Source organism: Symphalangus syndactylus, chromosome 14 (genome assembly GCF_028878055.3).
Source record: "Symphalangus syndactylus isolate Jambi chromosome 14, NHGRI_mSymSyn1-v2.1_pri, whole genome shotgun sequence".
NCBI lineage: Eukaryota > Metazoa > Chordata > Mammalia > Primates > Hylobatidae > Symphalangus > Symphalangus syndactylus.
The window spans coordinates 7,150,775-7,222,863 of NC_072436.2; positions in this window are offsets into that span (position 1 = coordinate 7,150,775).

Here is a 72,089-nt window from a genome sequence, read left to right on the forward strand (position 1 = left end):
TCTTAGCGCTCCAAATGTCCAGTTGCATTTTCTACAGAAAGAGTGTTCAGATCTGCTCAATCAAAAGTATGGTTTAACTCTGTTAGCTGAATGCACAGATCAGAAAGAAGTTTCACCGAATGATTCTGTGTAGTTTATATTTGAAGACATTCCTTTTTCCACTATTACCCTCTTAGCGCACCGAATCTCCACTTGCATTTTCTACAAAAAGAGTGTTTCATAACTGCTCAATCAAAAATATGTTTTATCTCTGTTAACTGAATTTACAGATCAGAAATAAGTTTCACAGAATGCATCTGTGTAGTTTTTATTTGAAGATATTCTTTTTCCCAATGTAGGCCTCTTAGCGCTTAGCATGTCCAATTGCAATTTCTACAGAAAGAGTGTTTCAGAACGGCTCAATCAAAAGTAAGGTTCAACTCAGTTGAATGCACAGAACAGAAAGAATTTTCACAGAATGCTACTGTGTAGTTTATATTTGAATATATTCCTTTTTCCACTATTACCCTCTTAGCGCTCCGAATGTCCACTTGCATTTTCTACAGAAAGAGTGTTCAACACTGCGCAATCAAAATTATGGTTTAACTCTGTTAGCTTAATGAACATATCAGAAATAAGTTTCACACAATGCTTCTGTGTAGTTTTTATTTGAAGATATTATTTTTCCCAATAGAGGCCTCTTAGCGCTCAGAATGTCCAATTGCAGTTTCTACAGAAAGAGTGTTTCAGAAAGGCTCAATCAAAAGTAAGGTTCAACTCGGTTAGTTGAATGCACAGAACAGAAAGAAGTTTCATACAATGCTTCTGTGTAGTTTATATTTGAACATATTCTTTTTTCCTCTATTACCCACTTAGCGCTACGAATGTCCAGTTGCATTTTCTACAGACAGAGTGTTTCAAAACTGCTCAATCAAAAGTATGGTTTAACTCTGTTAGCTGAATGCTCAGATCAGAAAGAAGTTTCACAGAATGCTTCTGTGTAGTTTATATTTGAATATATTCCTTTTTCCACTACTACTCTCTTAGCGCTCCAAATGTCCAGTTGCATTTTCTACAGAAAGAGTGTTCAGATCTGCTCAATCAAAAGTATGGTTTAACTCTGTTAGCTGAATGCACAGATCAGAAAGAAGTTTCACCGAATGATTCTGTGTAGTTTATATTTGAAGACATTCCTTTTTCCACTATTACCCTCTTAGCGCTCCGAATCTCCACTTGCATTTTCTACAAAAAGAGTGTTTCATAACTGCCCAATCAAAAATATGTTTTATCTCTGGTAACTGAATTTACAGATCAGAAATAAGTTTCACAGAATGCATCTGTGTAGTTTTTATTTGAAGATATTCTTTTTCCCAATGTAGGCCTCTTAGCGCTTAGCATGTCCAATTGCAGTTTCTACAGAAAGAGTGTTTCAGAACGGCTCAATCAAAAGTAAGGTTCAACTCTGTTAGTTGAATGCACAGAACAGAAAGAATTTTCACAGAATGCTACTGTGTAGTTTATATTTGAATATATTCCTTTTTCCACTATTACCCTCTTAGCGCTCCGAATGTCCACTTGCATTTTCTACAGAAAGAGTGTTTCAGAACGGCTCAATCAAAACTAAGGTTCAAATATTTTAGTTGAACAAACAGAACAGAAAGAAGTTTCACACAATTCTTCTGTGTAGTTTTTATTTGTAGACATTCTTTTTCCCAATATAGGCCTCTTAGCGCTCAGAATGTCCAATTGCAGTTTCTACAGAAAGAGTGTTTCAGAACGGCTCAATCAAAAGTAAGGTTCAACTCTGTTAGTTGAATGCACAGAACAGAAAGAAGTTTCATACAATGCTTCTGTGTAGTTTATATTTGAACATATTCTTTTTTCCACTATTACCCACTTAGCGCTACGAATGTCCAGTTGCATTTTCTACAGACAGAATGTTTCAAAACTGCTCAATCCAAAGTATGGTCTAACTCTGTTAGCTGAATGCTCAGATCAGAAAGAAGTTTCACAGAATGCTTCTGTGTAGTTTATATTTGAATATATTCCTTTTTCCACTACTACGCTCTTAGCGCTCCAAATGTCCAGTTGCATTTTCTACAGAAAGAGTGTTCAGATCTGCTCAATCAAAAGTATGGTTTAACTCTGTTAGCTGAATGCACAGATCAGAAAGAAGTTTCACCGAATGATTCTGTGTAGTTTATATTTGAAGACATCCCTTTTTCCACTATTACCCTCTTAACGCTCCGAATCTCCACTTGCATTTTCTACAAAAAGAGTGTTTCATAACTGCTCAATCAAAAATATGTTTTATCTCTGGTAACTGAATTTACAGATCAGAAATAAGTTTCACAGAATGCATCTGTGTAGTTTTTATTTGAAGATATTCTTTTTCCCAATGTAGGCCTCTTAGCGGTTATCATGTCCAATTGCAGTTTCTACAGAAAGAGTGTTTCAGAACGGCTCAATCAAAAGTAAGGTTCAACTCTGTTAGTTGAATACACAGAACAGAAAGAATTTTCACAGAATGCTACTGTGTAGTTTATATTTGAATATATTCCTTTTTCCACTATTACCCTCTTAGCGCTCCGAATGTCCACTTGCAATTTCTACAGAAAGAGTGTTCAGAACTGCGCAATCAAAAGTATGGTTTAACTCTGTTAGCTTAATGAACATATCAGAAATAAGTTTCACACAATGCTTCTGTGTACTTTTTATTTGAAGATATTATTTTTCCCAATAGAGGCCTCTTAGCACTCAGAATGTCCAAATGCAGTTTCTACAGAAAGAGTGTTTCAGAAAGGCTCAATCAAAAGTAAGGTTCAACTCTGTTAGTTGAATGCACAGAACAGAAAGAAGTTTCATACAATGCTTCTGTGTAGTTTATATTTGAACATATACTTTTTTCCACTATTACCCACTTAGCGCTACGAATGTCCAGTTGCATTTTCTACAGACAGAGTGTTTCAAAACTGCTCAATCAAAAGTATGGTTTAACTCTGTTAGCTGAATGCTCAGATCAGAAAGAAGTTTCACAGAATGCTTCTGTGTAGTTTATATTTGAATATATATTTTTTCCACTACTACTCTCTTAGCGCTCCAAATGTCCAGTTGCATTTTCTACAGAAAGAGTGTTCAGATCTGCTCAATCAAAAGTATGGTTTAACTCTGTTAGCTGAATGCACAGCTCAGAAAGAAGTTTCACAGAATGATTCTGTGTAGTTTATATTTGGAGACATTCCTTTTTCCACTATTACCCTCTTAGCGCTCCGAATCTCCACTTGCATTTTCTACAGAAAGAGTGTTTCAGAACGGCTCAATCCAAACTAAGGTTCAACTCTTTTAGTTGAACAAACAGAACAGAAAGAAGTTTCACACAATTCTTCTGTGTAGTTTTTATTTGTAGACATTCATTTTCCCAATATAGGCCTCTTAGCGCTCAGAATGTCCAATTGCAGTTTCTACAGAAAGAGTGTTTCAGAACGGCTCAATCAAAAGTAAGGTTCAACTCAGTTGAATGCACAGAACAGAAAGAAGTTTCATACAATGCTTCTGTGTAGTTTATATTTGAGCATATTCTTTTTTCCACTATTACCCACTTAGCGCTACGAATGTCCAGTTGCATTTTCTACAGACAGAGTGTTTCAAAACTGCTCAATAAAAAGTATGTTTTAACTCAGTTAGCTGAATGCTCAGATCAGAAAGAAGTTTCACAGAATGCTTCTGTGTAGTTTATATTTGAATATATTCCTTTTTCCACTACTACGCTCTTAGCGCTCCAAATGTCCAGTTGCATTTTCTACAGAAAGAGTGTTCAGATCTGCTCAATCAAAAGTATGGTTTAACTCTGTTAGCTGAATGCACAGATCAGAAAGAAGTTTCACCGAATGATTCTGTGTAGTTTATATTTGAAGACATCCCTTTTTCCACTATTACCCTCTTAGCGCTCAGAATCTCCACTTGCATTTTCTACAAAAAGACTGTTTCATAACTGCTCAATCAAAAATATGTTTTATCTCTGGTAACTGAATTTACAGATCAGAAATAAGTTTCACAGAATGCATCTGTGTAGTTTTTATTTGAAGATATTCTTTTTCCCAATGTTGGCCTCTTAGCGCTTAGCATGTCCAATTGCAGTTTCTACAGAAAGAGTGTTTCAGAACGGCTCAATCAAAAGTAAGGTTCAACTCTGTTAGTTGAATGCACAGAACAGAAAGAATTTTCACAGAATGCTACTGTGTAGTTTATATTTGAATATATTCCTTTTTCCACTATTATCCTCTTAGCGCTCCGAATGTCCACTTGCATTTTCTACAGAGAGAGTGTTCAGAACTGCGCAATCAAAAGTATGGTTTAACTCTGTTAGCTTAATGAACATATCAGAAATAAGTTTCACACAATGCTTCTATGTACTTTTTATTTGAAGATATTATTTTTCCCAATAGAGGCCTCTTAGCACTCAGAATGTCCAAATGCAGTTTCTACAGAAAGAGTGTTTCAGAAAGGCTCAATCAAAAGTAAGGTTCAACTCTGTTAGTTGAATGCACAGAACAGAAAGAAGTTTCATACAATGCTTCTGTGTAGTTTATATTTGAACATATTCTTTTTTCCACTATTACCCACTTAGCGCTACGAATGTCCAGTTGCATTTTCTACAGACAGAGTGTTTCAAAACTGCTCAATCAAAAGTATAGTTTAACTCTGTTAGCTGAATGCTCAGATCAGAAAGAAGTTTCACAGAATGCTTCTGTGTAGTTTATATTTGAATATATTCCTTTTTCCACTACTACTCTCTTAGCGCTCCAAATGTCCAGTTGCATTTTCTACAGAAAGTGTGTTCAGATCTGCTCAATCAAAAGTATGGTTTAACTCTGTTAGCTGAATGCACAGATCAGAAAGAAGTTTCACAGAATGATTCTTTGTAGTTTATATTTGAAGACATTCCTTTTTCCACTATTACCCTCTTAGCGCTCCGAATCTCCACTTGCATTTTCTACAGAAAGAGTGTTTCAGAACGGCTCAATCAAAACTAAGGTTCAACTCTTTTAGTTGAACAAACAGAAGAGAAAGAAGTTTCACACAATTCTTCTGTGTAGTTTTTATTTGTAGACATTCTTTTTCCCAATATAGGCCTCTTAGCGCTCAGAATGTCCAATTGCAGTTTCTACAGAAAGAGTGTTTCAGAACGGCTCAATCAAAAGTAAGGTTCAACTCTGTTAGTTGAATGCACAGAACAGAAAGTAGTTTCATACAATGCTTCTGTGTAGTTTATATTTGAGCATATTCTTTTTTCCACTATTACCCACTTAGCGCTACGAATGTCCAGTTGCATTCTCTACAGACAGAGTGTTTCAAAACTGCTCAATCAAAAGTATGGTTTAACTCTGTTAGCTGAATGCTCAGATCAGAAAGAAGTTTCACAGAATGCTTCTGTGTAGTTTATATTTGAATATATTCCTTTTTCCACTACTACGCTCTTAGCGCTCCAAATGTCCAGTTGCATTTTCTACAGAAAGAGTGTTCAGATCTGCTCAATCAAAAGTATGGTTTAACTCTGTTAGCTGAATGCACAGATCAGAAAGAAGTTTCACCGAATGATTCTGTGTAGTTTATATTTGAAGACATTCCTTTTTCCACTATTACCCTCTTAGCGCTCCGAATCTCCACTTGCATTTTCTACAAAAAGAGTGTTTCATAACTGCTCAATCAAAAATATGATTTATCTCTGTTAACTGAATTTACAGATCAGAAATAAGTTTCACAGAATGCATCTGTGTAGTTTTTATTTGAAGAGATACTTTTTCCCAATGTAGGCCTCTTAGCGCTTAGCATGTCCAATTGCAGTTTCTACAGAAAGAGTGTTTCAGAACGGCTCAATCAAAAGCAAGGATCAACTCAGTTGAATGCACAGAACAGAAAGAATTTTCACAGAATGCTACTGTGTAGTTTATATTTGAATATATTCCTTTTTCCACTATTACCCTCTTAGCGCTCCGAATGTCCACTTGCATTTTCTACAGAAAGAGTGTTCAGCACTGCGCAATCAAAATTATGGTTTAACTCTGTTAGCTTAATGAACATATCAGAAATAAGTTTCACACAATGCTTCTGTGTAGTTTTTATTTGAAGACATTATTTTTCCCAATATAGGCCTCTTAGCGCTCAGAATGTCCAATTGCAGTTTCTACAGAAACAGTGTTTCAGAAAGGCTCAATCAAAAGTAAGGTTCAACTCTGTTAGTTGAATGCACAGAACAGAAAGAAGTTTCATACAATGCTTCTGTGTAGTTTATATTTGAACATATTCTTTTTTCCACTATTACCCACTTAGCGCTAAGAATGTCCAGTTGCATTTTCTACAGACAGTGTTTCAAAACTGCTCAATCAAAAGTATGGTTTAACTCTGTTAGCTGAATGCTCAGATCAGAAAGAAGTTTCACAGAATGCTTCTGTGTAGTTTATATTTGAATATATTCCTTTTTCCACTACTACTCTCTTAGCGCTCCAAATGTCCAGTTGCATTTTCTACAGAAAGAGTGTTCAGATCTGCTCAATCAAAAGTATGGTTTAACTCTGTTAGCCGAATGCACAGATCAGAAAGAAGTTTCACAGAATGATTCTGTGTAGTTTATATTTGGAGACATTCCTTTTTCCACTATTACCCTCTTAGCGCTCCGAATATCCACTTGCATTTTCTACAGAAAGAGTGTTTCAGAACGGCTCAATCAAAAGTAAGGTTCAACTCTTTTAGTTGAACAAACAGAACAGAAAGAATTTTCACACAATTCTTCTGTGTAGTTTTTATTTGTAGACATTCTTTTTCCCAATATAGGCCTCTTAGCGCTCAGAATGTCCAATTGCAGTTTCTACAGAAAGAGTGTTTCAGAACGGCTCAATCAAAAGTAAGGTTCAACTCTGTTAGTTCAATGCACAGAACAGAAAGAATTTTCACAGAATGCTACTGTGTAGTTTATATTTGAATATATTCCCTTTTCCACTATTACCCTCTAAGCGCTCCGAATGTCCACTTCCATTTTCTACAGAAAGAGTGTTCAGAACTGCGCAATCAAAAGTATGGTTTAACTCTGTTAGCTTAATGAACATATCAGAAATAAGTTTCACACAATGCTTCTGTGTAGTTTTTATTTGAAGATATTATTTTTCCCAATATAGGCCTCTTAGCGCTCAGAATGTCCAATTGCAGTTTCTACAGAAAGAGTGTTTCAGAAAGGCTCAATCAAAAGTAAGGTTCAACTCTGTTAGTTGAATGCACAGAACAGAAAGAAGTTTCATACAATGCTTCTGTGTAGTTTATATTTGAACATATTCTTTTTTCCATTATTACCCACTTAGCGCTACGAATGTCCAGTTGCATTTTCCACAGACAGGGTGTATCAAAACTGCTCAATCTAAAGTATGGTTTAACTCTGTTAGCCGAATGCTCAGATCAGAAAGAAGTTTCACAGAATGCTTCTGTGTAGTTTATATTTGAATATATTCCTTTTTCCACTACTACGCTCTTAGCGCTCCAAATGTCCAGTTGCATTTTCTACAGAAAGAGTGTTCAGATCTGCTCAATCAAAAGTATGGTTTAACTCTGTTAGCTGAATGCACAGATCAGAAAGAAGTTTCACCGAATGATTCTGTGTAGTTTATATTTGAAGACATTCCTTTTTCCACTATTACCCTCTTAGCGCACCGAATCTCCACTTGCATTTTCTACAAAAAGAGTGTTTCATAACTGCTCAATCAAAAATATGTTTTATCTCTGTTAACTGAATTTACAGATCAGAAATAAGTTTCACAGAATGCATCTGTGTAGTTTTTATTTGAAGATATTCTTTTTCCCAATGTAGGCCTCTTAGCGCTTAGCATGTCCAATTGCAATTTCTACAGAAAGAGTGTTTCAGAACGGCTCAATCAAAAGTAAGGTTCAACTCAGTTGAATGCACAGAACAGAAAGAATTTTCACAGAATGCTACTGTGTAGTTTATATTTGAATATATTCCTTTTTCCACTATTACCCTCTTAGCGCTCCGAATGTCCACTTGCATTTTCTACAGAAAGAGTGTTCAACACTGCGCAATCAAAATTATGGTTTAACTCTGTTAGCTTAATGAACATATCAGAAATAAGTTTCACACAATGCTTCTGTGTAGTTTTTATTTGAAGATATTATTTTTCCCAATAGAGGCCTCTTAGCGCTCAGAATGTCCAATTGCAGTTTCTACAGAAAGAGTGTTTCAGAAAGGCTCAATCAAAAGTAAGGTTCAACTCGGTTAGTTGAATGCACAGAACAGAAAGAAGTTTCATACAATGCTTCTGTGTAGTTTATATTTGAACATATTCTTTTTTCCTCTATTACCCACTTAGCGCTACGAATGTCCAGTTGCATTTTCTACAGACAGAGTGTTTCAAAACTGCTCAATCAAAAGTATGGTTTAACTCTGTTAGCTGAATGCTCAGATCAGAAAGAAGTTTCACAGAATGCTTCTGTGTAGTTTATATTTGAATATATTCCTTTTTCCACTACTACTCTCTTAGCGCTCCAAATGTCCAGTTGCATTTTCTACAGAAAGAGTGTTCAGATCTGCTCAATCAAAAGTATGGTTTAACTCTGTTAGCTGAATGCACAGATCAGAAAGAAGTTTCACCGAATGATTCTTTGTAGTTTATATTTGAAGACATTCCTTTTTCCACTATTACCCTCTTAGCGCTCCGAATCTCCACTTGCATTTTCTACAAAAAGAGTGTTTCATAACTGCCCAATCAAAAATATGTTTTATCTCTGGTAACTGAATTTACAGATCAGAAATAAGTTTCACAGAATGCATCTGTGTAGTTTTTATTTGAAGATATTCTTTTTCCCAATGTAGGCCTCTTAGCGCTTAGCATGTCCAATTGCAGTTTCTACAGAAAGAGTGTTTCAGAACGGCTCAATCAAAAGTAAGGTTCAACTCTGTTAGTTGAATGCACAGAACAGAAAGAATTTTCACAGAATGCTACTGTGTAGTTTATATTTGAATATATTCCTTTTTCCACTATTACCCTCTTAGCGCTCCGAATGTCCACTTGCATTTTCTACAGAAAGAGTGTTTCAGAACGGCTCAATCAAAACTAAGGTTCAAATATTTTAGTTGAACAAACAGAACAGAAAGTAGTTTCACACAATTCTTCTGTGTAGTTTTTATTTGTAGACATTCTTTTTCCCAATATAGGCCTCTTAGCGCTCAGAATGTCCAATTGCAGTTTCTACAGAAAGAGTGTTTCAGAACGGCTCAATCAAAAGTAAGGTTCAACTCTGTTAGTTGAATGCACAGAACAGAAAGAAGTTTCATACAATGCTTCTGTGTAGTTTATATTTGAACATATTCTTTTTTCCACTATTACCCACTTAGCGCTACGAATGTCCAGTTGCATTTTCTACAGACAGAATGTTTCAAAACTGCTCAATCCAAAGTATGGTCTAACTCTGTTAGCTGAATGCTCAGATCAGAAAGAAGTTTCACAGAATGCTTCTGTGTAGTTTATATTTGAATATATTCCTTTTTCCACTACTACGCTCTTAGCGCTCCAAATGTCCAGTTGCATTTTCTACAGAAAGAGTGTTCAGATCTGCTCAATCAAAAGTATGGTTTAACTCTGTTAGCTGAATGCACAGATCAGAAAGAAGTTTCACCGAATGATTCTGTGTAGTTTATATTTGAAGACATCCCTTTTTCCACTATTACCCTCTTAACGCTCCGAATCTCCGCTTGCATTTTCTACAAAAAGAGTGTTTCATAACTGCTCAATCAAAAATATGTTTTATCTCTGGTAACTGAATTTACAGATCAGAAATAAGTTTCACAGAATGCATCTGTGTAGTTTTTATTTGAAGATATTCTTTTTCCCAATGTAGGCCTCTTAGCGGTTATCATGTCCAATTGCAGTTTCTACAGAAAGAGTGTTTCAGAACGGCTCAATCAAAAGTAAGGTTCAACTCTGTTAGTTGAATACACAGAACAGAAAGAATTTTCACAGAATGCTACTGTGTAGTTTATATTTGAATATATTCCTTTTTCCACTATTACCCTCTTAGCGCTCCGAATGTCCACTTGCAATTTCTACAGAAAGAGTGTTCAGAACTGCGCAATCAAAAGTATGGTTTAACTCTGTTAGCTTAATGAACATATCAGAAATAAGTTTCACACAATGCTTCTGTGTACTTTTTATTTGAAGATATTATTTTTCCCAATAGAGGCCTCTTAGCACTCAGAATGTCCAAATGCAGTTTCTACAGAAAGAGTGTTTCAGAAAGGCTCAATCAAAAGTAAGGTTCAACTCTGTTAGTTGAATGCACAGAACAGAAAGAAGTTTCATACAATGCTTCTGTGTAGTTTATATTTGAACATATTCTTTTTTCCACTATTACCCACTTAGCGCTACGAATGTCCAGTTGCATTTTCTACAGACAGAGTGTTTCAAAACTGCTCAATCAAAAGTATGGTTTAACTCTGTTAGCTGAATGCTCAGATCAGAAAGAAGTTTCACAGAATGCTTCTGTGTAGTTTATATTTGAATATATATTTTTTCCACTACTACTCTCTTAGCGCTCCAAATGTCCAGTTGCATTTTCTACAGAAAGAGTGTTCAGATCTGCTCAATCAAAAGTATGGTTTAACTCTGTTAGCTGAATGCACAGCTCAGAAAGAAGTTTCACAGAATGATTCTGTGTAGTTTATATTTGGAGACATTCCTTTTTCCACTATTACCCTCTTAGCGCTCCGAATCTCCACTTGCATTTTCTACAGAAAGAGTGTTTCAGAACGGCTCAATCCAAACTAAGGTTCAACTCTTTTAGTTGAACAAACAGAACAGAAAGAAGTTTCACACAATTCTTCTGTGTAGTTTTTATTTGTAGACATTCATTTTCCCAATATAGGCCTCTTAGCGCTCAGAATGTCCAATTGCAGTTTCTACAGAAAGAGTGTTTCAGAACGGCTCAATCAAAAGTAAGGTTCAACTCAGTTGAATGCACAGAACAGAAAGAAGTTTCATACAATGCTTCTGTGTAGTTTATATTTGAGCATATTCTTTTTTCCACTATTACCCACTTAGCGCTACGAATGTCCAGTTGCATTTTCTACAGACAGAGTGTTTCAAAACTGCTCAATAAAAAGTATGTTTTAACTCAGTTAGCTGAATGCTCAGATCAGAAAGAAGTTTCACAGAATGCTTCTGTGTAGTTTATATTTGAATATATTCCTTTTTCCACAACTACGCTCTTAGCGCTCCAAATGTCCAGTTGCATTTTCTACAGAAAGAGTGTTCAGATCTGCTCAATCAAAAGTATGGTTTAACTCTGTTAGCTGAATGCACAGATCAGAAAGAAGTTTCACCGAATGATTCTGTGTAGTTTATATTTGAAGACATCCCTTTTTCCACTATTACCCTCTTAGCGCTCAGAATCTCCACTTGCATTTTCTACAAAAAGACTGTTTCATAACTGCTCAATCAAAAATATGTTTTATCTCTGGTAACTGAATTTACAGATCAGAAATAAGTTTCACAGAATGCATCTGTGTAGTTTTTATTTGAAGATATTCTTTTTCCCAATGTTGGCCTCTTAGCGCATAGCATGTCCAATTGCAGTTTCTACAGAAAGAGTGTTTCAGAACGGCTCAATCAAAAGTAAGGTTCAACTCTGTTAGTTGAATGCACAGAACAGAAAGAATTTTCACAGAATGCTACTGTGTAGTTTATATTTGAATATATTCCTTTTTCCACTATTATCCTCTTAGCGCTCCGAATGTCCACTTGCATTTTCTACAGAGAGAGTGTTCAGAACTGCGCAATCAAAAGTATGGTTTAACTCTGTTAGCTTAATGAACATATCAGAAATAAGTTTCACACAATGCTTCTATGTACTTTTTATTTGAAGATATTATTTTTCCCAATAGAGGCCTCTTAGCACTCAGAATGTCCAAATGCAGTTTCTACAGAAAGAGTGTTTCAGAAAGGCTCAATCAAAAGTAAGGTTCAACTCTGTTAGTTGAATGCACAGAACAGAAAGAAGTTTCATACAATGCTTCTGTGTAGTTTATATTTGAACATATTCTTTTTTCCACTATTACCCACTTAGCGCTACGAATGTCCAGTTGCATTTTCTACAGACAGAGTGTTTCAAAACTGCTCAATCAAAAGTATAGTTTAACTCTGTTAGCTGAATGCTCAGATCAGAAAGAAGTTTCACAGAATGCTTCTGTGTAGTTTATATTTGAATATATTCCTTTTTCCACTACTACTCTCTTAGCGCTCCAAATGTCCAGTTGCATTTTCTACAGAAAGTGTGTTCAGATCTGCTCAATCAAAAGTATGGTTTAACTCTGTTAGCTGAATGCACAGATCAGAAAGAAGTTTCACAGAATGATTCTTTGTAGTTTATATTTGAAGACATTCCTTTTTCCACTATTACCCTCTTAGCGCTCCGAATCTCCACTTGCATTTTCTACAGAAAGAGTGTTTCAGAACGGCTCAATCAAAACTAAGGTTCAACTCTTTTAGTTGAACAAACAGAAGAGAAAGAAGTTTCACACAATTCTTCTGTGTAGTTTTTATTTGTAGACATTCTTTTTCCCAATATAGGCCTCTTAGCGCTCAGAATGTCCAATTGCAGTTTCTACAGAAAGAGTGTTTCAGAACGGCTCAATCAAAAGTAAGGTTCAACTCTGTTAGTTGAATGCACAGAACAGAAAGTAGTTTCATACAATGCTTCTGTGTAGTTTATATTTGAGCATATTCTTTTTTCCACTATTACCCACTTAGCGCTACGAATGTCCAGTTGCATTCTCTACAGACAGAGTGTTTCAAAACTGCTCAATCAAAAGTATGGTTTAACTCTGTTAGCTGAATGCTCAGATCAGAAAGAAGTTTCACAGAATGCTTCTGTGTAGTTTATATTTGAATATATTCCTTTTTCCACTACTACGCTCTTAGCGCTCCAAATGTCCAGTTGCATTTTCTACAGAAAGAGTGTTCAGATCTGCTCAATCAAAAGTATGGTTTAACTCTGTTAGCTGAATGCACAGATCAGAAAGAAGTTTCACCGAATGATTCTGTGTAGTTTATATTTGAAGACATTCCTTTTTCCACTATTACCCTCTTAGCGCTCCGAATCTCCACTTGCATTTTCTACAAAAAGAGTGTTTCATAACTGCTCAATCAAAAATATGTTTTATCTCTGTTAACTGAATTTACAGATCAGAAATAAGTTTCACAGAATGCATCTGTGTAGTTTTTATTTGAAGAGATACTTTTTCCCAATGTAGGCCTCTTAGCGCTTAGCATGTCCAATTGCAGTTTCTACAGAAAGAGTGTTTCAGAACGGCTCAATCAAAAGCAAGGATCAACTCAGTTGAATGCACAGAACAGAAAGAATTTTCACAGAATGCTACTGTGTAGTTTATATTTGAATATATTCCTTTTTCCACTATTACCCTCTTAGCGCTCCGAATGTCCACTTGCATTTTCTACAGAAAGAGTGTTCAGCACTGCGCAATCAAAATTATGGTTTAACTCTGTTAGCTTAATGAACATATCAGAAATAAGTTTCACACAATGCTTCTGTGTAGTTTTTATTTGAAGATATTATTTTTCCCAATATAGGCCTCTTAGCGCTCAGAATGTCCAATTGCAGTTTCTACAGAAACAGTGTTTCAGAAAGGCTCAATCAAAAGTAAGGTTCAACTCTGTTAGTTGAATGCACAGAACAGAAAGAAGTTTCATACAATGCTTCTGTGTAGTTTATATTTGAACATATTCTTTTTTCCACTATTACCCACTTAGCGCTACGAATGTCCAGTTGCATTTTCTACAGACAGTGTTTCAAAACTGCTCAATCAAAAGTATGGTTTAACTCTGTTAGCTGAATGCTCAGATCAGAAAGAAGTTTCACAGAATGCTTCTGTGTAGTTTATATTTGAATATATTCCTTTTTCCACTACTACTCTCTTAGCGCTCCAAATGTCCAGTTGCATTTTCTACAGAAAGAGTGTTCAGATCTGCTCAATCAAAAGTATGGTTTAACTCTGTTAGCCGAATGCACAGATCAGAAAGAAGTTTCACAGAATGATTCTGTGTAGTTTATATTTGGAGACATTCCTTTTTCCACTATTACCCTCTTAGCGCTCCGAATATCCACTTGCATTTTCTACAGAAAGAGTGTTTCAGAACGGCTCAATCAAAAGTAAGGTTCAACTCTTTTAGTTGAACAAACAGAACAGAAAGAATTTTCACACAATTCTTCTGTGTAGTTTTTATTTGTAGACATTCTTTTTCCCAATATAGGCCTCTTAGCGCTCAGAATGTCCAATTGCAGTTTCTACAGAAAGAGTGTTTCAGAACGGCTCAATCAAAAGTAAGGTTCAACTCTGTTAGTTCAATGCACAGAACAGAAAGAATTTTCACAGAATGCTACTGTGTAGTTTATATTTGAATATATTCCCTTTTCCACTATTACCCTCTAAGCGCTCCGAATGTCCACTTCCATTTTCTACAGAAAGAGTGTTCAGAACTGCGCAATCAAAAGTATGGTTTAACTCTGTTAGCTTAATGAACATATCAGAAATAAGTTTCACACAATGCTTCTGTGTAGTTTTTATTTGAAGATATTATTTTTCCCAATATAGGCCTCTTAGCGCTCAGAATGTCCAATTGCAGTTTCTACAGAAAGAGTGTTTCAGAAAGGCTCAATCAAAAGTAAGGTTCAACTCTGTTAGTTGAATGCACAGAACAGAAAGAAGTTTCATACAATGCTTCTGTGTAGTTTATATTTGAACATATTCTTTTTTCCATTATTACCCACTTAGCGCTACGAATGTCCAGTTGCATTTTCCACAGACAGGGTGTATCAAAACTGCTCAATCTAAAGTATGGTTTAACTCTGTTAGCCGAATGCTCAGATCAGAAAGAAGTTTCACAGAATGCTTCTGTGTAGTTTATATTTGAATATATTCCTTTTTCCACTACTACGCTCTTAGCGCTCCAAATGTCCAGTTGCATTTTCTACAGAAAGAGTGTTCAGATCTGCTCAATCAAAAGTATGGTTTAACTCTGTTAGCTGAATGCACAGATCAGAAAGAAGTTTCACCGAATGATTCTGTGTAGTTTATATTTGAAGACATTCCTTTTTCCACTATTACCCTCTTAGCGCACCGAATCTCCACTTGCATTTTCTACAAAAAGAGTGTTTCATAACTGCTCAATCAAAAATATGTTTTATCTCTGTTAACTGAATTTACAGATCAGAAATAAGTTTCACAGAATGCATCTGTGTAGTTTTTATTTGAAGATATTCTTTTTCCCAATGTAGGCCTCTTAGCGCTTAGCATGTCCAATTGCAATTTCTACAGAAAGAGTGTTTCAGAACGGCTCAATCAAAAGTAAGGTTCAACTCAGTTGAATGCACAGAACAGAAAGAATTTTCACAGAATGCTACTGTGTAGTTTATATTTGAATATATTCCTTTTTCCACTATTACCCTCTTAGCGCTCCGAATGTCCACTTGCATTTTCTACAGAAAGAGTGTTCAACACTGCGCAATCAAAATTATGGTTTAACTCTGTTAGCTTAATGAACATATCAGAAATAAGTTTCACACAATGCTTCTGTGTAGTTTTTATTTGAAGATATTATTTTTCCCAATAGAGGCCTCTTAGCGCTCAGAATGTCCAATTGCAGTTTCTACAGAAAGAGTGTTTCAGAAAGGCTCAATCAAAAGTAAGGTTCAACTCGGTTAGTTGAATGCACAGAACAGAAAGAAGTTTCATACAATGCTTCTGTGTAGTTTATATTTGAACATATTCTTTTTTCCTCTATTACCCACTTAGCGCTACGAATGTCCAGTTGCATTTTCTACAGACAGAGTGTTTCAAAACTGCTCAATCAAAAGTATGGTTTAACTCTGTTAGCTGAATGCTCAGATCAGAAAGAAGTTTCACAGAATGCTTCTGTGTAGTTTATATTTGAATATATTCCTTTTTCCACTACTACTCTCTTAGCGCTCCAAATGTCCAGTTGCATTTTCTACAGAAAGAGTGTTCAGATCTGCTCAATCAAAAGTATGGTTTAACTCTGTTAGCTGAATGCACAGATCAGAAAGAAGTTTCACCGAATGATTCTGTGTAGTTTATATTTGAAGACATTCCTTTTTCCACTATTACCCTCTTAGCGCTCCGAATCTCCACTTGCATTTTCTACAAAAAGAGTGTTTCATAACTGCCCAATCAAAAATATGTTTTATCTCTGGTAACTGAATTTACAGATCAGAAATAAGTTTCACAGAATGCATCTGTGTAGTTTTTATTTGAAGATATTCTTTTTCCCAATGTAGGCCTCTTAGCGCTTAGCATGTCCAATTGCAGTTTCTACAGAAAGAGTGTTTCAGAACGGCTCAATCAAAAGTAAGGTTCAACTCTGTTAGTTGAATGCACAGAACAGAAAGAATTTTCACAGAATGCTACTGTGTAGTTTATATTTGAATATATTCCTTTTTCCACTATTACCCTCTTAGCGCTCCGAATGTCCACTTGCATTTTCTACAGAAAGAGTGTTTCAGAACGGCTCAATCAAAACTAAGGTTCAAATATTTTAGTTGAACAAACAGAACAGAAAGAAGTTTCACACAATTCTTCTGTGTAGTTTTTATTTGTAGACATTCTTTTTCCCAATATAGGCCTCTTAGCGCTCAGAATGTCCAATTGCAGTTTCTACAGAAAGAGTGTTTCAGAACGGCTCAATCAAAAGTAAGGTTCAACTCTGTTAGTTGAATGCACAGAACAGAAAGAAGTTTCATACAATGCTTCTGTGTAGTTTATATTTGAACATATTCTTTTTTCCACTATTACCCACTTAGCGCTACGAATGTCCAGTTGCATTTTCTACAGACAGAATGTTTCAAAACTGCTCAATCCAAAGTATGGTCTAACTCTGTTAGCTGAATGCTCAGATCAGAAAGAAGTTTCACAGAATGCTTCTGTGTAGTTTATATTTGAATATATTCCTTTTTCCACTACTACGCTCTTAGCGCTCCAAATGTCCAGTTGCATTTTCTACAGAAAGAGTGTTCAGATCTGCTCAATCAAAAGTATGGTTTAACTCTGTTAGCTGAATGCACAGATCAGAAAGAAGTTTCACCGAATGATTCTGTGTAGTTTATATTTGAAGACATCCCTTTTTCCACTATTACCCTCTTAACGCTCCGAATCTCCACTTGCATTTTCTACAAAAAGAGTGTTTCATAACTGCTCAATCAAAAATATGTTTTATCTCTGGTAACTGAATTTACAGATCAGAAATAAGTTTCACAGAATGCATCTGTGTAGTTTTTATTTGAAGATATTCTTTTTCCCAATGTAGGCCTCTTAGCGGTTATCATGTCCAATTGCAGTTTCTACAGAAAGAGTGTTTCAGAACGGCTCAATCAAAAGTAAGGTTCAACTCTGTTAGTTGAATACACAGAACAGAAAGAATTTTCACAGAATGCTACTGTGTAGTTTATATTTGAATATATTCCTTTTTCCACTATTACCCTCTTAGCGCTCCGAATGTCCACTTGCAATTTCTACAGAAAGAGTGTTCAGAACTGCGCAATCAAAAGTATGGTTTAACTCTGTTAGCTTAATGAACATATCAGAAATAAGTTTCACACAATGCTTCTGTGTACTTTTTATTTGAAGATATTATTTTTCCCAATAGAGGCCTCTTAGCACTCAGAATGTCCAAATGCAGTTTCTACAGAAAGAGTGTTTCAGAAAGGCTCAATCAAAAGTAAGGTTCAACTCTGTTAGTTGAATGCACAGAACAGAAAGAAGTTTCATACAATGCTTCTGTGTAGTTTATATTTGAACATATTCTTTTTTCCACTATTACCCACTTAGCGCTACGAATGTCCAGTTGCATTTTCTACAGACAGAGTGTTTCAAAACTGCTCAATCAAAAGTATGGTTTAACTCTGTTAGCTGAATGCTCAGATCAGAAAGAAGTTTCACAGAATGCTTCTGTGTAGTTTATATTTGAATATATATTTTTTCCACTACTACTCTCTTAGCGCTCCAAATGTCCAGTTGCATTTTCTACAGAAAGAGTGTTCAGATCTGCTCAATCAAAAGTATGGTTTAACTCTGTTAGCTGAATGCACAGCTCAGAAAGAAGTTTCACAGAATGATTCTGTGTAGTTTATATTTGGAGACATTCCTTTTTCCACTATTACCCTCTTAGCGCTCCGAATCTCCACTTGCATTTTCTACAGAAAGAGTGTTTCAGAACGGCTCAATCCAAACTAAGGTTCAACTCTTTTAGTTGAACAAACAGAACAGAAAGAAGTTTCACACAATTCTTCTGTGTAGTTTTTATTTGTAGACATTCATTTTCCCAATATAGGCCTCTTAGCGCTCAGAATGTCCAATTGCAGTTTCTACAGAAAGAGTGTTTCAGAACGGCTCAATCAAAAGTAAGGTTCAACTCAGTTGAATGCACAGAACAGAAAGAAGTTTCATACAATGCTTCTGTGTAGTTTATATTTGAGCATATTCTTTTTTCCACTATTACCCACTTAGCGCTACGAATGTCCAGTTGCATTTTCTACAGACAGAGTGTTTCAAAACTGCTCAATAAAAAGTATGTTTTAACTCAGTTAGCTGAATGCTCAGATCAGAAAGAAGTTTCACAGAATGCTTCTGTGTAGTTTATATTTGAATATATTCCTTTTTCCACTACTACGCTCTTAGCGCTCCAAATGTCCAGTTGCATTTTCTACAGAAAGAGTGTTCAGATCTGCTCAATCAAAAGTATGGTTTAACTCTGTTAGCTGAATGCACAGATCAGAAAGAAGTTTCACCGAATGATTCTGTGTAGTTTATATTTGAAGACATCCCTTTTTCCACTATTACCCTCTTAGCGCTCAGAATCTCCACTTGCATTTTCTACAAAAAGACTGTTTCATAACTGCTCAATCAAAAATATGTTTTATCTCTGGTAACTGAATTTACAGATCAGAAATAAGTTTCACAGAATGCATCTGTGTAGTTTTTATTTGAAGATATTCTTTTTCCCAATGTTGGCCTCTTAGCGCTTAGCATGTCCAATTGCAGTTTCTACAGAAAGAGTGTTTCAGAACGGCTCAATCAAAAGTAAGGTTCAACTCTGTTAGTTGAATGCACAGAACAGAAAGAATTTTCACAGAATGCTACTGTGTAGTTTATATTTGAATATATTCCTTTTTCCACTATTATCCTCTTAGCGCTCCAAATGTCCACTTGCATTTTCTACAGAGAGAGTGTTCAGAACTGCGCAATCAAAAGTATGGTTTAACTCTGTTAGCTTAATGAACATATCAGAAATAAGTTTCACACAATGCTTCTATGTACTTTTTATTTGAAGATATTATTTTTCCCAATAGAGGCCTCTTAGCACTCAGAATGTCCAAATGCAGTTTCTACAGAAAGAGTGTTTCAGAAAGGCTCAATCAAAAGTAAGGTTCAACTCTGTTAGTTGAGTGCACAGAACAGAAAGAAGTTTCATACAATGCTTCTGTGTAGTTTATATTTGAACATATTCTTTTTTCCACTATTACCCACTTAGCGCTACGAATGTCCAGTTGCATTTTCTACAGACAGAGTGTTTCAAAACTGCTCAATCAAAAGTATAGTTTAACTCTGTTAGCTGAATGCTCAGATCAGAAAGAAGTTTCACAGAATGCTTCTGTGTAGTTTATATTTGAATATATTCCTTTTTCCACTACTACTCTCTTAGCGCTCCAAATGTCCAGTTGCATTTTCTACAGAAAGTGTGTTCAGATCTGCTCAATCAAAAGTATGGTTTAACTCTGTTAGCTGAATGCACAGATCAGAAAGAAGTTTCACAGAATGATTCTTTGTAGTTTATATTTGAAGACATTCCTTTTTCCACTATTACCCTCTTAGCGCTCCGAATCTCCACTTGCATTTTCTACAGAAAGAGTGTTTCAGAACGGCTCAATCAAAACTAAGGTTCAACTCTTTTAGTTGAACAAACAGAAGAGAAAGAAGTTTCACACAATTCTTCTGTGTAGTTTTTATTTGTAGACATTCTTTTTCCCAATATAGGCCTCTTAGCGCTCAGAATGTCCAATTGCAGTTTCTACAGAAAGAGTGTTTCAGAACGGCTCAATCAAAAGTAAGGTTCAACTCTGTTAGTTGAATGCACAGAACAGAAAGTAGTTTCATACAATGCTTCTGTGTAGTTTATATTTGAGCATATTCTTTTTTCCACTATTACCCACTTAGCGCTACGAATGTCCAGTTGCATTCTCTACAGACAGAGTGTTTCAAAACTGCTCAATCAAAAGTATGGTTTAACTCTGTTAGCTGAATGCTCAGATCAGAAAGAAGTTTCACAGAATGCTTCTGTGTAGTTTATATTTGAATATATTCCTTTTTCCACTACTACGCTCTTAGCGCTCCAAATGTCCAGTTGCATTTTCTACAGAAAGAGTGTTCAGATCTGCTCAATCAAAAGTATGGTTTAACTCTGTTAGCTGAATGCACAGATCAGAAAGAAGTTTCACCGAATGATTCTGTGTAGTTTATATTTGAAGACATTCCTTTTTCCACTATTACCCTCTTAGCGCTCCGAATCTCCACTTGCATTTTCTACAAAAAGAGTGTTTCATAACTGCTCAATCAAAAATATGTTTTATCTCTGTTAACTGAATTTACAGATCAGAAATAAGTTTCACAGAATGCATCTGTGTAGTTTTTATTTGAAGAGATACTTTTTCCCAATGTAGGCCTCTTAGCGCTTAGCATGTCCAATTGCAGTTTCTACAGAAAGAGTGTTTCAGAACGGCTCAATCAAAAGCAAGGATCAACTCAGTTGAATGCACAGAACAGAAAGAATTTTCACAGAATGCTACTGTGTAGTTTATATTTGAATATATTCCTTTTTCCACTATTACCCTCTTAGCGCTCCGAATGTCCACTTGCATTTTCTACAGAAAGAGTGTTCAGCACTGCGCAATCAAAATTATGGTTTAACTCTGTTAGCTTAATGAACATATCAGAAATAAGTTTCACACAATGCTTCTGTGTAGTTTTTATTTGAAGATATTATTTTTCCCAATATAGGCCTCTTAGCGCTCAGAATGTCCAATTGCAGTTTCTACAGAAACAGTGTTTCAGAAAGGCTCAATCAAAAGTAAGGTTCAACTCTGTTAGTTGAATGCACAGAACAGAAAGAAGTTTCATACAATGCTTCTGTGTAGTTTATATTTGAACATATTCTTTTTTCCACTATTACCCACTTAGCGCTACGAATGTCCAGTTGCATTTTCTACAGACAGTGTTTCAAAACTGCTCAATCAAAAGTATGGTTTAACTCTGTTAGCTGAATGCTCAGATCAGAAAGAAGTTTCACAGAATGCTTCTGTGTAGTTTATATTTGAATATATTCCTTTTTCCACTACTACTCTCTTAGCGCTCCAAATGTCCAGTTGCATTTTCTACAGAAAGAGTGTTCAGATCTGCTCAATCAAAAGTATGGTTTAACTCTGTTAGCCGAATGCACAGATCAGAAAGAAGTTTCACAGAATGATTCTGTGTAGTTTATATTTGGAGACATTCCTTTTTCCACTATTACCCTCTTAGCGCTCCGAATATCCACTTGCATTTTCTACAGAAAGAGTGTTTCAGAACGGCTCAATCAAAAGTAAGGTTCAACTCTTTTAGTTGAACAAACAGAACAGAAAGAATTTTCACACAATTCTTCTGTGTAGTTTTTATTTGTAGACATTCTTTTTCCCAATATAGGCCTCTTAGCGCTCAGAATATCCAATTGCAGTTTCTACAGAAAGAGTGTTTCAGAACGGCTCAATCAAAAGTAAGGTTCAACTCTGTTAGTTCAATGCACAGAACAGAAAGAATTTTCACAGAATGCTACTGTGTAGTTTATATTTGAATATATTCCCTTTTCCACTATTACCCTCTAAGCGCTCCGAATGTCCACTTCCATTTTCTACAGAAAGAGTGTTCAGAACTGCGCAATCAAAAGTATGGTTTAACTCTGTTAGCTTAATGAACATATCAGAAATAAGTTTCACACAATGCTTCTGTGTAGTTTTTATTTGAAGATATTATTTTTCCCAATATAGGCCTCTTAGCGCTCAGAATGTCCAATTGCAGTTTCTACAGAAAGAGTGTTTCAGAAAGGCTCAATCAAAAGTAAGGTTCAACTCTGTTAGTTGAATGCACAGAACAGAAAGAAGTTTCATACAATGCTTCTGTGTAGTTTATATTTGAACATATTCTTTTTTCCATTATTACCCACTTAGCGCTACGAATGTCCAGTTGCATTTTCCACAGACAGGGTGTATCAAAACTGCTCAATCTAAAGTATGGTTTAACTCTGTTAGCCGAATGCTCAGATCAGAAAGAAGTTTCACAGAATGCTTCTGTGTAGTTTATATTTGAATATATTCCTTTTTCCACTACTACGCTCTTAGCGCTCCAAATGTCCAGTTGCATTTTCTACAGAAAGAGTGTTCAGATCTGCTCAATCAAAAGTATGGTTTAACTCTGTTAGCTGAATGCACAGATCAGAAAGAAGTTTCACCGAATGATTCTGTGTAGTTTATATTTGAAGACATTCCTTTTTCCACTATTACCCTCTTAGCGCACCGAATCTCCACTTGCATTTTCTACAAAAAGAGTGTTTCATAACTGCTCAATCAAAAATATGTTTTATCTCTGTTAACTGAATTTACAGATCAGAAATAAGTTTCACAGAATGCATCTGTGTAGTTTTTATTTGAAGATATTCTTTTTCCCAATGTAGGCCTCTTAGCGCTTAGCATGTCCAATTGCAATTTCTACAGAAAGAGTGTTTCAGAACGGCTCAATCAAAAGTAAGGTTCAACTCAGTTGAATGCACAGAACAGAAAGAATTTTCACAGAATGCTACTGTGTAGTTTATATTTGAATATATTCCTTTTTCCACTATTACCCTCTTAGCGCTCCGAATGTCCACTTGCATTTTCTACAGAAAGAGTGTTCAACACTGCGCAATCAAAATTATGGTTTAACTCTGTTAGCTTAATGAACATATCAGAAATAAGTTTCACACAATGCTTCTGTGTAGTTTTTATTTGAAGATATTATTTTTCCCAATAGAGGCCTCTTAGCGCTCAGAATGTCCAATTGCAGTTTCTACAGAAAGAGTGTTTCAGAAAGGCTCAATCAAAAGTAAGGTTCAACTCGGTTAGTTGAATGCACAGAACAGAAAGAAGTTTCATACAATGCTTCTGTGTAGTTTATATTTGAACATATTCTTTTTTCCTCTATTACCCACTTAGCGCTACGAATGTCCAGTTGCATTTTCTACAGACAGAGTGTTTCAAAACTGCTCAATCAAAAGTATGGTTTAACTCTGTTAGCTGAATGCTCAGATCAGAAAGAAGTTTCACAGAATGCTTCTGTGTAGTTTATATTTGAATATATTCCTTTTTCCACTACTACTCTCTTAGCGCTCCAAATGTCCAGTTGCATTTTCTACAGAAAGAGTGTTCAGATCTGCTCAATCAAAAGTATGGTTTAACTCTGTTAGCTGAATGCACAGATCAGAAAGAAGTTTCACCGAATGATTCTGTGTAGTTTATATTTGAAGACATTCCTTTTTCCACTATTACCCTCTTAGCGCTCCGAATCTCCACTTGCATTTTCTACAAAAAGAGTGTTTCATAACTGCCCAATCAAAAATATGTTTTATCTCTGGTAACTGAATTTACAGATCAGAAATAAGTTTCACAGAATGCATCTGTGTAGTTTTTATTTGAAGATATTCTTTTTCCCAATGTAGGCCTCTTAGCGCTTAGCATGTCCAATTGCAGTTTCTACAGAAAGAGTGTTTCAGAACGGCTCAATCAAAAGTAAGGTTCAACTCTGTTAGTTGAATGCACAGAACAGAAAGAATTTTCACAGAATGCTACTGTGTAGTTTATATTTGAATATATTCCTTTTTCCACTATTACCCTCTTAGCGCTCCGAATGTCCACTTGCATTTTCTACAGAAAGAGTGTTCAGAACTGCGCAATCAAAAGTATGGTTTAACTCTGTTATCTTAATGAACATATCAGAAATATGTTTCACACAATGCTTCTGTGTAGTTTTTATTTGAAGATATTATTTTTCCCAATATAGGCCTCTTAGCGCTCAGAATGTCCAATTGCAGTTTCTACAGAAAGAGTGTTTCAGAAAGGCTCAATCAAAAGTAAGGTTCAACTCTGTTAGTTGAATGCACAGAACAGAAAGAAGTTTCATACAATGCTTCTGTGTAGTTTATATTTGAACATATTCTTTTTTCATTATTACCCACTTAGCGCTACGAATGTCCAGTTGCATTTTCCACAGACAGGGTGTATCAAAACTGCTCAATCAAAAGTATGGTTTAACTCTGTTAGCTGAATGCTCAGATCAGAAAGAAGTTTCACAGAATGATTCTGTGTAGTTTATATTTGAATATATTCCTTTTTCCACTACTACGCTCTTAGCGCTCCAAATGTCCAGTTGCATTTTCTACAGAAAGAGTGTTCAGATCTGCTCAATCAAAAGTATGGTTTAACTCTGTTAGCTGAATGCACAGATCAGAAAGAAGTTTCACCGAATGATTCTGTGTAGTTTATATTTGAAGACATTCCTTTTTCCACTATTACCCTCTTAGCGTTCCGAATCTCCACTTGCATTTTCTACAAAAAGAGTGTTTCATAACTGCTCAATCAAAAATATGTTTTATCTCTGTTAACTGAATTTACAGATCAGAAATAAGTTTCACAGAATGCATCTGTGTAGTTTTTATTGGAAGATATTCTTTTTCCCAATGTAGGCCTCTTAGCGCTTAGCATGTCCAATTGCAGTTTCTACAGAAAGAGTGTTTCAGAACGGCTCAATCAAAAGTAAGGTTCAACTCAGTTGAATGCACAGAACGGAAAGAATTTTCACAGAATGCTACTGTGTAGTTTGTATTTGAATATATTCTTTTTTCCACTATTACCCACTTAGCGCTCCGAATGTCCACTTGCATTTTCTACAGAAAGAGTGTTCAGCACTGCGCAATCAAAATTATGGTTTAACTCTGTTAGCTTAATGAACATATCAGAAATAAGTTTCACCCAATGCTTCTGTGTAGTTTTTATTTGAAGATATTATTTTTCCCAATATAGACCTCTTAGCGCTCAGAATGTCCAATTGCAGTTTCTACAGAAAGAGTGTTTCAGAAAGGCTCAATCAAAAGTAAGGTTCAACTCTGTTAGTTGAATGCACAGAACAGAAAGAAGTTTCATACAATGCTTCTGTGTAGTTTATATTTGAACATATTCTTTTTTCCACTATTACCCACTTAGCGCTACGAATGTCCAGTTGCATTTTCTACAGACAGTGTTTCAAAACTGCTCAATCAAAAGTATGGTTTAACACTGTTAGCTGAATGCTCAGATCAGAAAGAAGTTTCACAGAATGCTTCTGTGTAGTTTATATTTGAATATATTCCTTTTTCCACTACTACGCTCTTAGTGCTCCAAATGTCCAGTTGCATTTTCTACAGAAAGAGTTTACAGATCTGCTCAATCAAAAGTATGGTTTAACTCTGTTAGCTGAATGCACAGATCAGAAAGAAGTTTCACCGAATGATTCTGTGTAGTTTATATTTGAAGACATTCCTTTTTCCACTATTACCCTCTTAGCGCTCCGAATCTCCACTTGCATTTTCTACCAAAAGTGTGTTTCATAACTGCTCAATCAAAAATATGTTTTATCTCTGTTAACTGAATTTACAGATCAGAAATAAGTTTCACAGAATGCATCTGGGTAGTTTTTATTTGAAGATATTCTTTTTCCCAATGTAGGCCTCTTAGCGCTTAGCATGTCCAATTGCAGTTTCTACAGAAAGAGTGTTTCAGAACGGCTCAATCAAAAGTAAGGTTCAACTCTGTTAGTTGAATACACAGAACAGAAAGAATTTTCACAGAATGCTACTGTGTAGTTTATATTTGAATATATTCCTTTTTCCACTACTACCCTCTCAGCGCTCCGAATGTCCACTTGCATTTTCTACAGAAAGAGTGTTCAGAACTGCGCAATCAAAAGTATGGTTTAACTCTATTAGCTTAATGAACATATCAAAAATAAGTTTCACACAATGCTTCTGTGTAGTTTTTATTTGAAGATATTATTTTTCCCAATAGAGGCCTCTTAGCGCTCAGAATGTCCAATTGCAGTTTCTACAGAAAGAGTGTTTCAGAAAGGCTCAATCAAAAGTAAGGTTCAACTCTGTTAGTTGAATGCACAGAACAGAAAGTTGTTTCATACAATTATTCTGTGTAGTTTATATTTGAACATATTCTTTTTTCCACTATTACCCACTTAGCGCTACGAATGTCCAGTTGCATTTTCTACAGACAGAGTGTTTCAAAACTGCTCAATCAAAAGTATGGTTTAACTCTGTTAGCTGAATGCTCAGATCAGAAAGAAGTTTCACAGAATGCTTCTGTGTAGTTTATATTTGAATATATTCCTTTTTCCACTACTACTCTCTTAGCGCTCCAAATGTCCAGTTGCATTTTCTACAGAAAGAGTGTTCAGATCTGCTCAATCAAAAGTATGGTTTAACTCTGTTAGCTGAATGCACAGATCAGAAAGAAGTTTCACAGAATGATTCTGTGTTGTTTATATTTGGAGACATTCCTTTTTCCACTATTACCCTCTTAGCGCTCCGAGTCTCCACTTGCATTTTCTACAGAAAGAGTGTTTCAGAACGGCTCAATCAAAACTAAGGTTCAAATCTTTTAGTTGAACAAACAGAACAGAAAGAAGTTTCACACAATTCTTCTGTGTAGTTTTTATTTGTAGACATTCTTTTTCCCAATATAGGCCTCTTAGCGCTCAGAATGTCCAATTGCAGTTTCTACAGAAAGAGTGTTTCAGAACGGCTCAATCAAAAGTAAGGTTCAACTCTGTTAGTTGAATGCACAGAACAGAAAGAAGTTTCATACAATGCTTCTGTGTAGTTTATATTTGAACATATTCCTTTTTCCACTATTACCCACTTAGCGCTACGAATGTCCAGTTGCATTTTCTACAGACAGAATGTTTCAAAACTGCTCAATCAAAAGTATGGTCTAACTCTGTTAGCTGAATGCTCAGATCAGAAAGAAGTTTCACAGAATGCTTCTGTGTAGTTTATATTTGAATATATTCCTTTTTCCACTACTACGCTCTTAGCGCTCCAAATGTCCAGTTGCATTTTCTACAGAAAGAGTGTTCAGATCTCCTCAATCAAAAGTATGGTTTAACTCTGTTAGCTGAATGCACAGATCAGAAAGAAGTTTCACCGAATGATTCTGTGTAGTTTATATTTGAAGACATCCCTTTTTCCACTATTACCCCCTTAGCGCTCCGAATCTCCACTTGCATTTTCCACAAAAAGAGTGTTTCATAACTGCTCAATCAAAAATATGTTTTATCTCTGGTAACTGAATTTACAGATCAGAAATAAGTTTCAAAGAATGCATCTGTGTAGTTTTTATTTGAAGATATTCTTTTTCCCAAAGTAGGCCTCTTAGCGCTTAGCATGTCCAATTGCAGTTTCTACAGAAAGAGTGTTTCAGAACGGCTCAATCAAAAGTAAGGTTCAACTCTGTTAGTTGAATGCACAGAACAGAAAGAATTTTCACAGAATGCTACTGTGTAGTTTATATTTGAATATATTCCTTTTTCCACTATTACCCTCTTAGCGCTCCGAATGTCCACTTGCATTTTCTACAGAAAGAGTGTTCAGAACTGCGCAATCAAAAGTATGGTTTAACTCTGTTAGCTTAATGAACATATCAGAAATAAGTTTCACACAATGCTCCTGTGTAGTTTTTATTTGAAGATATTATGTTTCCCAATAGAGGCCTCTTAGCGCTCAGAATGTCCAATTGCAGTTTCTACAGAAAGAGTGTTTCGGAAAGGCTTAATCAAAAGTAAGGTTCAACTCTGTTAGTTGAATGCACAGAACAGAAAGAAGTTTCATACAATGCTTCTCTGTAGTTTATATTTGAACATATTCTTTTTTCCATTATTACCCACTTAGCGCTACGAATGTCCAGTTGCATTTTCTACAGACAGGGTGTATCAAAACTGCTCAATCAAAAGTATGGTTTAACTCTGTTAGCTGAATGCTCAGATCAGAAAGAAGTTTCACAGAATGCTTCTGTGTAGTTTATATTTGAATATATTCCTTTTTCCACTACTACTCACTTAGCGCTCCAAATGTCCAGTTGCATTTTCTACAGAAAGAGTGTTCAGATCTGCTCAATCAAAAGTATGGTTTAACTCTGTTAGCTGAATGCACAGATCAGAAAGAAGTTTCACAGAATGATTCTGTGTAGTTTATATTTGGAGACATTCCTTTTTCCACTATTACCCTCTTAGCGCTCCGAATCTCCACTTGCATTTTCTACAGAAAGAGTGTTTCAGAACGGCTCAATCAAAACTAAGGTTCAACTCTTTTAGTTGAACAAACAGAACAGAAAGAAGTTTCACACAATTCTTCTGTGTAGTTTTATTTGTAGACATTCTTTTTCCCAATATAGGCCTCTTAGCGCTCAGAATGTCCAATTGCAGTTTCTACAGAAAGAGTGTTTCAGAACGGCTCAATCAAAAGTAAGGTTCAACTCTGTTAGTTGAATGCACAGAACAGAAAGGAGTTTCATACAATGCTTCTGTTTAGTTTATATTTTAGCATATTCTTTTTTCCACTATTACCCACTTAGCGCTACGAATGTCCAGTTGCATTTTCTACAGACAGAGTGTTTCAAAACTGCTCAATCAAAAGTATGGTTTAATTCTGTTAGCTGAATGCTCAGATCAGAAAGAAGTTTCACAGAATGCTTCTGTGTAGTTTATATTTGAATATATTCCTTTTTCCACTACTACGCTCTTAGCGCTCCAAATGTCCAGTTGCATTTTCTACAGAAAGAGTGTTCAGATCTGCTCAATCAAAAGTATGGTTTAACTCTGTTAGCTGAATGCACAGATCAGAAAGAAGTTTCACCGAATGATTCTGTGTAGTTTATATTTGAAGACATTCCTTTTTCCACTATTACCCGCTTAGCGCTCCGAATCTCCACTTGCATTTTCTACAAAAAGAGTGTTTCATAACTGCTCAATCAAAAATATGTTTTATCTCTGTTAACTGAATTTACAGATCAGGAATAAGTTTCACAGAATGCATCTGTGTAGTTTTTATTTGAAGATATTCTTTTTCCCAATGTAGGCCTCTTAGCGCTTAGCACGTCCAATTGCAGTTTCTACAGAAAGAGTGTTTCAGAACGGCTCAATCAAAAGTAAGGTTCAAATCTGTTAGTTGAATGCACAGAACAGAAAGAATTTTCACAGAATGCTACTGTGTAGTTTATATTTGAATATATTCCCTTTTCCACTATTACCCTCTTAGCGCTCCGAATGTCCACTTGCATTTTCTACAGAAAGAGTGTTCAGAACTGCGCAATCAAAAGTATATTTTAACTCTGTTAGCTTAATGAACATATCAGAAATAAGTTTCACACAATGCTTCTGTGTAGTTTTTATTTGAAGATATTATGTTTCCCAATATAGGCCTCTTAGCGCTCAGAATGTCCAATTGCAGTTTCTACAGAAAGAGTGTTTCAGAAAGGCTCAATCAAAAGTAAGGTTCAACTCTGTTAGTTGAATGCACAGAACAGAAAGAAGTTTCATACAATGCTTCTCTATTGTTTATATTCGAACATATTCTTTTTTCCATTATTACCCACTTAGCGCTACGAATGTCCAGTTGCATTTTCTACAGACAGGGTGTATCAAAACTGCTCAGTCAAAAGTATGGTTTAACTCTGTTAGCTGAATGCTCAGATCAGAAAGAAGTTTCACAGAATGCTTCTGTGTAGTTTATATTTGAATATATTCCTTTTTCCACTACTACTCTCTTAGCGCTCCAAATGTCCAGTTGCATTTTCTACAGAAAGAGTGTTCAGATCTGCTCAATCAAAAGTATGGTTTAACTCTGTTAGCTGAATGCACAGATCAGAAAGAAGTTTCACAGAATGATTCTGTGTAGTTTATATTTGGAGACATTCCTTTTTCCACTATTACCCTCTTAGTGCTCCGAATCTCCACTTGCATTTTCTACAGAAAGAGTGTTTCAGAACGGCTCAATCAAAACTAAGGTTCAACTCTTTTAGTTGAACAAACAGAACAGAAAGAAGTTTCACACAATTCTTCTGTGTAGTTTTTATTTGTAGACATTCTTTTTCCCAATATAGGCCTCTTAGCGCTCAGAATGTCCAATTGCAGTTTCTACAGAAAGAGTGTTTCAGAACGGCTCAATCAAAAGTAAGGTTCAACTCTGTTATTTGAATGCACAGAACAGAAAGAAGTTTCATACAATGCTTCTGTGTAGTTTATATTTGAACATATTCTTTTGTCCACTATTACCCACTTAGCGCTACGAATGTCCAGTTGCATTTTCTACAGACAGAGTGTTTCAAAACTGCTCAATCAAAAGTATGGTTTAACTCTGTTAGCTGAATGCTCAGATCAGAAAGAAGTTTCACAGAATGCTTCTGTGTAGTTTATATTTGAATATATTCCTTTTTCCACTACTACGCTCTTAGCGCTCCAAATGTCCAGTTGCATTTTCTACAGAAAGAGTGTTCAGATCTGCTCAATCAAAAGTATGGTTTAACTCTGTTAGCTGAATGCACAGATCAGAAAGAAGTTTCACCGAATGATTCTGTGTAGTTTATATTTGAAGACATTCCTTTTTCCACTATTACCCTCTTAGCGCTCCGAATCTCCACTTGCATTTTCTACAAAAAGAGTGTTTCATAACTGCTCAATCAAAAATATGTTTTATCTCTGTTAACTGAATTTACAGATCAGAAATAAGTTTCACAGAATGCATCTGTGTAGTTTTTATTTGAAGATATTCTTTTTCCCAATGTAGGCCTCTTAGCGCTTAGCATGTCCAATTGCAGTTTCTACAGAAAGAGTGTTTCAGAACGGCTCAATCAAAAGTAAGGTTCAACTCGGTTAGTTGAATGCACAGAACAGAAAGAATTTTCATAGAATGATACTGTGTAGTTTATATTTGAATATATTCCTTTTTCCACTATTACCCTCTTAGCGCTCCGAATGTCCACTTGCATTTTCTACAAAAAGAGTGTTCAGCACTGCGCAATCAAAATTATGGTTTACACTCTGTTAGCTTAATGAACATATCAGAAATAAGTTTCACACAATGCTTCTGTGTAGTTTTAATTTGAAGATATTATTTTTCCCAGTATAGGCCTCTTAGCGCTCAGAATGTCCAATTGCAGTTTCTACAGAAAGAGTGTTTCAGAAAGGCTCAATCAAAAGTAAGGTTCAACTCTGTTAGTTGAATGCACAGAACAGAAAGAAGTTTCATACAATGCTTCTCTGTAGTTTATATTTGAACATATTCTTTTTTCCATTATTTCCCACTTAGCGCTACGAATGTCCAGTTGCATTTTCTACAGACAGAGTGTTTCAAAACTGCTCAATCAAAAGTATGGTTTAACTCTGTTAGCTGAATGCTCAGATCAGAAAGAAGTTTCACAGAATGCTTCTGTGTAGTTTATATTTGAATATATTCCTTTTTCCACTACTACGCTCTTAGCGCTCCAAATGTCCAGTTGCATTTTCTACAGAAAGAGTGTTCAGATCTGCTCAATCAAAAATATGGTTTAACTCTGTTAGCTGAATGCACAGATCAGAAAGAAGTTTCACCGAATGATTCTGTGTAGTTTATATTTGAAGACATTCCTTTTTCCACTATTACCCTCTTAGCGCTCCGAATATCCACTTGCATTTTCTACAGAAAGAGTGTTTCAGAACGGCTCAATCAAAACTAAGGTTCAACTCTTTTAGTTGAACAAACAGAACAGAAAGAAGTTTCACACAATTCTTCTGTGTAGTTTTTAATTGTAGACATTCTTTTTCCCAATATAGGCCTCTTAGCGCTCAGAATGTCCAATTGCAGTTTCTACAGAAAGAGTGTTTCAGAACGGCTCAATCAAAAGTAAGGTTCAACTCTGTTAGTTGAATGCACAGAACAGAAAGAAGTTTCATACAATGCTTCTGTGTAGTTTATATTTGAACATATTCTTTTTTCCACTTTTACCCACTTAGCGCTACGAATGTCCAGTTGCATTTTCTACAGACAGAAAGTTTCAAAACTACTCAATCAAAAGTATGGTTTAACTCCTTTAGCTGAATGCTCAGATCAGAAAGAAGTTTCACAGAATGCTTCTGTGTAGTTTATATTTGAATATATTCCTTTTTCCACTACTACGCTCTCAGCGCTCCAAATGTCCAGTTGCATTTTCTACAGAAAGAGTGTTCAGATCTGCTCAATCAAAAGTATGGTTTAACTCTGTTAGCTGAATGCACAGATCAGAAGGAAGTTTCACCGAATGATTCTGTGTAGTTTATATTTGAAGACATTCCTTTTTCCACTATTACCCTCTTAGCGCTCCGAATCTCCACTTGCATATTCTACAAAAAGAGTGTTTCATAACTGCTCAATCAAAAATATGTTTTATCTCTGTTAACTGAATTTACAGATCAGAAATAAGTTTCACAGAATGCATCTGTGTAGTTTTTATTTGAAGATATTCTTTTTCCCAATGTAGGCCTCTTACCGCTTAGCATGTCCAATTGCAGTTTCTACAGAAAGAGTGTTTCAGAACGGCTCAATCAAAAGTAAGGTTCAACTCTGTTAGTTGAATGCACAGAACAGAAAGAATTTTCACCGAATGCTACTGTGTAGTTTATATTTGAATATATTCCTTTTTCCACTATTACCCTCTTAGCGCTCCGAATGTCCACTTGAATTTTCTACAGAAAGAGTGTTCAGAACTGCGCAATCAAAAGTATGGTTTAACTCTGTTAGCTTAATGAACATATCAGAAATAAGTTTCACACAATGCTTCTGTGTAGTTTTTATTTGAAGATATTATTTTTCCCAATATAGGCCTCTTAGCGCTCAGAATGTCCAATTGCAGTTTCTACAGAAAGAGTGTTTCAGAAAGGCTCAATCAAAAGTAAGGTTCAACTCTGTTAGTTGAATGCACAGAACAGAAAGAAGTTTCATACAATGCTTCTGTGTAGTTTATATTTGAACATATTCTTTTTTCCACTATTACCCACTTAGCACTACGAATGTCCAGTTGCATTTTCTACAGACAGAGTGTTTCAAAACTGCTCAATCAAAAGTATGGTTTAACTCTGTTAGCTGAATGCTCAGATCAGAAAAAAGTTTTACAGAATGATTCTGTGTTGTTTATATTTGAATATATTCCTTTTTCCACTACTACTCTCTTAGCGCTCCAAATGTCCAGTTGCATTTTCTACAGAAAGAGTGTTCAGATCTGCTCAATCAAAAGTATGGTTTAACTCTGTTAGCTGAATGCACAGATCAGAAAGAAGTTTCACAGAATGATTCTGTGTAGTTTATATTTGGAGACATTCCTTTTTCCACTATTACGCTCTTAGCGCTCCGAATCTCCAATTGCATTTTCTACAGAAAGAGTGTTTCAGAACGTCTCAATCAAAACTAAGGTTCAACTCTTTTAGTTGAACAAACAGAACAGAAAGAAGTTTCACACAATTCTTCTGTGTAGTTTTTATTTGTAGACATTCTTTTTCCCAATATTGGCCTCTTAGCGCTCAGAATGTCCAATTGCAGTTTCTACAGAAAGAGTGTTTCAGAAAGGCTCAATCAAAAGTAAGGTTCAACTCTGGTAGTTGAATGCACAGAACAGAAAGAAGTTTCATACAATGCTTCTGTGTAGTTTATATTTGAACATATTCTTTTTTCCATTATTACCCACTTAGCGCTACGAATGTCCAGTTGCATTTTCTACAGACAGGGTGTATCAAAACTGCTCAATCAAAAGTATGGTTTAACTCTGTTAGCTGAATGCTCAGATCAGAAAGAAGTTTCACAGAATGCTTCTGTGTAGTTTATATTTGAATATATTCCTTTTTCCACTACTACTCTCTTAGCACTCCAAATGTCCAGTTGCATTTTCTACAGAAAGAGTGTTCAGATCTGCTCAATCAAAAGTATGGTTTAACTCTGTTAGCTGAATGCACAGATCAGAAAGAAGTTTCACAGAATGATTCTGTGTAGTTTATATTTGGAGACATTCCTTTTTCCACTATTACCCTCTTAGCGCTCCGAATCTCCACTTGCATTTTCTACAGAAAGAGTGTTTCAGAACGGCTCAATCAAAACTATGGTTCAACTCTTTTAGTTGAACAAACAGAACAGAAAGATGTTTCACACAATTCTTCTGTGTAGTTTTTATGTGTAGACATTCTTTTTCCCAATATAGGCCTCTTAGCGCTCAGAATGTCCAATTGCAGTTTCTACAGAAAGAGTGTTTCAGAACGGCTCAATCAAAAGTAAGGTTCAACTCTGTTAGTTGAATGCACAGAACAGAAAGAAGTTTCATACAATGCTTCTGTGTAGTTTATATTTGAGCATATTCTTTTTTCCACTATTACCCACTTAGCGCTACGAATGTCCAGTTGCATTTTCTACAGACAGAGTGTTTCAAAACTGCTCAATCAAAAGTATAGTTTAACTCTGTTAGCTGAATGCTCAGATCAGAAAGAAGTTTCACAGAATGCTTCTGTGTAGTTTATATTTGAATATATTCCTTTTTCCACTACTACGCTCTTAGCGCTCCAAATGTCCAGTTGCATTTTCTACAGAAAGAGTGTTCAGATCTGCTCAATCAAAAGTATGGTTTAACTCTGTTAGCTGAATGCACAGATCAGAAAGAAGTTTCACCGAATGATTCTGTGTAGTTTATATTTGAAGACATTCCTTTTTCCACTATTACCCTCTTAGCGCTCCGAATATCCACTTGCATTTTCTACAGAAAGAGTGTTTCAGAACGGCTCAATCAAAACTAAGGTTCAACTCTTTTAGTTGAACAAACAGAACAGAAAGAAGTTTCACACAATTCTTCTGTGTAGTTTTTATTTGTAGACATTCTTTTTCCCAATATAGGCCTCTTAGCGCTCAGAATGTCCAATTGCAGTTTCTACAGAAAGAGTGTTTCAGAACGGCTCAATCAAAAGTAAGGTTCAACTCTGTTAGTTGAATGCACAGAACAGAAAGAAGTTTCATACAATGCTTCTGTGTAGTTTATATTTGAACATATTCTTTTTTCCACTTTTACCCACTTAGCGCTACGAATGTCCATTTGCATTTTCTACAGACAGAATGTTTCTAAACTGCTCAATCAAAAGTATGGTTTAACTCTGTTAGCTGAATGCTCAGATCAGAAAGAAGTTTCACAGAATGCTTCTGTGTAGTTTATATTTGAATATATTCCTTTTTCCACTACTACGCTCTCAGCGCTCCAAATGTCCAGTTGCATTTTCTACAGAAAGAGTGTTCAGATCTGCTCAATCAAAAGTATGGTTTAACTCTGTTAGCTGAATGCACGGATCAAAAGGAAGTTTCACCGAATGATTCTGTGTAGTTTATATTTGAAGACATTCCTTTTTCCACTATTACCCTCCTAGCGCTCCGAATCTCCACTTGCATATTCTACAAAAAGAGTGTTTCATAACTGCTCAATCAAAAATATGTTTTATCTCTGTTAACTGAATTTACAGATCAGAAATAAGTTTCACAGAATGCATCTGTGTAGTTTTTATTTGAAGATATTCTTTTTCCCAATGTAGGCCTCTTACCGCTTAGCATGTCCAATTGCAGTTTCTACAGAAAGAGTGTTTCAGAACGGCTCAATCAAAAGTAAGGTTCAACTCTGTTAGTTGAATGCACAGAACAGAAAGAATTTTCACCGAATGCTACTGTGTAGTTTATATTTGAATATATTCCTTTTTCCACTATTACCCTCTTAGCGCTCCGAATGTCCACTTGAATTTTCTACAGAAAGAGTGTTCAGAACTGCGCAATCAAAAGTATGGTTTAACTCTGTTAGCTTAATGAACATATCAGAAATAAGTTTCACACAATGCTTCTGTGTAGTTTTTATTTGAAGATATTATTTTTCCCAATGTAGGCCTCTTAGCGCTCAGAATGTCCAATTGCAGTTTCTACAGAAAGAGTGTTTCAGAAAGGCTCAATCAAAAGTAAGGTTCAACTCTGTTAGTTGAATGCACAGAACAGAAAGAAGTTTCATACAATGCTTCTGTGTAGTTTATATTTGAACATATTCTTTTTTCCACTATTACCCACTTAGCACTACGAATGTCCAATTGCATTTTCTACAGACAGAGTGTTTCAAAACTGCTCAATCAAAAGTATGGTTTAACTCTGTTAGCTGAATGCTCAGATCAGAAAGAAGTTTTACAGAATAATTCTGTGTTGTTTATATTTGAATATATTCCTTTTTCCACTACTACTCTCTTAGCGCTCCAAATGTCCAGTTGCATTTTCTACAGAAAGAGTGTTCAGATCTGCTCAATCAAAAGTATGGTTTAACTCTGTTAGCTGAATGCACAGATCAGAAAGAAGTTTCACAGAATGATTCTGTGTAGTTTATATTTGGAGACATTCCTTTTTCCACTATTACCCTCTTAGCGCTCCGAATCTCCACTTGCATTTTCTACAGAAAGAGTGTATCAGAACGGCTCAATCAAAACTAAGGTTCAACTCTTTTAGTTGAACAAACAGAACAGAAAGAAGTTTCACACAATTCTTCTGTGTAGTTTTTATTTGTAGACATTCTTTTTCCCAATATTGGCCTCTTAGCGCTCAGAATGTCCAATTGCAGTTTCTACAGAAAGAGTGTTTCAGAACGGCTTAATCAAATGTAAGGTTCAACTCTGTTAGTTGAATGCACAGAACAGAAAGAAGTTTCATACAATGCTTCTGTGTAGTTTATATTTGAACATATTCTTTTTACCACTATTACCCACTTAGCGCTACGAATGTCCAGTTGCATTTTCTACAGACAGAGTGTTTCAAAACTGCTCAATCCAAAGTATGGTTTAACTCTGTTAGCTGAATGCTCTGATCAGAAAGAAGTTTCACAGAATGCTTCTGTGTAGTTTATATTTGGATATATTCCTTTTTCCACTACTACGCTCTTAGCGCTCCAAATGTCCAGTTGCATTTTCTACAGAAAGACTGTTCAGATCTGCTCAATCAAAAGTATGGTTTAACTCTGTTAGCTGAATGCACAGATCAGAAAGAAGTTTCACCGAATGATTCTGTGTAGTTTATATTTGAAGACATTCCTTTTTCCACTATTACCCTCTTAGCGCTCCGAATCTCCACTTGCATTTTCTACAAAAAGAGTGTTTCATAACTGCTCAATCAAAAATATGTTTTATCTCTGTTAACTGAATTTACAGATCAGAAATAAGTTTCACAGAATGCATCTGTGTAGTTTTTATTTGAAGATATTCTTTTTCCCAATGTAGGCCTCTTAGCGCTTAGCATGTCCAATTGCAGTTTCTACAGAAAGAGTGTTTCAGAACGGCTCAATCAAAAGTAAGGTTCAACTCTGTTAGTTCAATGCACAGAACAGAAAGAATTTTAACAGAATGCTACTGTGTAGTTTATATTTGAATATATTCCCTTTTCCACTATTACCCTCTAAGCGCTCCGAATGTCCACTTCCATTTTCTACAGAAAGAGTGTTCAGAACTGCGCAATCAAAAGTATGGTTTAACTCTGTTAGCTTAATGAACATATCAGAAATAAGTTTCACACAATGCTTCTGTGTAGTTTTTATTTGAAGATATTATTTTTCCCAATATAGGCCTCTTAGCGCTCAGAATGTCCAATTGCAGTTTCTACAGAAAGAGTGTTTCAGAAAGGCTCAATCAAAAGTAAGGTTCAACTCTGTTAGTTGAATGCACAGAACAGAAAGAAGTTTCATACAATGCTTCTGTGTAGTTTATATTTGAACATATTTTTTTTCCATTATTACCCACTTAGCGCTACGAATGTCCAGTTGCATTTTCCACAGACAGGGTGTATCAAAACTGCTCAATCTAAAGTATGGTTTAACTCTGTTAGCTGAATGCTCAGATCAGAAAGAAGTTTCACAGAATGCTTCTGTGTAGTTTATATTTGAATATATTCCTTTTTCCACTACTACGCTCTTAGCGCTCCAAATGTCCAGTTGCATTTTCTACAGAAAGAGTGTTCAGATCTGCTCAATCAAAAGTACGGTTTAACTCTGTTAGCTGAATGCACAGATCAGAAAGAAGTTTCACCGAATGATTCTGTGTAGTTTATATTTGAAGACATTCCTTTTTCCACTATTACCCTCTTAGCGCTCCGAATCTCCACTTCCATTTTCTACAAAAAGAGTGTTTCATAACTGCTCAATCAAAAATATGTTTTATCTCTGTTAACTGAATTTACAGATCAGAAATAAGTTTCACAGAATGCATCTGTGTAGTTTTTATTTGAAGATATTCTTTTTCCCAATGTAGGCCTCTTAGCGCTTAGCATGTCCAATTGCAGTTTCTACAGAAAGAGTGTTTCAGAACGGCTCAATCAAAAGTAAGGTTCAACTCAGTTGAATGCACAGAACAGAAAGAATTTTCACAGAATGCTACTGTGTAGTTTATATTTGAATATATTCCTTTTTCCACTATTACCCTCTTAGCGCTCCGAATGTCCACTTGCATTTTCTACAGAAAGAGTGTTCAGCACTGCGCAATCAAAATTATGGTTTAACTCTGTTAGCTTAATGAACATATCAGAAATAAGTTTCACACAATGCTTCTGTGTAGTTTTTATTTGAAGATATTATTTTTCCCAATATATCCCTCTTAGCGCTCAGAATGTCCAATTGCAGTTTCTACAGAAACAGTGTTTCAGAAAGGCTCAATCAAAAGTAAGGTTCAACTCTGTTAGTTGAATGCACACAACAGAAAGAAGTTTCATACAATGCTTCTGTGTAGTTTATATTTGAACATATTCTTTTTTCCACTATTACCCACTTAGCGCTACGAATGTCCAGTTGCATTTTCTACAGACAGTGTTTCAAAACTGCTCAATCAAAAGTATGGTTTAACTCTGTTAGCTGAATGCTCAGATCAGAAAGAAGTTTCACAGAATGCTTCTGTGTAGTTTATATTTGAATATATTCCTTTTCCCACTACTACTCTCTTAGCGCTCCAAATGTCCAGTTGCATTTTCTACAGAAAGAGTGTTCAGATCTGCTCAATCAAAAGTATGGTTTAACTCTGTTAGCTGAATGCACAGATCAGAAAGAAGTTTCACAGAATGATTCTGTGTAGTTTATATTTGGAGACATTCCTTTTTCCACTATTACCCTCTTAGCGCTCCGAATCTCCACTTGCATTTTCTACAGAAAGAGTGTTTCAGAACGGCTCAATCAAAACTAAGGTTCAACTCTTTTAGTTGAACAAACAGAACAGAAAGAAGTTTCACACAATTCTTCTGTGTAGTTTTTATTTGTAGACATTCTTTTTCCCAATATAGGCCTCTTAGCGCTCAGAATGTCCAATTGCAGTTTCTACAGAAAGAGTGTTTCAGAACGGCTCAATCAAAAGTAAGGTTCAACTCTGTTAGTTGAATGCACAGAACAGCAAGAAGTTTCATACAATGCTTCTGTGTAGTTTATATTTGAACATATTCTTTTTTCCACTTTTACCCACTTAGCGTTACGAATGTCCAGTTGCATTTCCTACAGACAGAATGTTTCAAAACTGCTCAATCAAAAGTATGGTTTAATTCTGTTAGCTGAATGCTCAGATCAGAAAGAAGTTTCACAGAATGCTTCTGTGTAGTTTATATTTGAATATATTCCTTTTTCCACTACTACGCTCTCAGCGCTCCAAATGTCCAGTTGCATTTTCTACAGAAAGAGTGTTCAGATCTGCTCAATCAAAAGTATGGTTTAACTCTGTTAGCTGAATGCACAGATCAGAAGGAAGTTTCACCGAATGATTCTGTGTAGTTTATATTTGAAGACATTCCTTTTTCCACTATTACCCTCTTAGCGCTCCGAATCTCCACTTGCATATTCTACAAAAAGAGTGTTTCATAACTGCTCAATCAAAAATATGTTTTATCTCTGTTAACTGAATTTACAGATCAGAAATAAGTTTCACAGAATGCATCTGTGTAGTTTTTACTTGAAGATATTCTTTTTCCCAATGTAGGCCTCTTACCGCTTAGCATGTCGAATTGCAGTTTCTACAGAAAGAGTGTTTCAGAACGGCTCAATCAAAAGTAAATTTCAACACTGTTAGTTGAATGCACAGAACAGAAAGAATTTTCACCGAATGCTACTGTGTAGTTTATATTTGAATATATTCCTTTTTCCACTATTACCCTCTTAGCGCTCCGAATGTCCACTTGAATTTTCTACAGAAAGAGTGTTCAGAACTGCGCAATCAAAAGTATGGTTTAACTCTGTTAGCTTAATGAACATATCAGAAATAAGTTTCACACAATGCTTCTGTGTAGTTTTTATTTGAAGATATTATTTTTCCCAATATAGGCCTCTTAGCGCTCAGAATGTCCAATTGCAGTTTCTACAGAAAGAGTGTTTCAGAAAGGCTCAATCAAAAGTAAGGTTCAACTCTGTTAGTTGAATGCACAGAACAGAAAGAAGTTTCATACAATGCTTCTGTGTAGTTTATATTTGAACATATACTTTTTTCCACTATTACCCACTTAGCACTACGAATGTCCAGTTGCATTTTCTACAGACAGAGTGTTTCAAAACTGCTCAATCAAAAGTATGGTTTAACTCTGTTAGCTGAATGCTCAGATCAGAAAGTAGTTTTACAGAATGATTCTGTGTTGTTTATATTTGAATATATTCCTTTTTCCACTACTACTCTCTTAGCGCTCCAAATGTCCAGTTGCATTTTCTACAGAAAGAGTGTTCAGATCTGCTCAATCAAAAGTATGGTTTAACTCTGTTAGCTGAATGCACAGATCAGAAAGAAGTTTCACAGAATGATTCTGTGTAGTTTATATTTGGAGACATTCCTTTTTCCACTATTACCCTCCTAGCGCTCCGAATCTCCACTAGCCTTTTCTACAGAAAGAGTGTTTCAGAACGGCTCAATCAAAACTAAGGTTCAACTCTTTTATTTGAACAAACAGAACAGAAAGAAGTTTCACACAATTCTTCTGTGTAGTTTTTATTTGTAGACATTCTTTTTCCCAATATTGGCCTCTTAGCGCTCAGAATGTCCAATTGCAGTTTCTACAGAAAGAGTGTTTCAGAATGGCTTAATCAAAAGTAAGGTTCAACTCTGTTAGTTGAATGCACAGAACAGAAAGAAGTTTCATACAATGATTCTGTGTAGTTTATATTTGAACATATTCTTTTTTCCACTATTACCCACTTAGCGCTACGAATGTCCAGTTGCATTTTCTACAGACAGAGTGTTTCAAAACTGCTCAATCAAAAGTATGGTTTAACTCTGTTAGCTGAATGCTCTGATCAGAAAGAAGTTTCACAGAATGCTTCTGTGTAGTTTATATTTGAATATATTCCTTTTTCCACTACTACGCTCTTAGCGCTCCAAATGTCCAGTTGCATTTTCTACAGAAAGACTGTTCAGATCTGCTCAATCAAAAGTATGGTTTAACTCTGTTAGCTGAATGCACAGATCAGAAAGAAGTTTCACCGAATGATTCTGTGTAGTTTATATTTGAAGACATTCCTTTTTCCACTATTACCCTCTTAGCGCTCCGAATCTCCACTTGCATTTTCTACATAAAGAGTGTTTCATAACTGCTCAATCAAAAATATGTTTTATCTCTGTTAACTGAATTTACAGATCAGAAATAAGTTTCACAGAATGCATCTGTGTAGTTTTTATTTGAAGATATTCTTTTTCCCAATGTAGGCCTCTTAGCGCTTAGCATGTAAAATTGCAGTTTCTACAGAAAGAGTGTTTCAGAACGGCTCAATCAAAAGTAAGGTTCAACTCTGTTAGTTCAATGCACGGAACAGAAAGAATTTTCACAGAATGCTACTGTGTAGTTTATATTTGAATATATTCCCTTTTCCACTATTACCCTCTAAGCGCTCCGAATGTCCACTTCCATTTTCTACAGAAAGAGTGTTCAGAACTGCGCAATCAAAAGTATGGTTTAACTCTGTTAGCTTAATGAACATATCAGAAATAAGTTTCACACAATGCTTCTGTGTAGTTTTTATTTGAAGATATTATTTTTCCCAATATAGGCCTCTTAGCGCTCAGAATGTCCAATTGCAGTTTCTACAGAAAGAGTGTTTCAGAAAGGCTCAATCAAAAGTAAGGTTCAACTCTGTTAGTTGAATGCACAGAACAGAAAGAAGTTTCATACAATGCTTCTGTGTAGTTTATATTTAAACATATTCTTTTTTCCATTATTACCCACTTAGCGCTACGAATGTCCAGTTGCATTTTCCACAGAAAGGGTGTATCAAAACTGCTCAATCTAAAGTACGGTTTAAATCTGTTAGCTGAATGCTCAGATCAGAAAGAAGTTTCACAGAATGCTTCTGTGTAGTTTATATTTGAAGACATTCCTTTTTCCACTATTACCCTCTTAGCGCTCCGAATCTCCACTTGCATTTTCTACAAAAAGAGTGTTTCATAACTGCTCAATCAAAAATATGTTTTATCTCTGTTAACTGAATTTACAGATCAGAAATAAGTTTCACAGAATGCATCTGTGTAGTTTTTATTTGAAGATATTCTTTTTCCCAATGTAGGCCTCTTAGCGCTTAGCATGTCCAATTGCAGTTTCTACAGAAATAGTGTTTCAGAACGGCTCAATCAAAAGTAAGGTTCAACTCAGTTGAATGCACAGAACAGAAAGAATTTTCACAGAATGCTACTGTGTAGTTTATATTTGAATATATTCCTTTTTCCACTATTACCCTCTTAGCGCTCCGAATGTCCACTTGCATTTTCTACAGAAAGAGTGTTCAGCACTGCGCAATCAAAATTATGGTTTAACTCTGTTAGCTTAATGAACATATCAGAAATAAGTTTCACACAATGCTTCTGTGTAGTTTTTATTTGAAGATATTATTTTTCCCAATATAGGCCTCTTAGCGCTCAGAATGTCCAATTGCAGTTTCTACAGAAACAGTGTTTCAGAAAGGCTCAATCAAAAGAAAGGTTCAACTCTGTTAGTTGAATGCACAGAACAGAAAGAAGTTTCATACAATGCTTCTGTGTAGTTTATATTTGAACATATTCTTTTTTCCACTATTACCCACTTAGCGCTACGAATGTCCAGTTGCATTTTCTACAGACAGTGTTTCAAAACTGCTCAATCAAAAGTATGGTTTAACTCTGTTAGCTGAATGCTCAGATCAGAAAGAAGTTTCACAGAATGCTTCTGTGTAGTTTATATTTGAATATATTCCTTTTTCCACTACTACTCTCTTAGCACTCCAAATGTCCAGTTGCATTTTCTACAGAAAGAGAGTTCAGATCTGCTCAATCAAAAGTATGGTTTAACTCTGTTAGCTGAATGCACAGATCATAAAGAAGTTTCACAGAATGATTCTGTGTAGTTTATATTTGGAGACATTCCTTTTTCCACTATTACCCTCTTAGCGCTCCGAATCTCCACTTGCATTTACTACAGAAGGAGTGTTTCAGAACGGCTCAATCAAAACTAAGGTTCAACTCTTTTAGTTGAACAAACAGAACAGAAAGAAGTTTCACACAATTCTTCTGTGTCGTTTTTATTTGTAGACATTCATTTTCCCAATATAGGCCTCTTAGCGCTCAGAATGTCCAATTGCAGTTTCTACAGAAAGAGTGTTTCAGAACGGCTCAATCAAAAGTAAGGTTCAACTCTGTTAGTTGAATGCACAGAACAGAAAGAAGTTTCATGCAATGCTTCTGTGTAGTTTATATTTGAACATATTCTTTTTTCCACTATTACCCACTTAGCGCTACGAATGTCCAGTTGCATTTTCTACAGACAGAGTGTTTCAGAACGGCTCAATCAAAAGAAAGGTTCAACTCTGTTAGTTGAATGCACAGAACAGAAAGAAGTTTCATACAATGCTTCTGTGTAGTTTATATTTGAACATATTCTTTTTTCCACTATTACCCACTTAGCGCTACGAATGTCCAGTTGCATATTCTACAGACAGAGTGTTTCAAAACTGCTAAATCAAAAGTATGGTCTAACTCTGTTAGCTGAATGCTCAGATCAGAAAGAAGTTTCACAGAATGCTTCTGTGTAGTTTATATTTGAATATATTCCTTTTTCCCCTACTACGCTCTTAGCGCTCCAAATGTCCAGTTGCATTTTCTACAGAAAGAGTGTTCAGATCTGCTCAATCCAAAGTATGGTTTAACTCTGTTAGCTGAATGCACAGATCAGAAAGAAGTTTCACCGAATGATTCTGTGTAGTTTATATTTGAAGACATTCCTTTTTCCACTATTACCCTCTTAGCACTCCGAATCTCCACTTGCATTTTCTACAAAAAGAGTGTTTCATAACTGCTCAATCAAAAATATGTTTTATCTCTGGTAACTGAATTTACAGATCAGAAATAAGTTTCACAGAATGCATCTGTGTAGTTTTTATTTGAAGATATTCTTTTTCCCAATGTAGGCCTCTTAGCGCTTAGCATGTCCAATTGCAGTTTCTACAGAAAGAGTGTTTCAGAACGGCTCAATCAAAATTAAGGTTCAACTCAGTTGAATGCACAGAACAGAAAGAATTTTCACAGAATGCTACTGTGTAGTTTATATTTGAATATATTCCTTTTTCCACTATTACCCTCTTAGCGCTCCGAATGTCCACTTGCATTTTCTACAGAAAGAGTGTTCAGCACTGCGCAATCAAAATTATGGTTTAACTCTGTTAGCTTAATGAACATATCAGAAATAAGTTTCACACAATGCTTCTGTGTAGTTTTTATTTGAAGATATTATTTTTCCGAATATAGGCCTCTTAGCGCTCAGAATGTCCAATTGCAGTTTCTACAGAAACAGTGTTTCAGAAAGGCTCAATCAAAAGTAAGGTTCAACTCTGTTAGTTGAATGCACAGAACAGAAAGAAGTTTCATACAATGCTTCTGTGTAGTTTATATTTGAACATATTCTTTTTTCCACTATTACCCACTTAGCGCTACGAATGTCCAGTTGCATTTTCTACAGACAGTGTTTCAAAACTGCTCAATCAAAAGTATGGTTTAACTCTGTTAGCTGAATGCTCAGATCAGAAAGAAGTTTCACAGAATGCTTCTGTGTAGTTTATATTTGAATATATTCCTTTTTCCACTACTACTCTCTTAGCGCTCCAAATGTCCAGTTGCATTTTCTACAGAAAGAGTGTTCAGATCTGCTCAATCAAAAGTATGGTTTAACTCTGTTAGCTGAATGCACAGATCAGAAAGAAGTTTCACAGAATGATTCTGTGTAGTTTATATTTGGAGACATTCCTTTTTCCACTATTACCCTCTTAGCGCTCCGAATCTCCACTTGCATTTTCTACAGAAGGAGTGTTTCAGAACGGCTCAATCAAAACTAAGGTTCAACTCTTTTAGTTGAACAAACAGAACAGAAAGTAGTTTCACACAATTCTTCTGTGTCGTTTTTATTTGTAGACTTTCATTTTCCCAATATAGGCCCCTTAACGCTCAGAATGTCCAATTGCAGTTTCTACAGAAAGAGTGTTTCAGAACGGCTCAATCAAAAGTAAGGTTCAACTCTGTTAGTTGAATGCACAGAACAGAAAGAAGTTTCATGCAATGCTTCTGTGTAGTTTATATTTGAACATATTCTTTTTTCCACTATTACCCACTTACCGCTACGAATGTCCAGTTGCATTTTCTACAGACAGAGTGTTTCAGAACGGCTCAATCAAAAGAAAGGTTCAACTCTGTTAGTTGAATGCACAGAACAAAAAGAAGTTTCATACAATGCTTCTGTGTAGTTTATATTTGAACATATTCTTTTTTCCACTATTACCCACTTAGCGCTACGAATGTCCAGTTGCATTTTCTACAGACAGAGTGTTTCAAAACTGCTCAATCAAAAGTATGGTCTAACTCTGTTAGCTGAATGCTCAGATCAGAAAGAAGTTTCACAGAATGCTTCTGTGTAGTTTATATTTGAATATATTCCTTTTTTCCCTACTACGCTCTTAGCGCTCCAAATGTCCAGTTGCATTTTCTACAGAAAGAGTGTTCAGATCTGCTCAATCCAAAGTATGGTTTAACTCTGTTAGCTGAATGCACAGATCAGAAAGAAGTTTCACCGAATGATTCTGTGTAGTTTATATTTGGAGACATTCCTTTTTCCACTATTACCCTCTTAGCGCTCCGAATCTCCCCTTGCATTTTCTACAGAAAGAGTGTTTCATAACTGCTCAATCAAAAATATGTTTTATCTCTGTTAACTGAATTTACAGATCAGAAATAAGTTTCACAGAATGCATCTGTGTAGTTTTTATTTGAAGATATTCTTTTTCCCAATATAGGCCTCTTAGCGCTTAGCATGTCCAATTGCAGTTACTACAGAAAGAGTGTTTCAGAACGGCTCAATCAAAAGTAAGGTTCAACTCTGTTATTTGAATGCACAGAACAGAAAGAATTTTCACAGAATGCTACTGTGTAGTTTATATTTGAATATATTCCTTTTTCCACTATTACCCTCTTAAAGCTCGGAATGTCCACTTGCATTTTCTACAGAAAGACTGTTCAGAACTGCGCAATCAAAAGTATGGTTTAACTCTGTTAGCTTAATGAACATATCAGAAATAAGTTTCACACAATGCTTCTGTGTAGTTTTTATTCGAAGATATTATTTTTCCCAATATAGGCCTCTTAGCGCTCAGAATGTCCAATTGCAGTTTCTACAGAAAGAGTGTTTCAGAAAGGCTCAATCAAAAGTAAGGTTCAACTCTGTTAGTTGAATGCACAGAACAGAAAGAAGTTTCATACAATGCTTCTGTGTAGTTTATATTTGAACATATTCTATTTTCCACTATTACCCACTTAGCGCTACGAATGTCCAGTTGCATTTTCTACAGACAGAGTGTTTCAAAACTGCTCAATCAAAAATATGGTTTAACTCTGTTAGCTGAATGCTCAGATCAGAAAGAAGTTTCACAGAATGCTTCTGTGTAGTTTATATTTGAATATATTCCTTTTTCCACTACTACGCTCTTAGCGCTCCAAATGTCCAGTTGCATTTTCTACAGAAAGAGTGTTCAGATCTGCTCAATCAAAAGTATGGTTTAACTCTGTTAGCTGAATGCACAGATCAGAAATAAGTTTCACCGAATGATTCTGTGTAGTTTATATTTGGAGACATTCCTTTTTCCACTATTACCCTCTTAGCGCTCCGAATCTCCACTTGCATTTTCTACAGAAAGAGTGTTTCATAACTGCCCAATCAAAAATATGTTTTATCTCTGTTAACTGAATTTACAGATCAGAAATAAGTTTCACAGAATGCATCTGTGTAGTTTTTATTTGAAGATATTCTTTCTCCCAATATAGGCCTCTTAGCGCTTAGCATGTCCAATTGCAGTTTCTACAGAAAGAGTGTTTCAGAACGGCTCAATCAATAGTAAGGTTCAACTCTGTTAGTTGAATGCACAGAACAGAAAGTATTTTCACAGAACGCTACTGTGTAGTTTATATTTGAATATATTCCTTTTTCCACTATTACCCTCTTAGCGCTCCGAATGTCCACTTGCATTTTCTACAGAAAGAGTGTTCAGAACTGCGCAATCAAAAGTATGGTTTAACTCTGTTAGCTTAATGAACATATCAGAAATAAGTTTCACACAATGCTTCTGTGTAGTTTTTATTTGAAGATATTATTTTTCCCAATATAGGCCTCTTAGCGCTCAGAATGTCCAATTGCAGTTTCTACATAAAGAGTGTTTCAGAAAGGCTCAATCAAAAGTAAGGTTCAACTCTGTTAGTTGAATGCACAGAACAGAAAGAAGTTTCATACAATGGTTCTGTGTAGTTTATATTTGAACATATTCTTTTCTCCACTATTACCCACTTAGCGCTACGAATGTCCAGTTGCATTTTCTACAGACAGAGTGTTTCAAAACTGCTCAATCAAAAGTATGGTTTAACTCTGTTAGCTGAATGCTCAGATCACAAAGAAGTTTCACAGAATGCTTCTGTGTAGTTTATATTTGAATATATTCCTTTTTCCACTACTACTCTCTTAGCGCTCCAAATGTCCAGTTGCATTTTCTACAGAAAGAGTGTTCAGATCTGCTCAATCAAAAGTATGGTTTAACTCTGTTAGCTGAATGCACAGATCAGAAAGAAGTTTCACAGAATGATTCTGTGTAGTTTATATTTGGAGACATTCCTTTTTCCACTATTACCCTCTTAGCGCTCCGAATCTCCACTTGCATTTTCTACAGAAAGAGTGTTTCAGAACGGCTCAATCAAAACTAAGGTTCAACTCTTTTAGTTGAACAAACAGAACAGAAAGAAGTTTCACACAATTCTTCTGTGTAGTTTTTATTTGTAGACATTCTTTTTCCCAATATAGGCCTCTTAGCGCTCAGAATGTCCAATTGCAGTTTCTACAGAAAGAGTGTTTCAGAACGGCTCAATCAAAAGTAAGGTTCAACTCTGTTAGTTGAATGCACAGAACAGAAAGAAGTTTCATACAATGCTTCTGTGTAGTTTATATTTGAACATATTCTTTTTTCCACTATTACCCACTTAGCGCTACGAATGTCCAGTTGCATTTTCTACAGACAGTGTTTAAAACTGCTCAATCAAAAGTATGGTTTAACTCTGTTAGCTGAATGCTCAGATCAGAAAGATGTTTCACAGAATGCTTCTGTGTAGTTTATATTTGAATATATTCCTATTTCCACTACTACGCTCTTAGCGCTCCAAATGTCCAGTTGCATTTTCTACAGAAAGAGTGTTCAGATCTGCTCAATCAAAAGTATAGTTTAACTCTGTTAGCTGAATGCACAGATCAGAAAGAAGTTTCACCGAATGATTCTGTGTAGTTTATATTTGAAGACATTCCTTTTTCCACTATTACCATCTTAGCGCTCCGAATCTCCACTTGCATTTTCTACAAAAAGAGAGTTTCATAACTGCTCAATCAAAAATATGTTTTATCTCTGTTAACTGAATTTACAGATCAGAAATAAGTTTCACAGAATGCATCTGTGTAGTTTTTATTTGAAGATATTCTTTTTCCCAATGTAGGCCTCTTAGCGCTTAGCATGTCCAATTGCAGTATCTACAGAAAGAGTGTTTCAGAACGGCTCAATCAAAAGTAAGGTTCAACTCTGTTAGTTGAATGCACAGAACAGAAAGAATTTTCACAGAATGCTACTGTGTAGTTTATATTTGAATATATTCCTTTTTCCACTATTACCCTCTTAGCGCTCCGAATGTCCACTTGCATTTTCTACAGAAAGAGTGTTCAGAACTGCGCAATCAAAAGTATGGTTTAACTCTGTTAGCTTAATGAACATATCAGAAATAAGTTTCACACAATGCTTCTGTGTAGTTTTTATTTGAAGATATTATTTTTCCCAATATAGGCCTCTTAGCGCTCAGAATGTCCAATTGCAGTTTCTACAGAAAGAGTGTTTCTGAACGGCTCAATCAAAAGTAAGGTTCAACACTGTTAGTTGAATGCACAGAACAGAAAGTAGTTTCATACAATGCTTCTTTGTAGTTTATATTTGAACATATTCTTTTTTCCACTATTACCCACGTAGCGCTACGAATGTCCAGTTGCATTTTCTACAGAGTGTTTCAAAACTGCTCAATCAAAAGTATGGTTTAACTCTGTTAGCTGAATGCTCAGATCAGAAAGATGTTTCACAGAATGCTTCTGTGTAGTTTATATTTGAATATATTCCTTTTTCCACTACTACTCTCTTAGCGCTCCAAATGTCCAGTTGCATTTTCTACAGAAAGAGGGTTCAGATCTGCTCAATCAAAAGTATGGTTTAACTCTGTTAGCTGAATGCACAGATCAGAAAGAAGTTTCACAGAATGATTCTGTGTAGTTTATATTTGGAGACATTCCTTTTTCCACTATTACCCTCTTAGCGCTCCGAATCTCCACTTGCATTTTCTACAGAAAGAGTGTTTCAGAACTTCTCAATCAAAACTAAGTTTCAACTCTTTTAGTTGAACAAACAGAACAGAAAGAATTTTCACACGATTCTTCTGTGTAGTTTTTATTTGTAGACATTCTTTTTCCCAATATAGGCCTCTTAGCGCTCAGAATGTCCAATTGCAGATTCTACAGAAAGAGTGTTTCAGAACGGCTCAATCAAAAGTAAGGTTCAACTCTGTTAGTTGAATGCACAGAACAGAAAGGAGTTTCATACAATGCTTCTGTGTAGTTTATATTTGAACATATTCTTTTTTCCACTATTACCCACTTAGCGCTACGAATGTCAAGTTGCATTTTCTACAGACAGAGTGTTTCAAAACTGCTCAATCAAATGTATGGTTTAACTCTGTTAGCTGAATGCTCAGATCAGAAAGAAGTTTCACAGAATGCTTCTGTGTAGTTTATATTTGAATATATTCCTTTTTCCACTACTACGCTCTTAGCGCTCAAAATGTCCAGTTGCATTTTCTACAGAAAGAGTGTTCAGATCTGCTCAATCAAAAGTATGGTTTAACTCTGTTAGCTGAATGCACAGATCAGAAAGAAGTTTCACCGAATGATTCTGTGTAGTTTATATTTGAAGACATTCCTTTTTCCACTATTACCCACTTAGCGCTCAGAATCTCCACTTGCATTTTCTACAAAAAGAGAGTTTCATAACTGCTCAATCAAAAATATGTTTTATTTCTGTTAACAGAATTTACAGATCAGAAATAAGTTTCACAGAATGCATCTGTGTAGTTTTTATTTGAAGATATTCTTTTTCCCAATGTAGGCGTCTTAGCGCTTAGCATGTCCAATTGCAGTATCTACAGAAAGAGTGTTTCAGAACGGCTCAATCAAAAGTAAGGTTCAACTCTGTTAGTTGAATGCACAGAACAGAAAGAATTTTCACAGAATGCTACTGTGTAGTTTATATTTGAATATATTCCTTTTTCCACTATTACCCTCTTAAAGCTCCGAATGTCCACTTGCATTTTCTACAGAAAGACTGTTCAGAACTGCGCAATCAAAAGTATGGTTTAACTCTGTTAGCTTAATGAACATATCAGAAATAAGTTTCACACAATGCTTCTGTGTAGTTTTTATTCGAAGATATTATTTTTCCCAATATAGGCCTCTTAGCGCTCAGAATGTCCAATTGCAGTTTCTACAGAAAGAGTGTTTCAGAAAGGCTCAATCAAAAGTAAGGTTCAACTCTGTTAGTTGAATGCACAGAACAGAAAGAAGTTTCATACAATGCTTCTGTGTAGTTTATATTTGAACATATTCTATTTTCCACTATTACCCACTTAGCGCTACGAATGTCCAGTTGCATTTTCTACAGACAGAGTGTTTCAAAACTGCTCAATCAAAAATATGGTTTAACTCTGTTAGCTGAATGCTCAGATCAGAAAGAAGTTTCACAGAATGCTTCTGTGTAGTTTATATTTGAATATATTCCTTTTTCCACTACTACGCTCTTAGCGCTCAAAATGTCCAGTTGCATTTTCTACAGAAAGAGTGTTCAGATCTGCTCAATCAAAAGTATGGTTTAACTCTGTTAGCTGAATGCACAGATCAGAAATAAGTTTCACCGAATGATTCTGTGTAGTTTATATTTGGAGACATTCCTTTTTCCACTATTACCCTCTTAGCGCTCCGAATCTCCACTTGCATTTTCTACAGAAAGAGTGTTTCATAACTGCCCAATCAAAAATATGTTTTATCTCTGTTAACTGAATTTACAGATCAGAAATAAGTTTCACAGAATGCATCTGTGTAGTTTTTATTTGAAGATATTTTTTCTCCCAATATAGGCCTCTTAGCGCTTAGCATGTCCAATTGCAGTTTCTACAGAAAGAGTGTTTCAGAACGGCTCAATCAATAGTAAGGTTCAACTCTGTTAGTTGAATGCACAGAACAGAAAGAATTTTCACAGAACGCTACTGTGTAGTTTATATTTGAATATATTCCTTTTTCCACTATTACCCTCTTAGCGCTCCGAATGTCCACTTGCATTTTCTACAGAAAGAGTGTTCAGAACTGCGCAATCAAAAGTATGGTTTAACTCTGTTAGCTTAATGAACATATCAGAAATAAGTTTCACACAATGCTTCTGTGTAGTTTTTATTTGAAGATATTATTTTTCCCAATATAGGCCTCTTAGCGCTCAGAATGTCCAATTGCAGTTTCTACATAAAGAGTGTTTCAGAAAGGCTCAATCAAAAGTAAGGTTCAACTCTGTTAGTTGAATGCACAGAACAGAAAGAAGTTTCATACAATGCTTCTGTGTAGTTTATATTTGAACATATTCTTTTCTCCACTATTACCCACTTAGCGCTACGAATGTCCAGTTGCATTTTCTACAGACAGAGAGTTTCAAAACTGCTCAATCAAAAGTATGGTTTAACTCTGTTAGCTGAATGCTCAGATCAGAAAGAAGTTTCACAGAATGCTTCTGTGTAGTTTATATTTGAATATATTCCTTTTTCCACTACTACTCTCTTAGCGCTCCAAATGTCCAGTTGCATTTTCTACAGAAAGAGTGTTCAGATCTGCTCAATCAAAAGTATGGTTTAACTCTGTTAGCTGAATGCACAGATCAGAAAGAAGTTTCACAGAATGATTCTGTGTAGTTTATATTTGGAGACATTCCTTTTTCCACTATTACCCTCTTAGCGCTCCGAATCTCCACTTGCATTTTCTACAGAAAGAGTGTTTCAGAACGGCTCAATCAAAACTAAGGTTCAACTCTTTTAGTTGAACAAACAGAACAGAAAGAAGTTTCACACAATTCTTCTGTGTAGTTTTTATTTGTAGACATTCTTTTTCCCAATATAGGCCTCTTAGCGCTCAGAATGTCCAATTGCAGTTTCTACAGAAAGAGTGTTTCAGAACGGCTCAATCAAAAGTAAGGTTCAACTCTGTTAGTTGAATGCACAGAACAGAAAGAAGTTTCATACAATGCTTCTGTGTAGTTTATATTTGAACATATTCTTTTTTCCACTATTACCCACTTAGCGCTACGAATGTCCAGTTGCATTTTCTACAGACAGTGTTTAAAACTGCTCAATCAAAAGTATGGTTTAACTCTGTTAGCTGAATGCTCAGATCAGAAAGATGTTTCACAGAATGCTTCTGTGTAGTTTATATTTGAATATATTCCTATTTCCACTACTACGCTCTTAGCGCTCCAAATGTCCAGTTCCATTTTCTACAGAAAGAGTGTTCAGATCTGCTCAATCAAAAGTATAGTTTAACTCTGTTAGCTGAATGCACAGATCAGAAAGAAGTTTCACCGAATGATTCTGTGTAGTTTATATTTGAAGACATTCCTTTTTCCACTATTACCATCTTAGCGCTCCGAATCTCCACTTGCATTTTCTACAAAAAGAGAGTTTCATAACTGCTCATTCAAAAATATGTTTTATCTCTGTTAACTGAATTTACAGATCAGAAATAAGTTTCACAGAATGCATCTGTGTAGTTTTTATTTGAAGATATTCTTTTTCCCAATGTAGGCCTCTTAGCGCTTAGCATGTCCAATTGCAGTATCTACAGAAAGAGTGTTTCAGAACGGCTCAATCAAAAGTAAGGTTCAACTCTGTTAGTTGAATGCACAGAACAGAAAGAATTTTCACAGAATGCTACTGTGTAGTTTATATTTGAATATATTCCTTTTTCCACTATTACCCTCTTAGCGCTCCGAATGTCCACTTGCATTTTCTACAGAAAGAGTGTTCAGAACTGCGCAATCAAAAGTATGGTTTAACTCTGTTAGCTTAATGAACATATCAGAAATAAGTTTCACACAATGCTTCTGTGTAGTTTTTATTTGAAGATATTATTTTTCCCAATATAGGCCTCTTAGCGCTCAGAATGTCCAATTGCAGTTTCTACAGAAAGAGTGTTTCTGAACGGCTCAATCAAAAGTAAGGTTCAACACTGTTAGTTGAATGCACAGAACAGAAAGTAGTTTCATACAATGCTTCTTTGTAGTTTATATTTGAACATATTCTTTTTTCCACTATTACCCACGTAGCGCTACGAATGTCCAGTTGCATTTTCTACAGAGTGTTTCAAAACTGCTCAATCAAAAGTATGGTTTAACTCTGTTAGCTGAATGCTCAGATCAGAAAGATGTTTCACAGAATGCTTCTGTGTAGTTTATATTTGAATATATTCCTTTTTCCACTACTACTCTCTTAGCGCTCCAAATGTCCAGTTGCATTTTCTACAGAAAGAGTGTTCAGATCTGCTCAATCAAAAGTATGGTTTAACTCTGTTAGCTGAATGCACAGATCAGAAAGAAGTTTCACAGAATGATTCTGTGTAGTTTATATTTGGAGACATTCCTTTTTCCACTATTACCCTCTTAGCGCTCCGAATCTCCACTTGCATTTTCTACAGAAAGAGTGTTTCAGAACGGCTCAATCAAAACTAAGTTTCAACTCTTTTAGTTGAACAAACAGAACAGAAAGAATTTTCACACGAATCTTCTGTGTAGTTTTTATTTGTAGACATTCTTTTTCCCAATATAGGCCTCTTAGCGCTCAGAATGTCCAATTGCAGATTCTACAGAAAGAGTGTTTCAGAACGGCTCAATCAAAAGTAAGGTTCAACTCTGTTAGTTGAATGCACAGAACAGAAAGGAGTTTCATACAATGCTTCTGTGTAGTTTATATTTGAACATATTCTTTTTTCCACTATTACCCACTTAGCGCTACGAATGTCAAGTTGCATTTTCTACAGACAGAGTGTTTCAAAACTGCTCAATCAAAAGTATGGTTTAACTCTGTTAGCTGAATGCTCAGATCAGAAAGAAGTTTCACAGAATGCTTCTGTGTAGTTTATATTTGAATATATTCCTTTTTCCACTACTACGCTCTTAGCGCTCAAAATGTCCAGTTGCATTTTCTACAGAAAGAGTGTTCAGATCTGCTCAATCAAAAGTATGGTTTAACTCTGTTAGCTGAATGCACAGATCAGAAAGAAGTTTCACCGAATGATTCTGTGTAGTTTATATTTGAAGACATTCCTTTTTCCACTATTACCCACTTAGCGCTCAGAATCTCCACTTGCATTTTCTACAAAAAGAGAGTTTCATAACTGCTCAATCAAAAATATGTTTTATTTCTGTTAACAGAATTTACAGATCAGAAATAAGTTTCACAGAATGCATCTGTGTAGTTTTATTTGAAGATATTCTTTTTCCCAATGTAGGCGTCTTAGCGCTTAGCATGTCCAATTGCAGTATCTACAGAAAGAGTGTTTCAGAACGGCTCAATCAAAAGTAAGGTTCAACTCTGTTAGTTGAATGCACAGAACAGAAAGAATTTTCACAGAATGCTACTGTGTAGTTTATATTTGAATATATTCCTTTTTCCACTATTACCCTCTTAGCGCTCCGAATGTCCACTTGCATTTTCTACAGAAAGAGTGTTTCAGAACGGCTCAATCAAAACTAAGGTTCAACTCTTTTAGTTGAACAAACAGAACAGAAAGAAGTTTCACACAATTCTTCTGTGTAGTTTTTATTTGTAGACATTCGTTTTCCCAATATAGGCCTCTTTGCGCTCAGAATGTCCAATTGCAGTTTCTACAGAAAGAGTGTTTCAGAACGGCTCAATCAAAAGTAAGGTTCAACTCTGTTAGTTGAATGCACAGAACAGAAAGAAGTTTCATACAATGTTTCTCTGTAGTTTATATTTGAACATATTCTTTTTTCCACTATTACCCACTTAACGCTACGAATGTCCAGTTGCATTTTCTACAGACAGAGTGTTTCAAAACTGCTCAATCAAAAGTATGGTTTAACTCTGTTAGCTGAATGCTCAGATCAGAAAGAAGTTTCACAGAATGCTTCTGTGTAGTTTATATCTGAATATATTCCTTTTTCCACTACTACGCTCTTAGCGCTCCAAATATCCAGTTGCATTTTCTACAGAAAGAGTGTTCAGATCTGCTCAATCAAAAGTATGGTTTAACTCGGTTAGCTGAATGCACAGATCAGAAAGAAGTTTCACCGAATGATTCTGTGTAGTTTATATTTGAAGACATTCCTTTTTCCACTATTACCCTCTTAGGGCTCCGAATCTCCACTTGCATTTTCTACAAAAAGAGTGTTTCATAACTGCTCAATCAAAAATATGTTTTATCTCTGTTAACTGAATTTACAGATCAGAAATAAGTTTCACAGAATGCATCTGTGTAGTTTTTATTTGAAGATATTCTTTTTCCCAATGTAGGCCTCTTAGCGCTTAGCATGTCCAATTGCAGTTTCTACAAAAAGAGTGTTTCAGAACGGCTCAATCAAAAGTAAGGTTCAACCCTGTTAGTTGAATGCACAGAACAGAAAGGAGTTTCACAGAGTGCTACTGTGTAGTTTATATTTGAATATATTCCTTTTTCCACTATTACCCTCTTAGCGCTCCGAATGTCCACTTGCATTTTCTACAGAAAGAGTGTTCAGAACTGCGCAATCAAAAGTATGGTTTAACTCTGTTAGCTTAATGAACATATCAGAAATAAGTTTCACACAATGCTTCTGTGTAGTTTTTATTTGAAGATATTATTTTTCCCAATATAGGCCTCTTAGCGCTCAGAATGTCCAATTGCAGTTTCTACAGAAAGAGTGTTTCAGAAAGGCTCAATCAAAAGTAAGGTTCAACTCTGTTAGTTGAATGCACAGAACAGAAAGTAGTTTCTTACAATGCTTCTATGTAGTTTATATTTGAACATATTCTTTTTTCCACTATTACCCACTTAGCGCTACGAATGTCCAGTTGCATTTTCAACAGAGTGTTTCAAAACTGCTCAATCAAAAGTATGGTTTAACTCTGTTAGCTGAATGCTCAGATCACAAAGAAGTTTCACAGAATGCTTCTGTGTAGTTTATATTTGAATATATTCCTTTTTCCACTACTACTCTCTTAGCGCTCCAAATGTCCAGTTGCATTTTCTACAGAAAGAGTGTTCAGATCTGTTCAATCAAAAGTATGGTTTAACTCCGTTAGCTGAATGCACAGATCAGAAAGAAGTTTCACAGAATGATTCTGTGTAGTTTATATTTGAAGACATTACTTTTTCCACTATTACCCTCTTAGCGCTCCGAATCTCCACTTGCATTTTCTACAAAAAGAGTGTTTCATAACTGCTCAATCAAAAATATGCTTTATCTCTGTTAACTGAATTTACAGATCAGAAATAAGTTTCACAGAATGCATCTGTGTAGTTTTTATTTGAAGATATTATTTTTTCCCAATGTAGGCCTCTTTGCGCTTAGCATGTCCAATTGCAGTTTCTACAGAAAGAGTGTTGCAGAACGGCTCAATCAAAAGTAAGGTTCAACTCTGTTAGTTGAATGCACAGAACAGAAAGAATTTTCACAGAATGCTACTGTGTAGTTTATATTTGAATATATTCCTTTTTCCACTATTACCCTCTTAGCGCTCCGAATGTCCACTTGCATTTTCTACAGAAAGAGTGTTCAGAACTGCGCAATCAAAAGTATGGTTTAACTCTGTTAGCTTAATGAACATATCAGAAATAAGTTTCACACAATGCTTCTGTGTAGTTTTTATTTGAAGATATTATTTTTCCCAATATAGGCCTCTTAGCGCTCAGAATGTCCAATTGCAGTTTCTACAGAAAGAGTGTTTCAGAAAGGCTCAATCAAAAGTAAGGTTCAACTCTGTTAGTTGAATGCACAGAACAGAAAGAAGTTTCATACAATGCTTCTGTGTAGTTTATATTTGAACATATTCTTTTTTCCACTATTACCCACTTAGCGCTACGAATGTCCAGTTGCATTTTCTACAGACAGAGTGTTTCAAAACTGCTCAATCAAAAGTATGGTTTAACTCTGTTAGCTGAATGCTCAGATCAGAAAGAAGTTTCACAGAATGCTTCTGTGTAGTTTATATTTGAATATATTCCTTTTTCCACTACTACTCTCTTAGCGCTCCAAATGTCCAGTTGCATTTTCTACAGAAAGAGTGTTCAGATCTGCTCAATCAAAAGTATGGTTTAACTCTGTTAGCTGAATGCACAGATCAGAAAAAAGTTTTACCGAATGATTCTGTGTAGTTTATATTTGAAGACATTCCTTTTTCCACTATTACCCTCTTAGCGCTCCGAATCTCCACTTGCATTTTCTACAAAAAGAGTGTTTCATAACTGCTCAATCAAAAATATGTTTTATCTCTGTTAACTGAATTTACAGATCAGAAATAAGTTTCACAGAATGCATCTGTGTAGTTTTTATTTGAAGATATTCTTTTTCCCAATGTAGGCCTCTTAGCGCTTAGCATGTCCAATTGCAATTTCTACAGAAAGAGTGTTTCAGAACGGCTCAATCAATAGTAAGGTTCAACTCTGTTAGTTGAATGCACAGAACAGAAAGAATTTTCACAGAATGCTACTGTGTAGTTTATATTTGAATATATTCCTTTTTCCAATATTACCCTCTTAGCGCTCCGAATGTCCACTTGCATTTTCTACAGAAAGAGTGTTCAGAACTGCGCAATCAAAAGTATGGTTTAACTCTGTTAGCTTAATGAACATATCAGAAATAAGTTTCACACAATGCTTCTGTGTAGTTTTTATTTGAAGATATTATTTTTCCCAATAGAGTCCTCTTAGCGCTCAGAATGTCCAATTGCAGTTTCTACAGAAAGAGTGTTTCAGAAAGGCTCAATCAAAAGTAAGGTTCAACTCTGTTAGTTGAATGCACATAACAGAAAGTAGTTTCATACAATGCTTCTGTGTAGTTTATATTTGAACATATTCTTTTTTCCACTATTACCCACTTAGCGCTACGAATGTCCAGTTGCATTTTCTACAGACAGAGTGTTTCAAAACTGCTCAATCAAAAGTATGGTTTAACTCTGTTAGCTGAATGCTCAGATCAGAAAGAAGTTTCACAGAATGCTTCTGTGTAGTTTATATTTGAATATATTCCTTTTTCCACTACTAGTCTCTTAGCGCTCCAAATGTCCAGTTGCATTTTCTACAGAAAGAGTGTTCAGATCTGCTCCATCAAAAGTATGGTTTAACTCTGTTAGCTGAATGCACAGATCAGAAAGAAGTTTCACAGAATGATTCTGTGTAGTTTATATTTGGAGACATTCCTTTTTCCACTATTACCCTCTTAGCGCTCCGAATCTCCACTTGCATTTTCTACAGAAAGAGTGTTTCAGAACGGCTCAATCAAAACTAAGGTTCAACTCTTTTAGTTGAACAAACAGAACAGAAAGAAGTTTCACACAATTCCTCTGTGTAGTTTTTATTTGTAGACATTCTTTTCCCAATATAGGCCTCTTAGCGCTCAGAATGTCCAATTGCAGTTTCTACAGAAAGAGTGTTTCAGAACGGCTCAATCAAAATTAAGGTTCAACTCTGTTAGTTGAATGCACAGAACAGAAAGAAGTTTCATACAATGCTTCTGTGTAGTTTATATTTGAACATATTCTTTTTTCCACTATTACCCACTTAGCGCTACGAATGTCCAGTTGCATTTTCTACAGACAGAGTGTTTCAAAACTGCTCAATCAAAAGTATGGTTTAACTCTGTTAGCTGAATGCTCAGATCAGAAAGAAGTTTCACAGAATGCTTCTGTGTAGTTTATATTTGAATATATTCCTTTTTCCACTACTACGCTCTTAGCGCTCCCAATGTCCAGTTGCATTTTCTACAGAAAGAGTGTTCAGATCTGCTCAATCAAAAGTATGGTTTAACTCTGTTAGCTGAATGCACAGATCAGAAAGAAGTTTTACCGAATGATTGTGTGTAGTTTATATTTGAAGACATTCCTTTTTCCACTATTACCCTCTTAGCGCTCCGAATCTCCACTTGCATTTTCTACAAAAAGAGTGTTTCATAACTGCTCAATCAAAAATATTTTTTATCTCTGTTAACTGAATTTACAGATCAGAAATAAGTTTCACAGAATGCATCTGTGTAGTTTTTATTTGAAGATATTCTTTTTCCCAATGTAGGCCTCTTAGCGCTTAGCATGTCCAATTGCAGTTTCTACAGAAAGAGTGTTTCAGAACGGCTCAATCAATAGTAAGGTTCAACTCTGTTAGTTGAATGCACAGAACAGAAAGAATTTTCACAGAATGCTACCGTGTAGTTTATATTTGAATATATTCCTTTTTCCAATATTACCCTCTTAGCGCTCCGAATGTCCACTTGCATTTTCTACAGAAAGAGTGTTCAGAACTGCGCAATCAAAAGTATGGTTTAACTCTGTTAGCTTAATGAACATATCAGAAATAAGTTTCACAAAATGCTTCTGTGTAGTTTTTATTTGAAGATATTATTTTTCCCAATAGAGTCCTCTTAGCGCTCAGAAAGTCCAATTGCAGTTTCTACAGAAAGAGTGTTTCAGAAAGGCTCAATCAAAAGTAAGGTTCAACTCTGTTAGTTGAATGCACAGAACAGAAAGAAGTTTCATACAATGCTTCTGTGTAGTTTATATTTGAACATATTCTTTTTTCCACTATTACCCACTTAGCGCTACGAATGTCCAGTTGCATTTTCTACAGACAGAGTGTTTCAAAACTGCTCAATCAAAAGTATGGTTTAACTCTGTTAGCTGAATGCTCAGATCAGAAAGAAGTTTCACAGAATGCTTCTGTGTAGTTTATATTTGAATATATTCCTTTTTCCACTACTACGCTCTTAGCGCTCCAAATGTCCAGTTGCATTTTCTACAGAAAGAGTGTTCAGATCTGCTCAATCAAAAGTATGGTTTAACTCTGTTAGCTGAATGCACAGATCAGAAAGAAGTTTCACCGAATGATTCTGTGTAGTTTATATTTGAAGACATTCCTTTTTCCACTATTACCCTCTTAGCGTTCCAAATCTCCACTTGCATTTTCTACAAAAAGAGTGTTTCATAACTGCTCAATCAAAAATATGTTTTATCTCTGTTAACTGAATTTACAGATCAGAAATAAGTTTCACAGAATGCATCTGTGTAGTTTTTATTTGAAGATATTCTTTTTCCCAATGTAGGCCTCTTAGCGCTTAGCATGTCCAATTGCAGTTTCTACAGAAAGAGTGTTTCAGAACGGCTCAATCAATAGTAAGGTTCAACTCTGTTAGTTGAATGCACAGAACAGAAAGAATTTTCACAGAATGCTACTGTGTAGTTTATATTTGAATATATTCCTTTTTCCAATATTACCCTCTTAGCGCTCCGAATGTCCACTTGCATTTTCTACAGAAAGAGTGTTCAGAACTGCGCAATCAAAAGTATGGTTTAACTCTGTTAGCTTAATGAACATATCAGAAATAAGTTTCACACAATGCTTCTGTGTAGTTTTTATTTGAAGATATTATTTTTCCCAATAGAGTCCTCTTAGCGCTCAGAATGTCCAATTGCAGTTTCTACAGAAAGAGTGTTTCAGAAAGGCTCAATCAAAAGTAAGGTTCAACTCTGTTAGTTGAATGCACAGAACAGAAAGAAGTTTCATACAATGCTTCTGTGTAGTTTATATTTGAACATATTCTTTTTTCCACTATTACCCACTTAGCGCTACGAATGTCCAGTTGCATTTTCTACAGACAGAGTGTTTCAAAACTGCTCAATCAAAAGTATGGTTTAACTCTGTTAGCTGAATGCTCAGATCAGAAAGAAGTTTCACAGAATGCTTCTGTGTAGTTTATATTTGAATATATTCCTTTTTCCACTACTAGTCTCTTAGCGCTCCAAATGTCCAGTTGCATTTTCTACAGAAAGAGTGTTCAGATCTGCTCCATCAAAAGTATGGTTTAACTCTGTTAGCTGAATGCACAGATCAGAAAGAAGTTTCACAGAATGATTCTGTGTAGTTTATATTTGGAGACATTCCTTTTTCCACTATTACCCTCTTAGCGCTCCGAATCTCCACTTGCATTTTCTACAGAAAGAGTGTTTCAGAACGGCTCAATCAAAACTAAGGTTCAACTCTTTTAGTTGAACAAACAGAACAGAAAGAAGTTTCACACAATTCCTCTGTGTAGTTTTTATTTGTAGACATTCTTTTCCCAATATAGGCCTCTTAGCGCTCAGAATGTCCAATTGCAGTTTCTACAGAAAGAGTGTTTCAGAACGGCTCAATCAAAAGTAAGGTTCAACTCTGTTAGTTGAATGCACAGAACAGAAAGAAGTTTCATACAATGTTTCTGTGTAGTTTATATTTGAACATATTCTTTTTTCCACTATTACCCACTTAGCGCTACGAATGTCCAGTTGCATTTTCTACAGACAGAGTGTTTCAAAACTGCTCAATCAAAAGTATGGTTTAACTCTGTTAGCTGAATGCTCAGATCAGAAAGAAGTTTCACAGAATGCTTCTGTGTAGTTTATATTTGAATATATTCCTTTTTCCACTACTACGCTCTTAGCGCTCCCAATGTCCAGTTGCATTTTCTACAGAAAGAGTGTTCAGATCTGCTCAATCAAAAGTATGGTTTAACTCTGTTAGCTGAATGCACAGATCAGAAAGAAGTTTTACCGAATGATTGTGTGTAGTTTATATTTGAAGACATTCCTTTTTCCACTATTACCCTCTTAGCGCTCCGAATCTCCACTTGCATTTTCTACAAAAAGAGTGTTTCATAACTGCTCAATCAAAAATATTTTTTATCTCTGTTAACTGAATTTACAGATCAGAAATAAGTTTCACAGAATGCATCTGTGTAGTTTTTATTTGAAGATATTCTTTTTCCCAATGTAGGCCTCTTAGCGCTTAGCATGTCCAATTGCAGTTTCTACAGAAAGAGTGTTTCAGAACGGCTCAATCAATAGTAAGGTTCAACTCTGTTAGTTGAATGCACAGAACAGAAAGAATTTTCACAGAATGCTACTGTGTAGTTTATATTTGAATATATTCCTTTTTCCAATATTACCCTCTTAGCGCTCCGAATGTCCACTTGCATTTTCTACAGAAAGAGTGTTCAGAACTGCGCAATCAAAAGTATGGTTTAACTCTGTTAGCTTAATGAACATATCAGAAATAAGTTTCACACAATGCTTCTGTGTAGTTTTTATTTGAAGATATTATTTTTCCCAATAGAGTCCTCTTAGCGCTCAGAAAGTCCAATTGCAGTTTCTACAGAAAGAGTGTTTCAGAAACGCTCAATCAAAAGTAAGGTTCAACTCTGTTAGTTGAATGCACAGAACAGAAAGAAGTTTCATACAATGCTTCTGTGTAGTTTATATTTGAACATATTCTTTTTTCCACTATTACCCACTTAGCGCTACGAATGTCCAGTTGCATTTTCTACAGACAGAGTGTTTCAAAACTGCTCAATCAAAAGTATGGTTTAACTCTGTTAGCTGAATGCTCAGATCAGAAAGAAGTTTCACAGAATGCTTCTGTGTAGTTTATATTTGAATATATTCCTTTTTCCACTACTACGCTCTTAGCGCTCCAAATGTCCAGTTGCATTTTCTACAGAAAGAGTGTTCAGATCTGCTCAATCAAAAGTATGGTTTAACTCTGTTAGCTGAATGCACAGATCAGAAAGAAGTTTCACCGAATGATTCTGTGTAGTTTATATTTGAAGACATTCCTTTTTCCACTATTACCCTCTTAGCGTTCCAAATCTCCACTTGCATTTTCTACAAAAAGAGTGTTTCATAACTGCTCAATCAAAAATATGTTTTATCTCTGTTAACTGAATTTACAGATCAGAAATAAGTTTCACAGAATGCATCTGTGTAGTTTTTATTTGAAGATATTCTTTTTCCCAATGTAGGCCTCTTAGCGCTTAGCATGTCCAATTGCAGTTTCTACAGAAAGAGTGTTTCAGAACGGCTCAATCAATAGTAAGGTTCAACTCTGTTAGTTGAATGCACAGAACAGAAAGAATTTTCACAGAATGCTACTGTGTAGTTTATATTTGAATATATTCCTTTTTCCAATATTACCCTCTTAGCGCTCCGAATGTCCACTTGCATTTTCTACAGAAAGAGTGTTCAGAACTGCGCAATCAAAAGTATGGTTTAACTCTGTTAGCTTAATGAACATATCAGAAATAAGTTTCACACAATGCTTCTGTGTAGTTTTTATTTGAAGATATTATTTTTCCCAATAGAGTCCTCTTAGCGCTCAGAATGTCCAATTGCAGTTTCTACAGAAAGAGTGTTTCAGAAAGGCTCAATCAAAAGTAAGGTTCAACTCTGTTAGTTGAATGCACAGAACAGAAAGAAGTTTCATACAATGCTTCTGTGTAGTTTATATTTGAACATATTCTTTTTTCCACTATTACCCACTTAGCGCTACGAATGTCCAGTTGCATTTTCTACAGACAGAGTGTTTCAAAACTGCTCAATCAAAAGTATGGTTTAACTCTGTTAGCTGAATGCTCAGATCAGAAAGAAGTTTCACAGAATGCTTCTGTGTAGTTTATATTTGAATATATTCCTTTTTCCACTACTACGCTCTTAGCGCTCCAAATGTCCAGTTGCATTTTCTACAGAAAGAGTGTTCAGATCTGCTCAATCAAAAGTATGGTTTAACTCTGTTAGCTGAATGCACAGATCAGAAAGAAGTTTCACCGAATGATTCTGTGTAGTTTATATTTGAAGACATTCCTTTTTCCACTATTACCCTCTTAGCGTTCCAAATCTCCACTTGCATTTTCTACAAAAAGAGTGTTTCATAACTGCTCAATCAAAAATATGTTTTATCTCTGTTAACTGAATTTACAGATCAGAAATAAGTTTCACAGAATGCATCTGTGTAGTTTTTATTTGAAGATATCCTTTTTCCCAATGTAGGCCTCTTAGCGCTTAGCATGTCCAATTGCAGTTTCTACAGAAAGAGAGTTTCAGAACGGCTCAATCAATAGTAAGGTTCAACTGTGTTAGTTGAATGCACAGAACAGAATGAATTTTCACAGAATGCTACCGTGTAGTTTATATTTGAATATATTCCTTTTTCCAATATTACCCTCTTAGCGCTCCGAATGTCCACTTGCATTTTCTACAGAAAGAGTGTTCAGAACTGCGCAATCAAAAGTATGGTTTAACTCTGTTAGCTTAATGAACATATCAGAAATAAGTTTCACACAATGCTTCTGTGTAGTTTTTATTTGAAGATATTATTTTTCCCAATAGAGTCCTCTTAGCGCTCAGAAAGTCCAATTGCAGTTTCTACAGAAAGAGTGTTTCAGAAAGGCTCAATCAAAAGTAAGGTTCAACTCTGTTAGTTGAATGCACAGAACAGAAAGAAGTTTCATACAATGCTTCTGTGTAGTTTATATTTGAACATATTCTTTTTTCCACTATTACCCACTTAGCGCTACGAATGTCCAGTTGCATTTTCTACAGACAGAGTGTTTCAAAACTGCTCAATCAAAAGTATGGTTTAACTCTGTTAGCTGAATGCTAAGATCAGAAAGAAGTTTCACAGAATGCTTCTGTGTAGTTTATATTTGAATATATTCCTTTTTCCACTACTACGCTCTTAGCGCTCCAAATGTCCAGTTGCATTTTCTACAGAAAGAGTGTTCAGATCTGCTCAATCAAAAGTATGGTTTAACTCTGTTAGCTGAATGCACAGATCAGAAAGAAGTTTCACCGAATGATTCTGTGTAGTTTATATTTGAAGACATTCCTTTTTCCACTATTACCCTCTTAGCGTTCCAAATCTCCACTTGCATTTTCTACAAAAAGAGTGTTTCATAACTGCTCAATCAAAAATATGTTTTATCTCTGTTAACTGAATTTACAGATCAGAAATAAGTTTCACAGAATGCATCTGTGTAGTTTTTATTTGAAGATATTCTTTTTCCCAATGTAGGCCTCTTAGCGCTTAGCATGTCCAATTGCAGTTTCTACAGAAAGAGTGTTTCAGAACGGCTCAATCAATAGTAAGGTTCAACTCTGTTAGTTGAATGCACAGAACAGAAAGAATTTTCACAGAATGCTACTGTGTAGTTTATATTTGAATATATTCCTTTTTCCAATATTACCCTCTTAGCGCTCCGAATGTCCACTTGCATTTTCTACAGAAAGAGTGTTCAGAACTGCGCAATCAAAAGTATGGTTTAACTCTGTTAGCTTAATGAACATATCAGAAATAAGTTTCACACAATGCTTCTGTGTAGTTTTTATTTGAAGATATTATTTTTCCCAATAGAGTCCTCTTAGCGCTCAGAATGTCCAATTGCAGTTTCTACAGAAAGAGTGTTTCAGAAAGGCTCAATCAAAAGTAAGGTTCAACTCTGTTAGTTGAATGCACAGAACAGAAAGAAGTTTCATACAATGCTTCTGTGTAGTTTATATTTGAACATATTCTTTTTTCCACTATTACCCACTTAGCGCTACGAATGTCCAGTTGCATTTTCTACAGACAGAGTGTTTCAAAACTGCTCAATCAAAAGTATGGTTTAACTCTGTTAGCTGAATGCTCAGATCAGAAAGAAGTTTCACAGAATGCTTCTGTGTAGTTTATATTTGAATATATTCCTTTTTCCACTACTAGTCTCTTAGCGCTCCAAATGTCCAGTTGCATTTTCTACAGAAAGAGTGTTCAGATCTGCTCCATCAAAAGTATGGTTTAACTCTGTTAGCTGAATGCACAGATCAGAAAGAAGTTTCACAGAATGATTCTGTGTAGTTTATATTTGGAGACATTCCTTTTTCCACTATTACCCTCTTAGCGCTCCGAATCTCCACTTGCATTTTCTACAGAAAGAGTGTTTCAGAACGGCTCAATCAAAACTAAGGTTCAACTCTTTTAGTTGAACAAACAGAACAGAAAGAAGTTTCACACAATTCCTCTGTGTAGTTTTTATTTGTAGACATTCTTTTCCCAATATAGGCCTCTTAGCGCTCAGAATGTCCAATTGCAGTTTCTACAGAAAGAGTGTTTCAGAACGGCTCAATCAAAAGTAAGGTTCAACTCTGTTAGTTGAATGCACAGAACAGAAAGAAGTTTCATACAATGCTTCTGTGTAGTTTATATTTGAACATATTCTTTTTTCCACTATTACCCACTTAGCGCTACGAATGTCCAGTTGCATTTTCTACAGACAGAGTGTTTCAAAACTGCTCAATCAAAAGTATGGTTTAACTCTGTTAGCTGAATGCTCAGATCAGAAAGAAGTTTCACAGAATGCTTCTGTGTAGTTTATATTTGAATATATTCCTTTTTCCACTACTACGCTCTTAGCGCTCCCAATGTCCAGTTGCATTTTCTACAGAAAGAGTGTTCAGATCTGCTCAATCAAAAGTATGGTTTAACTCTGTTAGCTGAATGCACAGATCAGAAAGAAGTTTTACCGAATGATTGTGTGTAGTTTATATTTGAAGACATTCCTTTTTCCACTATTACCCTCTTAGCGCTCCGAATCTCCACTTGCATTTTCTACAAAAAGAGTGTTTCATAACTGCTCAATCAAAAATATTTTTTATCTCTGTTAACTGAATTTACAGATCAGAAATAAGTTTCACAGAATGCATCTGTGTAGTTTTTATTTGAAGATATTCTTTTTCCCAATGTAGGCCTCTTAGCGCTTAGCATGTCCAATTGCAGTTTCTACAGAAAGAGTGTTTCAGAACGGCTCAATCAATAGTAAGGTTCAACTCTGTTAGTTGAATGCACAGAACAGAAAGAATTTTCACAGAATGCTACTGTGTAGTTTATATTTGAATATATTCCTTTTTCCAATATTACCCTCTTAGCGCTCCGAATGTCCACTTGCATTTTCTACAGAAAGAGTGTTCAGAACTGCGCAATCAAAAGTATGGTTTAACTCTGTTAGCTTAATGAACATATCAGAAATAAGTTTCACACAATGCTTCTGTGTAGTTTTTATTTGAAGATATTATTTTTCCCAATAGAGTCCTCTTAGCGCTCAGAAAGTCCAATTGCAGTTTCTACAGAAAGAGTGTTTCAGAAACGCTCAATCAAAAGTAAGGTTCAACTCTGTTAGTTGAATGCACAGAACAGAAAGAAGTTTCATACAATGCTTCTGTGTAGTTTATATTTGAACATATTCTTTTTTCCACTATTACCCACTTAGCGCTACGAATGTCCAGTTGCATTTTCTACAGACAGAGTGTTTCAAAACTGCTCAATCAAAAGTATGGTTTAACTCTGTTAGCTGAATGCTCAGATCAGAAAGAAGTTTCACAGAATGCTTCTGTGTAGTTTATATTTGAATATATTCCTTTTTCCACTACTACGCTCTTAGCGCTCCAAATGTCCAGTTGCATTTTCTACAGAAAGAGTGTTCAGATCTGCTCAATCAAAAGTATGGTTTAACTCTGTTAGCTGAATGCACAGATCAGAAAGAAGTTTCACCGAATGATTCTGTGTAGTTTATATTTGAAGACATTCCTTTTTCCACTATTACCCTCTTAGCGTTCCAAATCTCCACTTGCATTTTCTACAAAAAGAGTGTTTCATAACTGCTCAATCAAAAATATGTTTTATCTCTGTTAACTGAATTTACAGATCAGAAATAAGTTTCACAGAATGCATCTGTGTAGTTTTTATTTGAAGATATTCTTTTTCCCAATGTAGGCCTCTTAGCGCTTAGCATGTCCAATTGCAGTTTCTACAGAAAGAGTGTTTCAGAACGGCTCAATCAATAGTAAGGTTCAACTCTGTTAGTTGAATGCACAGAACAGAAAGAATTTTCACAGAATGCTACTGTGTAGTTTATATTTGAATATATTCCTTTTTCCAATATTACCCTCTTAGCGCTCCGAATGTCCACTTGCATTTTCTACAGAAAGAGTGTTCAGAACTGCGCAATCAAAAGTATGGTTTAACTCTGTTAGCTTAATGAACATATCAGAAATAAGTTTCACACAATGCTTCTGTGTAGTTTTTATTTGAAGATATTATTTTTCCCAATAGAGGCCTCTTAGCGCTCAGAATGTCCAATTGCAGTTTCTACAGAAAGAGTGTTTCAGAAAGGCTCAATCAAAAGTAAGGTTCAACTCTGTTAGTTGAATGCACAGAACAGAAAGAAGTTTCATACAATGCTTCTGTGTAGTTTATATTTGAACATATTCTTTTTTCCACTATTACCCACTTAGCGCTACGAATGTCCAGTTGCATTTTCTACAGACAGAGTGTTTCAAAACTGCTCAATCAAAAGTATGGTTTAACTCTGTTAGCTGAATGCTCAGATCAGAAAGAAGTTTCACAGAATGCTTCTGTGTAGTTTATATTTGAATATATTCCTTTTTCCACTACTACGCTCTTAGCGCTCCAAATGTCCAGTTGCATTTTCTACAGAAAGAGTGTTCAGATCTGCTCAATCAAAAGTATGGTTTAACTCTGTTAGCTGAATGCACAGATCAGAAAGAAGTTTCACCGAATGATTCTGTGTAGTTTATATTTGAAGACATTCCTTTTTCCACTATTACCCTCTTAGCGTTCCAAATCTCCACTTGCATTTTCTACAAAAAGAGTGTTTCATAACTGCTCAATCAAAAATATGTTTTATCTCTGTTAACTGAATTTACAGATCAGAAATAAGTTTCACAGAATGCATCTGTGTAGTTTTTATTTGAAGATATCCTTTTTCCCAATGTAGGCCTCTTAGCGCTTAGCATGTCCAATTGCAGTTTCTACAGAAAGAGAGTTTCAGAACGGCTCAATCAATAGTAAGGTTCAACTCTGTTAGTTGAATGCACAGAACAGAAGAATTTTCACAGAATGCTACTGTGTAGTTTATATTTGAATATATTCCTTTTTCCAATATTACCCTCTTAGCGCTCCGAATGTCCACTTGCATTTTCTACAGAAAGAGTGTTCAGAACTGCGCAATCAAAAGTATGGTTTAACTCTGTTAGCTTAATGAACATATCAGAAATAAGTTTCACACAATGCTTCTGTGTAGTTTTTATTTGAAGATATTATTTTTCCCAATAGAGTCCTCTTAGCGCTCAGAATGTCCAATTGCAGTTTCTACAGAAAGAGTGTTTCAGAAAGGCTCAATCAAAAGTAAGGTTCAACTCTGTTAGTTGAATGCACAGAACAGAAAGAAGTTTCATACAATGCTTCTGTGTAGTTTATATTTGAACATATTCTTTTTTCCACTATTACCCACTTAGCGCTACGAATGTCCAGTTGCATTTTCTACAGACAGAGTGTTTCAAAACTGCTCAATCAAAAGTATGGTTTAACTCTGTTAGCTGAATGCTCAGATCAGAAAGAAGTTTCACAGAATGCTTCTGTGTAGTTTATATTTGAATATATTCCTTTTTCCACTACTACTCTCTTAGCGCTCCAAATGTCCAGTTGCATTTTCTACAGAAAGAGTGTTCAGATCTGCTCAATCAAAAGTATGGTTTAACTCTGTTAGCTGAATGCACAGATCAGAAAGAAGTTTCACAGAATGATTCTGTGTAGTTTATATTTGGAGACATTCCTTTTTCCACTATTAGCCTCTTAGCGCTCCGAATCTCCACTTGCATTTTCTACAGAAACAGTGTTTCAGAACGGCTCAATCAAAACTAAGGTTCAACTCTTTTAGTTGAACAAACAGAACAGAAAGAAGTTTCACACAATTCCTCTGTGTAGTTTTTATTTGTAGACATTCTTTTTCCCAATATAGGCCTCTTAGCGCTCAGAATGTCCAATTGCAGTTTCTACAGAAAGAGTGTTTCAGAACGGCTCAATCAAAAGTAAGGTTCAACTCTGTTAGTTGAATGCACAGAACAGAAAGAAGTTTCATACAATGCTTCTGTGTAGTTTATATTTGAACATATTCTTTTTTCCACTATTACCCACTTAGCGCTACGAATGTCCAGTTGCATTTTCTACAGACAGAGTGTTTCAAAACTGCTCAATCAAAAGTATGGTTTAACTCTGTTAGCTGAATGCTCAGATCAGAAAGAAGTTTCACAGAATGCTTCTGTGTAGTTTATATTTGAATATATTCCTTTTTCCACTACTACGCTCTTAGCGCTCCCAATGTCCAGTTGCATTTTCTACAGAAAGAGTGTTCAGATCTGCTCAATCAAAAGTATGGTTTAACTCTGTTAGCTGAATGCACAGATCAGAAAGAAGTTTTACCGAATGATTGTGTGTAGTTTATATTTGAAGACATTCCTTTTTCCACTATTACCCTCTTAGCGCTCCGAATCTCCACTTGCATTTTCTACAAAAAGAGTGTTTCATAACTGCTCAATCAAAAATATTTTTTATCTCTGTTAACTGAATTTACAGATCAGAAATAAGTTTCACAGAATGCATCTGTGTAGTTTTTATTTGAAGATATTCTTTTTCCCAATGTAGGCCTCTTAGCGCTTAGCATGTCCAATTGCAGTTTCTACAGAAAGAGTGTTTCAGAACGGCTCAATCAATAGTAAGGTTCAACTCTGTTAGTTGAATGCACAGAACAGAAAGAATTTTCACAGAATGCTACTGTGTAGTTTATATTTGAATATATTCCTTTTTCCAATATTACCCTCTTAGCGCTCCGAATGTCCACTTGCATTTTCTACAGAAAGAGTGTTCAGAACTGCGCAATCAAAAGTATGGTTTAACTCTGTTAGCTTAATGAACATATCAGAAATAAGTTTCACACAATGCTTCTGTGTAGTTTTTATTTGAAGATATTATTTTTCCCAATAGAGTCCTCTTAGCGCTCAGAAAGTCCAATTGCAGTTTCTACAGAAAGAGTGTTTCAGAAACGCTCAATCAAAAGTAAGGTTCAACTCTGTTAGTTGAATGCACAGAACAGAAAGAAGTTTCATACAATGCTTCTGTGTAGTTTATATTTGAACATATTCTTTTTTCCACTATTACCCACTTAGCGCTACGAATGTCCAGTTGCATTTTCTACAGACAGAGTGTTTCAAAACTGCTCAATCAAAAGTATGGTTTAACTCTGTTAGCTGAATGCTCAGATCAGAAAGAAGTTTCACAGAATGCTTCTGTGTAGTTTATATTTGAATATAT